The 72,089-nt window shown below is 35.2% G+C and overlaps 2 protein-coding genes across 2 annotated transcripts; one reads left to right on the forward strand and one right to left on the reverse strand.

Annotated features, from left to right (window-relative positions):
* Nucleotides 1-15,408: 15,408 nt before the first annotated feature.
* Nucleotides 15,409-19,635, forward strand: LOC149837597 (putative calcium-binding protein CML21). Its single transcript, XM_090006135.1, has 5 exons — nt 15,409-15,792; nt 17,156-17,396; nt 17,751-17,950; nt 18,316-18,490; nt 19,149-19,635. The coding sequence occupies exons 2-5, from the start codon at nt 17,198-17,200 to the stop codon at nt 19,247-19,249; spliced, it is 675 nt and encodes a 224-aa protein (XP_089862261.1). The 5' UTR covers nt 15,409-15,792; nt 17,156-17,197; the 3' UTR covers nt 19,250-19,635.
* Nucleotides 19,636-29,213: 9,578 nt separating this feature from the next.
* On the reverse strand, nt 29,214-43,666 carry LOC149837598 (KH domain-containing protein At5g56140-like). Its single transcript, XM_090006136.1, has 7 exons — nt 43,446-43,666; nt 41,661-41,746; nt 32,053-32,198; nt 30,686-30,805; nt 30,498-30,614; nt 29,936-30,079; nt 29,214-29,837 (listed from the first exon to the last, which is right to left on the reverse strand). Exons 1-7 carry the CDS (start codon nt 43,562-43,564, stop codon nt 29,688-29,690), a joined length of 882 nt encoding a protein of 293 aa, XP_089862262.1. The 5' UTR covers nt 43,565-43,666; the 3' UTR covers nt 29,214-29,687.
* Nucleotides 43,667-72,089: the final 28,423 nt, after the last annotated feature.

The raw sequence follows: 72,089 nt of genomic DNA on the forward strand, positions 1-72,089 counted from the left end.
GAGTCTCGATTTTAGAGAGAGATAAAATATATGAGATAAAGAGAGAAAGAGGTAATAAAAAGGTGGTACAAGTAGTATTAAAAAATAATAGAGGACAGGTTGTCGAAAAAGGAGAGTGATTATTATTTCATAAAAGATGTGAAGGATGAAAAGGATGATAATAGATTATACTTAAGCTATGAAATAACCGATGATATAGTAAAAAAATTTACGTGAAATATAGTCACTAAAAAATACTCACTTTGAATTTTTTTTATAAAGGGTTTTAAGATTTTTAGAGAAGTATATTGATAAGAGGTTTTGAAAGGGAATATATCACATGAATATAATCAATGAAGGATAATAATTAAAGTTATGAGGAATATAATATCATGGTTGGAGGTCGACTAGCTTATCGTATGAGAGGTTGTCACAAGAAGACAAAAGAGATGAAAGATATGAACAATGTTATGATAGCTTTTAATATAATTAGTTTTTATGGATATGAGTGAAAGGAGATAGGACAAGAAGTCATTATGAGAGTGTACTTGAAAGATGACAAGTTGAAAGACATAAAGAAGGTGTCATGATGAATGTGTTTCTATGAGTATTGAGAGTATACGAAAATATGGAAGCATAGTTTGACTTTGAATAACAAAAAATCGATAAGAGGAAAATCCTTTTAAAACAAGATTTTAACAAAACTTATAAGGAGTAATAATCTTAATAAGTGTGATTAATTTATAAGTCACTTAGTTTGCATATTCCGAGTTCTCTTCTAATTCGTGTAAAGTCTTCATGTTTTAATGGTTTAGTGAATATGTCTGCTAACTGTTGATTAGTGGGTATGAATTCGAGTTTAATAATGTTGTTTAAGACTTGTTTTCTTAAGAAGTGATGTCTTATTTGAATGTGCTTAGTTAGTGAGTGCAAAATAGGATTTTTAGATAGGTTTATAGCACTAGTATTATCACAGAAAATAGTTGCGTTTTCAAAATTTAAACCAAAATCTTTTAAGGTTTGTTTCATCCAGATGACTTGTGTACAGGCTAGGCTAGCAGCAATGTATTCGGCTTCAGTAGTTGATAAGGATACACAATTTTGTTTCTTACTGAACCATGAAACTAGTGAGTGCCCTAGCATGTGACATGTTCCACTTGTGCTTTTTCTATCAGATTTACTTCCAGCAAAGTCAGCATCGCTGTATGAGATTAGATCAAATGTAGAGGATTTTGAATAGAATAATCCAAAATCAACTGTGTCTTTTAAATATCTCATTATTCTTTTTACAGCTTTAAGATGTGATTCTTTTGGATTTGACTGAAATCTAGCACACAAGCAAACACTGAACAAAATATCTGGACGGCTAGCAGTTAAATAGAGAAGTGATCCTATCATACCGCGGTATACCTTTGTATCAATAGACTTACCATCTTCATCTTTGTCCAAAACAGTAGTAGTGCTCATAGGAGTAGCTTTTGAAGCAGTTGAGTTCATGTTGAACCTCTTTAGAAGTTCACGAGCATACTTAGACTGATTGATGAAAACTCCATCCTTGGTTTCTGATGTCTTCTTTTAAATCGTTGTAATTTTGAAAAGATTTTTAAATGTAAAACATGTGAAAACCAGACATCAAATAATAAAAACTGGTTCTCACTAGTGGATGAGACCGGGTCGAACTCAGGGAACGGGAATATATCGTATTCAAGTACACAAATCTAAACTAATCTTTATTGTCGAATTATTTGAAATGTAAAATGTTCAAGAAAAGTAAAAACAACTAACTATTACAACAAATGAATACCCTTTGCAGAGGGCGTAAAGTGCAATATTTACAAACCCAATTAAATTCCTAATTCTAAACTAAAACGTAAAAAGAAACTTTATTCTTCGTACTTCGTGTCACGTAATCGCTTCCGCTCCACTCCTATGCTATCCTGCACAATTCAAATGAACACGAGCAGTACCAGAGATAGAAGTAAAATTATACTAAAAAAATACTAATTACATGCTAAAAATATGAAAGAAATCTAACTGACTGATTACAAGCACTTAACTAACAGTTTACTTAACGAAAATAGGAAAATGAAGGAAAAATTAAAAGCAGGAAATCAAAGTAAATGAAATCAAAATAAAAACCGGAACTAATGAATGACAGAACAAAATATGCAGACTACGAAGAGAATTAACAAATAGAAATGCAGTTATCAGGAAAAAAAATGTAATTTATGAAAAACAAGAATTCAAATTAAATGAGACTTCAAACAGAAATTCAAAAAAAAATAAACAGAAAAACATGATGAAAACAGTAAAAACTATATTCTTAGACAACTATGAAAACATTATAAAAGCATTATGAAAATAGTAAAACTCAACATTATGAAAACATTAAAACATTATGAAAACATCATGAAAACAGTAAAAACAGGAAACTACACTAAAACATTATAAAAACAGGAAACTACACTAAAACATTATGAAAACAGAAAAACATTATGAAAACAGAATTACAAATGCAGGAATCGATTAACAACTAATGTACGAATTACAGATTAAGAACAAGATATGAATCAAAAACAAATTTAACTACAAATGAAATACAAAATAGAAGATCGGATGATGAAAAAAACATAAACTGAAACAACATCCATCGATTTCTTTTTTTTCTTTTTTTTTCGCTTTTTCTTTTCTTTTCTACAGAACTAACACAGCACAAGAATCAATTAAAAGAAGAGGAAGAAGAAGAAAAAGAAGAAGAAGAAGTAGAAGAAATTGAAAGAAGAAGAGGAAGAAGAAGATCTGAAGGAGAAGAAGAAGAATCGGAGGAAGAAGAAAAACTGAAGAAGAAGAGGAGGAAGAAGATCTGAAGGAGAAGAAGAAGAATCGGAGGAAGAAGAAAAACTGAAGAAGAAGAGGAGGAAGAAGATCTTACTGTGATGAAGAAGAATCTGAAGAAGAGGTAAACTTACCGTCATGTTTTGTCTTTTACCCATATTTGAAATCATTTCTTTAAAGAAGGTAACTGGAGTCTTTTCAAAAACATATTATATTTGTTTTCTTTGTGTAGCCGATTTTCATGTTTTGTCTTTTACCCATATTTGAAATCATTTCTTTAAAGAAGGTAACTAGAGTCTTTTCAAAAACATATTATATTTGTTTTTCTCTATGTAGCCGATTTCATGTTTTGTCTTTTTCCTACATTTCTTTTCATGTTGTCTTGTATATAATGTAAGGTACAATTATTACATGTCAAAATATCTTTTTCATAAAGGGTTGTAAGAAGGTACAATTATTAGTTTTCAAAAAGGAGCTTTTTGAAACTATCGTATACTTTTATGATATAGTTTTTATGAATGAGTATGTAATATGCAATATGCATGTTCCTGAAGGTTCTGTTACATATGACTCTAAAGAAGAAGAAAATCTTCATCTTGAGGTAGCTGATCTCTTCAGTTGAACTTTAGGAATGCATGGCTCATCAAGCTTTTTCTTCAAGGAGTATGATTGCACTAGTTGTACTTGAACAGGAAGTCTTCATCCTTTTTGGGTGAGATATCCTTGCATCAAATACTCGTTAGATTTATGGCAAAACATATTCAGTCATAATATAACATTTTTCAAGAGGACATATTATCATATCATATAAAATCAAATACGACAGTGTATCGTATTATGTGACATCAAAACAGAGTTTCTCAACATTGGGATGGTGTCTTTCAGCGTCTTGAGGACAAAATGCAGTATTTTTTAGTTGAAGTCATTCCCAACATTGTCCATAATGAGTTGTGCAACTTTTTTTAGGACAAAGGAACTCTGTATGCATTCAACATGAGCTCTGGTACCTGCCAGGTATACAGTTTTTTTACTGCTTTAGAACACATATGAGCATGATAGAATCACATATGAAGTTTTTTTACTACTTTATAACACATATGAGCATGATAGAATCATGTATAAAGTTATTTTACTGCCTTAGAACACATATTAGCATGATAGAATCACATATACAGTTCTTTTACTGCCTTAGAGCACATATGAGCATGATAGAATCACATATAAAGGTTTTTTACTACCTTACAATACATATAAGCATGATAGAATCACATATACAGTTTTTTACTGCCTTAGAGCACATATGAGCATGATAGAATCACATATAAAGTTTTTTTACTACCTTAGAGTACATATGAGCATGATAGAATCATGTATAAAGTTATTTTACTGCCTTAGAGCACATATGAGCATTTCAAGAATCACATATAAAGTTTTTTTACTACCTTATAACACATATAACCATAATAGAATCACATATACAGTTTTTTTACTGCCTTAGAGCATATATGAGCATAGTAGAATCACATATACAACTTTTTTACTGCCTTAAAGTACATATGAGCATGATAAAATCGCATATACAATTTTTTGCCTGCCTTAGAACACATATGAGCATGGTAGAATCACATATACAGTTTTTTTACAGCCTTAGAGCACATATGAGCATAGTAGAATCACATATACAGTTTTTTTACTGCCTTAGAGTACATATGAGCATGATAAAATCACATAAAGTTTTTTGTCTGCCTTAGAACACATATGAGCATGGTAGAATCACATATATAGTTTTTTTACTGCCTTAAGGCACATATGAGCATAGTAGAATCACATATAAAGTTTTTTTACTGCCTTAGAGTATACATGAGCATGATAAAATTACATATACAGTTTTTTGCTTGCCTTAGAACACATATGAGCATGGTAGAATCACATATACAATTTTTTGACTGCCTTAGTGCACATATGAGCATGATAGAATCACATATACAGTTTTTTTACTGCCTTAGAACACATATGAGCATGATAGAATCACATATGAAGTTTTTTTACTGCTTTATAACACATATGAGCATGATAGAATCATGTATAAAGTTTTTTTACTGCCTTAGAACACATATGTGCATGATAGAATCATATATAGAGTAGGCTATATTTCAGTATATTTTGTTTATCAATACTGATATTTCTTTTCTTGTGTTGGTTGATGGCGATAATCAGCGTAGTGGAGCTGAAGGGACAGATCGAGACACTGAACAAGAGGACGCACAAAATCTTGACGATGATTAGATTTATGTGTTGATATTGTTCTACCTTCTTTTTGTTTCAAAAATGTAAATGTTGAATTGTAAATAATTAGAACTTGCGAATTTTAAAGTGGATCGATTAATTGTTTTAGTTTTCTTTTATATGTATTTTGCTGTGTACTTCATTTTTTATTCACAGGAAATATAAATTGTATCACGAGAAAATTTTTCTTGATATTTAATTTTCAAATATTTTTTTTTCTTTTTTTGCGACGGATTAGCGACAGATATATCCGTCGCTAATTAGTATGGGCGTTGAATTCAGAGACGGATTAGCGACGGCTATAAATTCATCGCCAAACTGAAGCCTCCGTTTAGTGAAGACAGACTAGCGACGGATTTTGTCATTTGTTATTCCGTCGAAATTTAGCGACGGAACGAGCGACAGATACAGTCTGCCGCTAATTAGCGACGGAATGGGCGACAGATATATGTTGTCGCTTATTAGTGACGGAATGGGCAACAGATATATGTTGTCGCTTATTAGCGTCGAAAAATTTGTGATGGAAGATATCCGTCGCTAATTCGATGCTAATCCATCGCTAAGCTATTTAGCGACGGATTAGCAACAGATTAGCGACGGATTTAGGTTGTCGCTAATCCGCAGATTTGTTGTAGTGATGTGTTTGAGATGCAACTAAAATCGGTATATGTATGTAAATCAGAAACCTGATTTTGGCGGGTGCCGAGTAGGGCCTGCCAGCTGATCAAACCTTAAGATATATATATAATAACAACGAATTTTGGAAGTTTTGTCCCCATTTAACAAATAAAATATATATTGAATCCTTTAGTCATATGAAAACTAGTTTTGTTTTATAAAAATCTATTTTATTAAATCCTCTATAAGTGTTGAATATGTATATACATCTGCTGAATGTAGATCTTATACATATATGTATAAGATATAATTTTTAATCTGCCAAACTTAGATTCATTGATTCACGCATTTGTTGATTCGTGATACTTGGATGTGCACCTATGTGGTTTTTTGTCATATCGTGTCAAGTTTTAGATCCATGTTACTAATTCATGTTCATGTTGTGTATGTTAGTTGAGTTTTGGATATTTAATTAAAGATGATTCTAAAAGTAAGTTTGACATATTATAAAAGAAAATTCTGATTTTTGGTATATCATACAAATCTGATTTCTAGCATGTAAAAGAAATCTGTTTGGAAAATCAAATTGAAATCTAAATTTTTTAGATGCTCAGAACTTTGCTTTCCATTAGAAAGTGTCAAAATTGTTGTCTTGGATAGTTAGTAATTCTGAATATTTTAGATGTTTTAATTTTCCTGTTATATTGAAATGGTTGTAAAAGTTTTGGATTCCCTGTTGACATAGTAAAACTCTTATGCTTGGTTCAGTGTGCATTCATTTATTTGCTATGAATATTACTTGATGTTGTATTGTGAGCACCAGTTTGAATATCTTTGTGTGATTCACATTTACTAAAATTTGCAATATCATTTAAATTGTTATTAAATTGTATAGTAATTATGTGTGAACCATTGATGGGCCTTTTAGAACCATGAGCATGTGTTGTTCATAGAAAATTGTAAATGTATTACAAAATAATTTTGCTATTATTTTTTAATTAATTACGTTGTTGAATTAAAATGGGCAATGGCTCGAAATTGTTATTGCATAATGATTTGCATAATTGTTCTTGTTTAAATAACTCTTAATTGATTAAGAATGATAAAAGAGATCAAACAATGTAATAATTTTCTTCCTTGGTGTCCCTCTGAAATAGTGAAAAACTTAGATGGCAGTAATGGGGGATTGTAAGGATACTAAATACCATATGTAATTGTTGTTCCTAAGAACCTGATGTGCGGTTCATTTTCCTGACTACAGTTGTAGAGAACTGTACTAACTTGTGCTTTGGTTAGAACCAAATACCCAGTCACAAGTCTTGCATCCTCTTGCTAGTCAGTCCTAGACATCACTGAGCATATATGCCTGTAAAATTGTTTTAAAAAAAATGGGTAATAACTGAAGTCCTCGCATGAATTTCTCTAAAATTTTAATATTACAAAAAATAACATAAATGAAATCTTGCATAAATTTTCAAAGGAAAATCATAAGCAATAACTTACCACAACTGTCTTACCATTCAAGCATCCAACCAAATATCATGCAAAAAATAAATATGCAAAAATGCATGAACTAATGCTGAAAAATAAAATATGAATGATTCAATGCACATGCATGAATGGCTTATTAAGTTATTTATCATAGTTGCCTTTATATGCATATCCCTATTTAAATGTACAAAAGTTTAATTTTCACTTTTCCTTAAATACACAAATACTCAAAATAAGAATAATTCTCGAAGTTCAAGTTAGGTTCTCAGTTATAGTTTAACACATAATTTGTATTTTATTTACTAGATTCTACACTTGTTCTTCAACCGATATCAAGAATCAATACTATCAATCGGAACATTAGAAATCAATATTTAATATCAGGATATCATGAAAGTCAATATCTATTGATGTTACTTTCTTAGTATACCAATAACTACAACTGAGTCAACAACACCACTCCCATGCAAAGTGGTTGAAAGCTCCCTAAAATCATAGTCAGGAAGTGAACCACACATTGGGTTCTACAGCATAATTGCACACCGAGTTTTAGTATCCTTACGGTCCCCTATGACCGCCATTTAAGATTCCTATATTGTGAAAGGAACATCGAGAAAAAGATTAATTATATTGTTTTGATCTCTTTTACCATTTTAAATCAGTTTCAAGTTCTTTATACAAGAATCGTTTTGCAAATCAACATGTAAAAAATAATTTTGGGTCCTAGCCCTCATAATTTAACAATGTAATTAAATTTAGAAAACTAATCATTTAAAAAAATTATTTTGCAATGCATAAAATTTCAATAACATTGAAGCAACACATGCTTCTGGCCTACATAGGTCTGCAGTGATTCACACATAACCATTAACATGTCTAAAAAATGACTTATGTCAATTGAAAAATTTCAGTGAATATAAAACACACACAATTTCATAATTTATGTTCACAATGTATATTCAAAATACAAAGAGAATGCACATTTAGCTAAGCACATACACATACAATTAGAATGCTTACAGAGCACATCATTCACGATCAATTTCATGCATATAACCAACAACATATGCATATGATCATGGTCATGCAAATATTTAATTATTTTCATATTCATGCATATGATATGCACAATTGCAAACTGATTGGTTTAGGATCAAATTTATGTACCAAGTCAGAAAAATACATTTTTCAATCAAATTCATGTACATGATCATCTTCATGTACGTAAATCAGCTTTACAAAAATTAAGTGTCGATCAGATTTGTGCACATGATCAGTTTATGAATATGAATCAGGTATGTGGTAAATTAGCTACTGCTGATCAGATTCATGTACATGATCAGATTCATGTTCATGGATCTGCTATATCAGAAAATACAACTACGGGTCAGATTCATGTACATGCATCGACCATGCAGAAAATATTAACTGTTGGTCTGATTTATGTACATTATCATATCCATGTACATGTATCGACCATGTAGAAAATATTAACTATGGGTCATATTCATGTACACATATCGGCCATGTAGAAAATATTAACTATGGGTCAGATTCATGTACATGATCAAATTTATGTATATGGATCGACCAGATCAAAAAATATAACTGATGAATAAAAAATCTATAAAGAGTTTATCAGATTCATATACATGATCAAATTCATGTACATGGATCGGCTAGTCATAAGTAACATTGGTTGGGCTAATTCATGTAAATGAATAGATTCATGTATATGGATCGACCAGTCATAGCTATCATCATATCAGCTAGTTTGATTTATGTATATGAATCGGCCAGCCACAATATAATTTCAACTGGTCTCCAAACATGAATTAACATATCGACAGTTGGTCAGATCCATATACATGACCAGATTCATGTATATGTGTCGGCCAGACATATATTACACAACTGCTGACCAAATTCATGCACATGATTAGATTCATGTACATGGATCGTCTAACACCAAAATACATATACATATAAGAACTTAAAATTAGTAGGAGCGAAAAAAATGTATATTTTTTTTAGCACTGAAATCAGCAATTTAAACTACAAATTTATTTTTCAGATGCATGAGCAAGAAATCGGCAATGTAGAAACACATATGCATGAGCATGAAATTGACAAACCTGAATTAGTTATTTTCAAATGCATGAGCATAGAAATTGACTAAACTAAAATATATATAATTTCATATGCATGAACAAGGCAAATCGACAAACCCGAAATATATATACATATATATATATATTGAAATTGCATGAACAGGGAAATCAACAGTCATGAAAATTAAATATATATATAATCAACAACATATATATAGCTTTAAAATCAGATTTTCCTTTTTTCCCTCTAAACATATGCTCAAATCAGTTTATATGATTCTCTTTCCTATGCAAATTAAGAGAGAAACCTGTACCTTGAATCAAAGTATGAAAAACTAGAGAAATCAATGTATGCTTTTATTTTTCTTCTCTTTTCTTTCTATTTCTTCATAAACCACACAATTCTCTCTCTCTCTCTCTCTCTCTCTCTCTCTCTCTCTATATATATATATATATATATATATATATATATATATATATATATATATATATATATATATATATATATATAGAACACAAGTTCTAAAGGGAGAGAGGTCTAGCCCCCTTTTTATATTTTCTTTAAGCCTTCTAGAGAGGGGGTGGCGTTCCATATAGACGTAGAACTCTACTCCCTTGTCTCCTTTTGATTTTTTAAAAATTTTATTTAATTAATATTTTTAATATTTCAAGAGAATATTCTAAGGGAGATGCCCACTCTTGAAGTCTTTATGGGGTAGAACTCTACCTCATCCTTAATCTTATTTAAAGGTTAGTGGTAATGATTTTGAAAATAATAATTTTAAAATCAAGAACTGTGCACCAAATAATAAATTAAAAACTAGTTCTTGCACTCGTTGCAGAGTAGTAAGTTAGATCATCTCCACAGGGAATATAACTTAGGCAAAATAATTCACTGAACTTAACTTTATTAATAATTGAGAAAAAATTTATATTGTCCCTTAATTACAAGCTAATATGAATAAAAAGGAAATAAAAATAATAAAAATCTTAATTATGCTCGGACCCTCAAATGAAATTTAGGGAGCTTTAAGAGGATAATTGGATACTTTCACCTCAGCCCACCCTCCTATTTATGTTGGCACGATAGGGACATGTAATATAAAAAAACAAAAAGGGACCTATCATATTCTAAACAATAAGCAAAAAAATATCAAATAAAGAAAATATAGAAACTAACTAAATACTTGAGAAAACTAAAATAAAAGGGGACTAAACTAAAGAGACAAAATTTAGGGAACTATCAAGATTAACCAACTAAACTAAATTACAAAATAAAGAGGGACTAAATTAAAAAGGGATAAATAAATATTAATGAAATTAACTAATTAATCCAAACTAAGAAATAAATAATCTAATTACTCAAATTAATCTAACTAACTAATTAAGAAATCAACAACTCAACAAAATTACAAGAATCAAGAACCTAACTAACTAATTTAACATTAATAACTAACAACTAGAAACAAGAAAACCATATATCAACAATTAAAACTAACTAAACTAACTCACTAAATGATAAAATAAAATAACAAACTAACTTCTGAATAAAGAAACATGATAACTAACAAACAAACAAGAAGAAGAAAACAAGAAACTATCTAATCGACTAACACACACTTCACAAATTTAAAAACTTGCATGTTAAATAAGTAAATAACAAGATAACTAACTATCTAACTAATATCTAATCATGATGTACGAATTTAAAATTAAGCTAATCTAACAAACATGAAATAATAGTAAAACTAACCTATTTAATTAACAATGAATAAAAAAATAAAGAAAAGTAAGATTCGGCTATTGCTATTTTTTAATCTAAACTAACAAAACTGCAAACTTGAAATAAGAACTAAACTGTCACGAATTACTAAATTAAAATGACTAAATTAAAAATTAAAGCTACAGCAATGATGGAAATAATGCAAACTATGCTAAAAAAAAAAATGATAATTGATAAAAAGGATGATTCAGCTACAATAATTTATTCTAATCTAATGTCTAATTAAATTTAATTAAACTAATCTAATTTAATCTTATTAACTAAAACTAACACTAACCTAATTACTGAAAAACAAGATTTAACGTAAATTAAAAACTATAATTAAAAAAAATAATGATTAATATCTAATTTTGCTAAATTAGGTTGTTTAAATAAAATTGATAATTAAATAAAACAACTATTATCTAAACTAATTACTAAAATTAAAATTTTGAAAATAAAATGACAATTTAACTACTGATAAATATAGAAAATAAACTATCCCATTTAGTTGAAATAAACTATTCTATTTATTTTGTCCAATTAACTATCACTTTTTCTAATTTAATCTATTAATTAAACAAAACTAATTTAAGCAATTAACAAAAAGCAAGAACATGACTTAAACATTAAATAAACTAACCTAATACTGAAAATAAACAAGAACTACTTAGATCTAATCAATAAATTAAAAAAAAAAAGATTTATAAAAACCCTAAATCGGCTATTTTATTTTAATCTAAATAATTAATCTAATGAATACCAAAAATAAAGAACATGATATAAATTAAGTCTAACCTAAATCTGAACCTAATTGAACTAAAAACCATGAAAAAAACCTAATTTAAACCTAACGATTTCAAGAAAAACAATAAAATATGTTGAAAACATTAAAAATAAAAAAAAAACTAATTTTGCCTAATTTATTTTTAGAAAAAACCTAAATCCAAAAACCAAGAAACTCAAATCTGATCTCAATTTACTCTAAACTTAATCTAATCAAAGCAAAAATAAAAATATACTACGCCATGAATCTATACATATAAATTTTACAAACTCAAACTTTTTTGACAGGCCATTTTGGTTAAGTTCTTAGACCCAGACGAAACAAGACTCGAATGAAACACCACCAAGAAAAGGATCATACCATATAAACGTATTTTAGACACTAAATAACACCTAATACCAAAAAACCAAATGAAAACTCAAAAGAAAATGGCCAAAAAAAATTTTTCTTTATATTTTTTTTTAAATAAAAAATAAAAACTGAAAAATAGAAAGGGAGAGAAAATAATGGACCTTTATGTGCAAAGACACTCCACACATCCTTGCTATGGCTGCTACACTCATTAAGTTGCTACGTCCAAATGAAAACCGAGGTACGAGGAGGAAGAATCGTGGTGGAAGAAAAGAAGGAAGACCAGTTGAAGAGAAAACACGATCAATCTTCAATGGTGGTAGACGGCGAACCAAATCCAAAGCAAAGCCTCCACTTAAATGGCAACAACCTGCAAAACACAACAACACCAAGAAAAAACACATCAAAAACACCAAGAATAACAAAGAAAAGAAAGGAAAGAAAAATCGCTCCTCCTCGTACCGGTGGAGGATAGTTTGAGAAAAGAAGGAAAAGAGAAAGAAAAGGATGAAAGAAGAAGATGAGACATTTTTGCAGCATATGGGACGTGTGGTTACTAGGGTTTTCCCTATTTAAACCATTAAAAATTGTTAATAATTTCAAAAATAAGCTCAAAATAAAGTTAACTACAAAACTATCTTAGGTGCTACCTTTTGAGGGTTTTTTTTTGAAATTTTTCTTATTTTAAACCTTGGATCATGTGAACAATGGATAATATTAGCTTGAGAACCAATCTATGATCCAAAATTGAGCTCTTGAGTCAGATCAAGATCTAAATTACCTCAAAAATTGCTCCAAATACCTTAAAAGTGCTCTATTTTTCTCATTTTAACTCTGATTTGAGTGAAATTTGAACCGTAGCTCATTCACACCTAAAACAATATAAACAAGGGTGTTTAAGCTATAAAAGTTTATATGAATGCATGATTTTATGATAATATGATATGCATTTCATGCATTATCAGTTAGTTAATTTTAAAACTTTAAATTCCAATTAGTTTTAAAATTGTCATTGTTGGATTATGAGACTATATTTAGATCTAGGATCCAAATCAAAATAGATCCTACCCTGGACCAGATCCTAGTCAATATGGATCCTGGACTGAGTCCAAATCCATATTAACTTGGATTAAATAGAGCGGATCTAGTTCGATCCAAACCAGAAAAAACTCAAAAATAGAGGTCGGTCATTTTTGAAAAATGAATTTTTTGGGTCAACCAAAATCCGATTTCAAGAAAATAGATCTATTACGATATCTACATTCCGAGGTGGATCTAATGGTGTTCTTAGGTAAATTTTACTTTTGAATTTTGCTTGAATTTAACTTAAAATTTGCTCAAATTTAATGGTTAAAAACTTTTTTTAAAAATTATAATTAACTCAATTAGATATTTTCAGTGGGCTCTGAGCCACATCTAAACCCAACTGATATCACCTTTATTTATTTATTTTTTTATGATTTTATTAAATTTAAGTATAGGTATATAATTCAAAAATTATATTTTAGACTTTAAAAATTATGAGATATTATACGAACTTTCATCATTTTTCTTGAGGGTGGTGTTATTGACTCAGTTGTAGTTATTGGTATACCAAGAAAGTAGCATCAATGGATGTTGATTTTCTTGTCATCTTGATATTAGGTGATGATTCCTAATGTTCTGATTGATGATGATTCTTGATGTCGGCCGAGAAACTTGTGTAGAGCCAAGTAAATAAAATATAAATTGTGTATTAAGCTATCATTAGAAACTACCTTGAACTTCAAAAATTTTGCTCATTTTTTATAATCCACAAGTTTTAAGAAAGTAAAAATTAAATTGTATACATTAAATAGAAACATGCATGCAAAAGCAATTCTAATAATTAAACTTAAAAAGTTATTCATGCATCCATAATTGTTTAATGTAGCATGAAATTGATGGTTGTGTTATTTGAATTGCTTCGACTATAAGTTTATTCTGAACGTGTATTATTTATAGAACTATCTTAAACTTATATTTGATTTGATTTATGACAAATTCTCTACTGTTGGATTTTGAGAGAGTCTCGTACGAAAACTTCAATTCTTATCCTATTTTTAAAAATCTTTTTTAGGTACTGAGACATAGTAATAGAGGGACCAACTTGCTGAAGGAAATCGAGGGTTATGATCTGGTAGCCAGGGTTTTGACGTATTCGAGAGTTAATTTTTTTTAAAAAACTATATTAACCCTCAGTGGATTTTATGATTTGATTTATATTGTGTTTGAAATTATTATTGGGTTGTGTAAATTAAATCTATGATTAATGTTGGGTCCCTAGAATATTTTATGTAATGTTTAAATTTTTTTTTATATTTTTCGAAAATCAATTGGAAGTCATTTGATTTTGGTTAAAATTTTAAAAGTTTTATATTTTTTTAATTAACATATATGTATCATGTTAGAATTTAGGCCTTCCATTTTTTAAGTGTGCATTTGTGTGCGCGTCCCCTCACCAGGACTTGCATAGAGTGAGGGAACTTTTATCTTTTTCTCCTTTTGTTTACCATAAAACATGGATATGGCACCAAGGCAATTCTATCATACGTGGGCTGTGTACTCTAAGTGCATCCATATCAAATCCTTCACACTAAATTGAGAGGCGTGGGTTAATACGGGGGGCGGTAAGTGGGCCTTTTAATGGTGGGGCAGGCACTACGTACTACGTGGCGCATAATGATTGGGGCTCGGCCCCATCACGTAATATCTCTCAATGAATAAATGCACAAGAATTGATGCACAGTATGTGCCACACATGCGTGACTACATACACAACTGTATCAACTCAACGTCAATCAACAATAATGTGTACTGTTTTTAATATGGTGCGCGCGAAATAACCACAAGTATCTTTGAAAATCTAGCTTCTGCACCATAGGCACGTATCTAATATATAGGAAGCCATTCAACAATAGCCATTCATCTCAATAATGAACAACGCACAAAGTGAAGTTAGTGTATTTATTCGATCCCAGCCATTCTGGCAAATGCAATATTCCATTAGTTATCATTGCATAGTTTTTTTTTTTCTCCTCTTTATTTAAAATGTTGAGTTGAGGAAGTTTCTGTCATCTTATAAACAGTTAAAAGGTTTTTTTCTGCAATTTGTGGAAATAGACACCGAACAAAAGCCAAATAAAAAGTACTTCATTTGAGCGAAATTTTCCAACAAGGCTTCTGCTTTTCCCAGTTGTATGCGTCTCAGATTCTCGTACGTGGTGAAGACAGCTACAATTGTGGAAACACCACCACCTAAAAATAATTACACCCCAAAACCAGAGGACCCAACAACCCCCTTCTTCTTCCCCTCATCTTTTCCCAAACTTTCCATCCTTCATTTTGGTGTCATATTTCCAAATCCCCGTATTATTATTATCTTCCTTTTGGAAAGAACACCAGGAAGGATCATCATATCTGTTGATACCTGTGCATGGTGTGGTTATTAGTTATTACCACCTTGGTTTTCTAACATCTTTCTAGAGGTTCGAGGATTCCATGTACTGCATAAAAATCATTGTCACTAGAGGGGCTTGATTGAAGAAGACAAGGTGAGTGCCCAGATTTGATTGATTTTTTGTCTTTCTCCAAGATTTCGATGATGGGTTTTCTGTTTATTGTATTTATCTGGCATGGATCTCCTCGTTTTGTTTCTTTGTCCTTCACAATTCTCCAAATTTTTTTATTGAGTTTTCATATACGGGGAGTTTGAGTTGCAGGGCTCAAATCGGACCCTTTGGTGCATCTAATGTAGATGGGAAGTTTGAAACCATCACCCGATGGACATAGGACTATGGCTTATCATACCTTATGGTTCCTTGTATTTATTTTGGATTTGTGTGACCTTGCTTATGTTTGTGGGAGCCTGTTTTTGGCAGATAGGTGTCATACGTTCTGTAATCAGTTCAAATCTGACTGGGTCATTGATTTTTTTTATGTACTAGGGTTCTGTTCGCAGTTTTATTCTGTATTCGACGCGTTTTCTGAGCGGTGATGTTCTTGTTTCTGAGGTTCATGTCGGGCTGGATTCTTGTTTGTATTGGGAAAACTCAGAGAACATATTTTTGGAAAACGTTTGGCAATTCAGTGTCAAAATTTAAGCTTTCTCAACCTCTCTACTGTGGATTTCTCGGCCAATAACTCTTCGTTCGTTTAAGTGTTTGACAGCATGTTGAATCATAGAGCGTTGGTGTGGCTGATTGTTGCTGTCTGGGAATCTTGAACCTTGGTAGCGTGGTCATAGAGATATGGGCGGGATGAGCGTGAAATTTCCGTTGTAGGGTCCAGGAAATAATGATTTTATTCGTGCTATTCTTTTGGTGGATCCTGTGCCGACTTGTTTTATCCATGCATCTCATATTCTGCCATCTTCACATAGGATCTCAAACAAAGATATGTATATTTTTCCATTGAGAGTTTATATCGAGCAATTGTAAATTCTCTAGATGCAGCTTTCTGCATCAAAGTCACTGGTACTGTTACATATGAGAACTGCTTTACAGAGCGGATGATCTCTTCTGAAAACTCTATTTGTAGTTGTATTTCAAAGCACTAAGCATCACACGGCCGGATGTTAAGGGATGAAATAGGTAGCTGAAAAATGTGTTCTAGTTAAATTGGTGCATTTCAATGCTTGTCTTAGCTCAATGGAGATATAATCTTACCAACCACCTACTTATATGCTTTATTTTGATTTTTCTTGATTGATTGTTTTCCCTTGGATGCAGCCATATTAAAGGACATATGGTTGTATGCTTTTCAGTTCTGTCTATTTTATCTACCGTGCATGGCTGTAGTGGTTGATCAAGTCAAGTTCGTTACAGTGCTATTTGTTGAGTTATCTTGTTCTTAAATGCCAAATGTGCTTGTGTAAGTATCAACTACCAAGCCTCATTTCCGTTTTCCTGCTTTCAGGCACATCCTTGGTTGCAGTTTGTATGCCATTTTGTGATTAGAATGGGTGGTGTACTTGGAAGGACTGAGGATCCTGCAGAAAATTGTTTAACAGAAACAAAGCTCGAGCAAATGATTGTGGAGGCAATGCAGCGGAGGGCAAATGAAGGAAGTCAAATGAGATCTTTTGATAGTATAGTCCTGAAGTTCCCTAAAATTGATGAGAGCTTGAGGAAAGTCAAGGGCATCTTTGAACAATTTGGTAAGCACTTTTATGATCGTTAGGCGTTTTAATTTGTGGTTCATGAATACTTTGTCACAAGCTGTCTTTCATAAACAACTGTAATATACTATACACAGTCTTATAACCTATGGCTAGACTCCCATCAAATAGAGTTTATTGATTTGTTTATGGCCCCTGGTTGGAATTTTCTCACTGTCGTGCGCTCATTAAATACTTTCACTTGAAAAAAAAGGTTTCCCCTGTCAAAAACTTCCAACTTCCTTTGCAGTTCAGCTTTCTAAGGTGATAGATTGGCATGCCTAGTCCAATACAGACTTCACAAAAAGGTTTGTATTAATTCATATTGGCTAACATGGAGCATATCCTTTGCAGATGAAGATGATAATGGTGCAATAGACCCAGAAGAGTTGAATCATTGCTTCCAAAAGCTCCAGATTTCTTCAACTGAGGAGGAGATAAGTGATCTCTTTGAGGCATGTGATTTAAATGAGAGCAGAGGTATGAAATTCAATGAGTTCATTGTTCTCCTCTGCCTCGTGTATCTTTTAAAGGAACCTCCAACCAGTCCTTCTGTATCCTTCGTAAAGTCTTCTATTGTTTTATATTTATTATTGTTATTGCTGCTTTGTCTCATTGTTATTTCTGTTTTGTCTCGTGTGTGTGTGTGTGTGTGAATTCCAGAAAGAGAAGCTACACGTTTTCTTTTTTAACAAAATTTATGATGTTATTAGGTAAAACATGTGAACTAAAACCTCTTCTGCTATTCATATTGAAAGATTTGGAATTCTAGACTTGTTATTTGCTGTTTGTCTCGGCTTAAATATGACCTTTTGAATCTCTGGTGCCGTCTGCTTTTTTGTGAATTTTTTTTTTGTATAAAATGGAGATACTACTGGAAAAGTAGAAATGTCGTGTTCTCTTTGACAAAAAAAATCAGAAGTCAAGGATGGGGCTACCACACCTTGAGGCAACATTTGAGACACTAGTTGATGCATTTGTATTCCTGGATAAGAACAGTGATGGCTATGTTAGCAAGAATGAGATGATACAGGCCATCACTGAAACTACTGTTGGTGAACGTTCATCGGGGCTCATTGCCATTAAAAGATTTGGTACTCTCTCTCTCTCTCTCACCCCCCCCCCCCCCCCACACACACACACACATAATTCCCAGCCAGCAAAGTTCTGAGTATTTGAGGCCTAGCATTTGGTTTATTTGCTTAAGCCACAGTTGCATGATTGGTCGTTGTAAACTATTATCCAAAACATGAAAGCCACCAAATCAGCTGTGACTAGCTATTAGCTTATTCATTTGGATTGTGGAGATGTGCATCAAAGACAGCCATTTTTTTTTTTATTATCAAGAGGATCCTGCCTGTATTTTGTTCCCATGGTATGTAGATGTCTGCATTCTCAAAATGATTCTAAACATCATTTTTCTGATTTTCGAAGTTTTCAGTTTGTCATGCACTGCCTGGTATCTGATGTCTAGTGTCCTTTTTTTATCCCCAAGTGCATTAGTTTGACACAATATGTGAAGGCCCAGCTCTCCAGCTTGGGATTTACGCAGTTCAATCTGTTCAAGTCCAGGTCAGTCATCTAGCTTGGATGAGTCCGGTGTTTTCTATGAGCTTTTCAGCACCTAGTATCAGCCCCTAGTTGTCTAACTGGATTATCTAAGACTGTCCCATATTTTTTAACTTTTGTCTGCAAATTTTATGTTTCTAACTGGTTTCCATGAATCCTTTTGGCTGCTTTTTGTTGTTGCAGAAGAGATGGACTGGGATCGGAATGGAATGGTGTCATTTAAAGAATTCCTCTTTGCATTCACTAGGTGGATCGGTATTGATCCCGAGAATGAAGATGAATGAGCACATTCCCACCACATTAGTCTCTTGAATCATCATGCTGATGTCAAGATTGCAGATCCCACATCATTACAATAATGGCAGGTATATGAGATCACAATTGAGTTCAATTAAATAGCAGAGCTCATCTCACTAGAAGGTGATGACTGAACCAAATGGAAAGAAGATAGAAAGGAGGAAGATGGCCATGCTGTGCAATTCGGGGAAGACAGCTGGTTACCTTTTGACTTCAAGCAAGAAGTTTAGCTCGTCGAGAATTCCTGTATAATTTGTTAGTGATCTTCCCACAAAGTTATGGTGGGCATTATGCTATCCTTTTATGATAAACCAGAGGCAGATGAACCCTTCAACAGGACCATATTAATTCATGTATATCTTTCTGATTGCCATTGTAGAGTTTGTGTCCCAATTATATTTCCTTAGATGATAGAAGTCACACAGATGCCAACTTATCCATCCATTCTTAGCTTGACAGTGGATGGTAACAACTTGGTATCTCCTTGAACCCAGTTTAAAAAGCCAGATCACAAACTGTGAAGCCCGCAAGGTAATGTGGTTAAATCTGATTTTAAGTCAAACGCAGCCCAAGTTTTTGCAAATTGCCTACTTGGAGATCAGGTAACCTCAGTCAAATGATTGCTACACTCTGTCTGGTTGTTGTCTAAAAACAAGGCTGCGGCATGCTGGCATGTGCAAAGGTATGCCATCTTTTTTCCAAAATTGTCCTTTATTTTGCTGTTAATACCAACAGTAACCTTTGTAACGCATGGCAGCATGACAAGCTTAGTTTCTAGATCGTATCACTAGTCGCCCCAACCACTGCTTTTCATGTAACATCTTTTAGGTGCAAAATATTTACTCTGGTTTCTACAACGATGTACCTCATAGATTAATACTTCTACAAATAACAATTTATAAGGATACTTTAGGGAAGTGATGAGAAGTCTCATCCAAGAATTCTGACTAAGGCCCATGGGATATTGAGAAGAGATCAAATTGGAGTTCACCATGTGTACACATGTAACATTTATCACTTGGAGAGGTGGTAAAACAATTTCCAGCTTTTATGGGACATTAATGATCTAAAGATTCTACAAAATGTGTGTAAATGTTCTATTTACCCCAGTTAGCACCAAAAACAAGCACACAGTATGTTCTGTACCTGTACGTCTTCACACTTGAAAAAGGATTTTTGCTTAGGTCAGTGCTTCTCTGAGGACCTTTTTTATCTTCCAAAACCGAGTCCTTTCAGCTATTCTTATGATCCTCCTGAAAAAGCTACTTGTCTTGGTCATTTTATGAAAAGTCAGTCTGTCCTCATAGGAATTCTTTTAGTTTGCAGAAAGGCAGAAGCAGGATGCCTTTTATAATCCAAATGGATCAATCGTCGTATCTTTTCCCTTTATATGTAGCTGCTGCTGCTGTGTGTGTGTGTGTGTGTGTGAGAGAGAGAGAGAGAGAGAGGTTTATCACCCGAAGAAACCACGTCTGAGCTCAAAGACGTCGCACTGGCTTAGCCTGCCATACCTACAGTTGTTGGCTCAGAGGTATAAATCTCCGAGGCTAGGACCCTTACCCCAGAGCCTATGCTGGATGTCAGCTTGCACAAGTGACGATCACAGGAATCAAACCTCGACTGCCTGTCTAATGGCCTAGGTCCCAACCCACTATGCTAAACCTCGACTTCCTTTCTTGTATTTACAAGTTTTCAACATATTTTCATTAGCACATTGCTAGGAAACCTTGTTGATTATTCAATAAAAGAGGAAATGTATGACAGCTCACGAATGCAAGGAAACCTTTTCAGGAAACATGGTTTTCTAAACTTTATCAGTATTGCTAACCAAAAATGTTGGTAGCTATGATGCAACTTTTTCAATAGAGTATTTTAAAAAGATATTTTCAATTAAACGTTTGTGTAAATCGTGCATCAAATAATAAAAACAGGTTCATACTAGTGGTGAAGTCCGAGTCGAACTCAAGGAACGGAAAATACTTTATATTTAAGCATACAATCTAAACTACGCTTTATTGCCTTGAAAAATAAAAAATTAATTAACTAAATAAACAAGAGAGTATTGCTCCTTTAGAGGGTGTAAACAAATAAATAAATAGTCTTATTACAACCCCAAATAAATTGAATTGAATAAAATAAAAGCATATTCTAAAAATAAAATAAAAGGGTTTTCAGTGCTTGAGTCTTTTAGTCTTTCTATGTGTAAGTCATGTTTTCTTTTTATTCTCTGAGGGCACTTTTTAGGGACCTTAGAAGGCTTTTCAGGGTATGAAAAGGAGCTCCTCGCACATTTGATTGCTTCCCTGCAAAACACAACACAAGACACCAAGCATAAACGAAAATCTACGAGAAAATCAAAGGCAAATATGCAAAAAAACCACAAAAACATTATTATAAATAGCATGAACTAAACTAATGACAACTAGCACTAAAAGACAAAATAGCAAAACAACCTAACTAACTAATCAAAAACTAATTTATAACGAACTAATTCAATAAATCAAGAAGTTGCCTAAACCAAAAGATCAAGAATACAATCAGCTGAACATGATAAACTAATTCATCAATTAAACTATTATTGACAGGTTAATAAAAGTAAACACGAACTAAGAAGGAAAAAAAATGGCTAATAATAAACTATGCTAATCAGCTAATCCGAATCAAGTAAAACTAATTATTAAATTATATGCAAGATTAAAACGACTAAGTAACTTAAACTAGCAGCTAACACGTGAATCAATTAGCAACTAAATAACTTGAATAAAAGAACTAACATTAAACTATAGAAATACGACTAATCTAAAAACTAAAAACAATTAGCTAATAACGAATCACAGCTAATGAAAACAAATATCTAACAAAGATTAACTAGAATAAATAATAACTAATGCTACTGACATCTAATGCAAGAACACAATAAATGTAGGATGCTAAACTAACCTATATAAAATATAATAATCAACTAACATCTATACTACGTTGACTAACCTATCTAATATACTATATACTAACAAAGAAAGAAATCAATCACGCAACAAACAAAAACAAAAGGAAACACAAACGTGAAACATCCTAACAAATAAATATCAAAACATTAATCAGACCGACTGTAAGTGACTGAAGAAAATAAAATGAAACAAAAAAAATAGTGAACCGACTGATAAAGAAAACTAATAACATAAAACGTTGCACTATGCTTTCGATCTTTTTTTTCTTAATCTAATAATCAATCTAACGAACTAAAACTATTATATATTTGGTTGACGCGAACAACACCTAACTTAAACTCAGACTTCAACTTAAATGCATAAGACCCTATCTACTTGACGTCAAAACAAAATTTCAGAAAAATGATAAAAAAAACTAAACGGCTAATGAAAAACAAATTCTAATTACTTGATCTAAAAACAATAACAAATAAAAATGTGCTACATGCTTTCCTAAACTAAATCTAATCTTAAACTAATCTAAAACTAATCACAAATCAAGAAAACAAAATATAAAACCTATATTAAAACTAACGATTTACCTAAATCAAGATTTTTCAATGCTTAAATCAAGAAAATGGCTAACCTATATCAAAACGAAATATAGTTTTGTCTTTTTATTTTTTTCAGATGCAAGAAAACTAAATTAAACTAATTTAAGTATGCAGATGATGTGATGCTATGCTTTATGCCATGCAAAACCTAAAACTATGGTAAAACGGGAGAGAAAGAAGCAAACCAGATGATCTGCTTTCGACATATTGGATGAGAAGAGAAAATGCTTAATTCCAGTTGAACTCACGCCTCCCCGACAAAAAAAAAGGTTGCCAACGACGGATTGGATGAGAGAAGAAGAGAAAGAAGAAGAAGAAGAAGAAAGGGAGAGAAATCGACAAGATCGAGAACAAGGGAGAGAGAGGAGAGAGAGAGAGAGCATGGGTGTTTTCTCAAGAGGGAAAAACGTCCTCTCATGTTGAAAATATACTATTTATAATAAGAGAATTAGGTTAAAACACTAATTTTTAAAGTGTCTGATGACTTTTCAATAATTTCCAAAAAGGGTCTCTTATTAAAAATGTGTTTCTCTAAAATCAAAAATTCCTAAACTAATTAAACCTAATCTAACTAAACTATAATTAAGAAAATTCTAAAACTAATAAAATCACTAAAAATGCAGGGTAAGCTTTGAAAAACATGATTTTTTGATAATTTCTATTTCAATGCGGTTTCTTGAAACTAATGATAAAAATGGGTTTTAAAACAATTTTCTATTGGATCATGCATAAAATAAGATGAATAAAATACAAAATATATGCATGATCAAATTCTCTCATGCTTATCGTTTGCTAGTCATCGAGCAAATTGAAGCAAGAATAAAAAATCTAAACTAATCAAAACAAAAACCTAACTCACTTTCGTAGAAATCACGGTTGCATTTTGCATATGCAACAAGCCCTTTAAACTCCTGGGTTACTCCAGTGGACGAGTAAGGTCTCATGAGGTTTTACAGTGATGCTACCTACAAACATCTTTGTCATGTAGGCATAAAGATTCAACTTTAAAAAATATTAGGCAACTAAGGGGTTTGTTTTCATAAATATTTCATGTCATTGCATTATCAAAACATGATTAGAGTCTTTTACATGCCACCATAGAATAAAATATTTTCTTTTACTTTTCTAAATATCATAATCATTTATGTTTTATTCTCCAAAAATCAAATATATACATGTCATTATTTACTTATCCTCACTCATGTATTTTATGCACATGTTTTTTCAACATTTGCTTCTAAGCAGTGAACTTTTTCTTTTACGCTCTTTTCTTTTTTTTTTCTTGATTTTCAATTTTTTTTTCACACTTATTCTTTCTTTCTTTCTTTTGTTGAGCACTATATCAAATTTTCAATTTTCGTGACTCGTGTAATGAGCTTTGGGTCAGTGACTCCCAGGCTAGATGACCTTAGGGCACCAGATACAAAGTATCTCTCAAACTTAATTGCTCGAGTCACTAGACCTTCAATTTTCATAGTTTTACGTATAGTCTACTTCTCTATTATGTGCAATGTCAACATCTATTAGGCTCTCGGGTCGATGACTCCTGAGACAGATGGCTTTAGGGCACCAGGTGTAAACACCTATCTGGCTCTACTTGCTCAAACAAAATAGGCCACGGATATCAACTAGATATAGAAGTGATTTCTTTTGTTATCCTTTTCAACATGAAAATCAAACACTTCAACTTGTATTTGAGCCAAGCTACTAGGGAATACAAAGATATCAAACAACTAAATGTATGCTCTTTTTTCACTTTTTGAGCTCATGAATGCAATATTGTTCATTTGCTTAGTTTTCAAAAATAAAATTATGCATATTCATACTTATAATTCAAAATAAACTCTAACATGCATCTATCGCCATTTCTTTGAAATCTATATAAAGCACCACTATTTTCTAGATCAATGTCAGATATTTTTGTTGGGGGGGGGGGGGCTAGAAATTCTCTAAAAACATTAGATTTTGAAAAACATTCGTATAAGTTCAAACTCATTCCCTAAAAGCTCAATTTTTATGAGTTGACATCAAAAGTGCAAGTATAAAGACAAAAAAATTTGGGTGTGCAAACTACACCCTCCCCCATGCTTGAATGACATTGTTCTCAGTGGCACTCCCCCATGTTTAAATGAAACTGAATAAATGCATATGAGAATGAAAATAAATGGGAGAGAAATAGTAGAAGTCACCCAATCCACCTTGTAAAACCTTACCTGATACGACATGTGAATGACTTTGCAGAGATTCCACATGTCTCACAGTTATGCAACTCAAAAAATATAATGCATACATGATCTATCATTCATACTCATGAACCAAGACATAAAACAAATGCATCATAAGAAAATCATAAAAGAAGCAAAAATCTAATTCTAACAATACAACATGCAAACCCTGTGTGTTGCCTCACTCATCCACGAGGTCAATGACCTCGATATCATGACTAACCACGACATCAGAAATATAGGGCTTCAGTCGTTTCTCATTGACCTTTAAGGTCCCATTTGTACGAGGATAAAAAACAACTGCTCCATGTGCAAACACCTCACATACTATGAATGGGCCATCCCATCTAGACTTCAGCTTCCCTGAAAAAAGATGGAGACACAAATTATATAGTCAGACCTTCTCACCAGGCTCGAACTACTTTCTCAAAATATGTTGATCATGAAAATGCTTCGTTCAAGCCTTGTAGATTTTAGCATTCTCGTAAGCCTTATTTCGCAACTCCTCAAGCTCACTCATCTGCAATTTTCTCTCTGCGCTAACTTGGGCCATATCAAAATTGAACTTTTTGATAGCCCAATATGCCCTATGCTCCAACTCAATAAGGAGATGACATGGCTTCCTAAAAACCAATCGGTATGGAGACATGCCAATTGGAGTTTTGAAAGCAGTCTGATATGCCCATAATGCATCATCAAAGCGCTGGAACCAGTCTTTGTGGTCTGGCCGAACCATTTTTTCAAGAATCCGCTTGATATCTCTGTTGGAGACCTCGACCTGGCCACTCGTCTACGGATGGTATGGTGTGGAAATCCGATGGTGCACATAATACTTCCTAAGTAAGGAAGCAACCTGCACATTCCAAAAATATGTACCACCATCACTAATCATTGCTCTCGAAACACCGAACCTACTAAAGATATTGTGCTTGATAAATCGAAGCACCTCCTTATGATCATTGGTCTGGGTGGCCACGGCCTCAACCCACTTGCAGACATAATCAACCACAACTAAGATGTAAACAAAGCCAAACGATGGCGGGAAGGGGCCCATAAAGTTGATGCCCCAGACATTAAAAATCTTTACAACAAGAATGGGCGCCAGGGGCATCATATCATGTTTGAAAATGTTAACTGTCTGCTGACAGCGTAAAACACCTCCGACAAAAATTATGAGCATCTTTATGAAGTGTCAGCCACCAGAATCCAGACTTAAGGACCTTCACAGCAGTCTTCCGACTAGAAAAGTGGCCACCACAGGCCATGGAATGACAAAAAGAGAGGATGGAATCATACTCCTCCTTGAGTATGCATCTCTGAATCATCTGGTCAGGACATAATCAAAACAATTCTGGATCCTCCCAGAAAAAATGTCTCACCTATGAGAAAAAATGATCTCTCTCATTCCATTTCCAATGCGCAGGGAACTCTCCAGTCACCAAGAAGTTGATGATATGCGCGAACCAGGGCAGACGCTTGACATGAAGAAGCTGCTCATCTAGGAAGGAATCATCAATCTGTCCCTGATCAGTGGATGTCTCCACTGTCAGTCTAGACAGATGATCTGCTATAAAATTCTCACATCCACTCTTATCTCGAGATCAAATTCTTGTAGTAGAAGAATCCAACGGATGAGGCGCGACTTGGCATCCTTTTCACTCATCAAGTATCGTAGAGCTGCATGATCTGAGTAAACGATGACCTTGAAGCCCAATAAATATGAACGAAACTTCTCAAGGGCAAAAACTACAGTTAGCAGTTCTTTCTCAGTGGTCGTATAATTCATCTGAGCATCAAAAAGGGTCCTACTAGCATAATAAATGGCGTGAGACTTCTGTTCTATCTTCTGGCCCAGAATAACTCCAACCGCGTAATTAGAAGCGTCACACATGATCTCGAAAGATACCGACCAATCGAAAGAACAAAGAATGAGAGTTGTGGTCAGGGCCTCTTTCAGAGACACAAATGCCTTCAGACAGGCATCATAAAAAATAAACGGCTTATCTTTCGATAGCAGGTTACATAGCGGTCTAAAAATCCTACTAAAATCTTTGATGAACCACTGATAGAAACCTGCATGCCCTAAAAATGAACGCATCTGCCGTACAGAGGTCAGTGGAGATAATCTGACAATAGACTTTACTTTGGCCTTATCGACCCTAATCTCTTTCTCGGATACAATATGTCCAAGAACAATCTTCTGTTGCACCATAAAATGGATCTTCTCTCAGCTAAGCACAAGATTTGTCTCCATACGCTTCAGCACTTTCGATAACTTCTGGAGACAATCATCAAATGAAGAACCATAAACCAAAAAATCGTTCATGAAATTCTCAAAGATGTCATCTACCATATGAGAGAAGATCGCCATCATACACCGTTGAAATGTTGTTGGGGCATTGCAGAGCCCAAACATCATTCTCATAAATGCAAAGGTGTCATATGGGCAGGTGAACGTCGTCTTCTCCTGGTCCTCGGGGTGAATGACCACCTGATTATATCATGAATATCCATTCAGGAAGCAAAAAAAATGCTAGCCTGTGAGTTTCTCTAAAATCTGATTGATAAACAACAACGAAAAGTGATCATTTCGTGTTGCACTGTTCGACTTCATATAATCAATGCACGCTCGCCACCCCATAGTAGTTCTCATGGGGATGCTCTCTCCCTTCTCATTCAGCTCAACGGTGAGCCCAGACTTCTTAGGGACAACCTGGGTGGGACTCACCTGACTTGTATTTTCAATGAAAAAATATGATTTTTTTATGCCTGAATATTTATGAAGATTATGAATTTTAGATATTGAAGCCTTAAAAAGTCTTGTTTAATAGGAAGGTTCAAGGGCTGGTCCTCATAAAACTATGTAAATTATATACATACGGTTAGATCTAAGGAAAAAGAACAAAAAATCCACTAAGCACATCGATAAAACTAGATTTAAGAGAAAAGAACAAAAAATTCATGAAACTATAGTTTTCATATTTCTAGTTCTCATATTCAGAGTGACAGTGTCGGTCCTGGTTGTTTCAGCCGTCCATTCTTTGGACAACAAATGTCCTTCATTGCAAGCATCAACGCCATGGAAGAAGACCATCTGAAACATAAGGTATTCGGCCATATGTGATGCCGTTCACCTACCATGGATGAACACCATGCAAGGAACCCTTGACGTTTTACCCCCACATGGATGCCCCTAACCTGATCCGTGCTACAGTCATATCGATCGGGTTAGGGGCATCCATGTGGGTAAAACGTGCATGCTAAGCCCCTAGCAAATTTTACCAAATACTAAGACAAGCAACAGTACGCTCGACAAAACATATCCCATCACAATAAAGTATAAACTAGGAGCCCAGTATGGGACGACTATGCCAGAACCTATGGAACTGCCAGAAGCCTAACGCGATCAGAGACTCAGTAGAGCTGGCTCAGCCTGCCGTACTTACAATCACAGTCCTGACAGCGTAAAACTCCTAAGACTTACCTCTCACACCAAAGAAGTCACCAAGCTTGTGCTTGAGCAAAGAATGACACCAATGAGATTTGAACCTAGACCACTCAACTAACGGCTTAAGCCCCATCCCACTACGCCAAACCCCTTGGGGCTAGCCTATTTTTTGTTTTACTCAACCATGTATCCCCAAATGACCATCCCTTAGATCACGTCAGGGGTACCCGTGTCCCTCGGATGACGTTACCAATCACCATCATCAATGGATGGCTTTGCTTTCAGCCGGCCGTCCACCATAAAAGCACTAGACCATGACCACCTTTCACAAAATTTGTGGAGCCCATCCAAGAAACAAGCAATCCATCCATGATGGTTAGATGCCATTCATGGCTTGGATGAACGGCATTTGAGGAACCCTTGCCGTCGGGAGTAGGATCTGTTGATTCCTTTATTTGACCGGTTGCTTGTCAGCCAAACATGTACAAACAAAGAGACGTGGTTAGGTGAACAAGCCAAGCCACAAGTAATTAGACCACACAAAAAAAAATCAATTCACTAACGCATGTAGCAAAAATCACTACACGCACAACATTTTTCTCTGTTTTGTGAAACTCGAGAGATTTGTGAAGTACTCGGCCCCGATCACTGGATCTGCTCTGATAAACAATGCATTTCAAGGATCAGTCGTCTAGCAGAAAGCCGTATTGTGAGGGCAAATATGATAGAAACAGAGAGAAATAAACACAATAATATATTATAGAAATTAATACCATAAGTACTTGACGGCATTCCAAGAAAGAATTGCAAATTGCTTCTCACCCTCAAAAACTTGAATAACACACCCTATGACCACCCGCAGAAGCTTCTTGCATCTCTCTTTTGTACACAGGCATATTTATACACAATCTCGTTACCCTACTTCACTAAATGCATCAAAACCATGAACTCAATCGCAACAACAACGACACCACTAATAGAATCACACTCTTTTCTAAGGATCCAGTTTCTTGCTAAGCACAACTCAAAACGGGTCTGGTCCACATCACTTTGACACTGGCAAGAGGCAGACTCAACACCAACATTTATAGTAGACATTCAGGACTTCATATATCAGCATCCGAAGTCACTCAACTACGTGACTGGCAACTGCAAGGGTATAGCGTGCATTGAATAGCAGACCTGAGTTCCATGACGCTGCTACCTTTGCTTCACCCCCTCGTCTTCGCTCTCTTCATCCCAAGACTATTGTGGAATGGAGAAACAGATACCGACATTTGGGAGCTGTCATCCCTGAGCGTTCCATTCAGGATAGCAAGCTCTCGAAGCTGCTGCTTCTTGAAGTAATCTTGGGACTCATCCTGAAAAGAGTTTCAGATTTGCGCTCAATGTTAGAAGGCCAAAAGAAAGCAAGAGAGAAAACAGAAACAGGAGAATGGACATGGATACCGAAACTTACCACAGGCTTCAACTGGTCCTCAAGGATCTCGCGTGCTTGCATAAGGCGAACATCTATAATTTCAGCTGGCAATTCAGCCTCTACAACTATGTGCAGTGGCTCATTCAAATGTTCATAACCTGGCTTCCCTCTCAACAATTCTTCCTGTCAAATACATACACGAAATCAATGAGATCATGTTCTCCTAATAACAGTTTCATCTTTGACATTTGTTGACGACTCCAAGGATCATCCGGATCAGACTGATCCACAGAACGCCATGTGCTCGTCACTAGTATGATGAGTTGATCCTAGTACTCTGTTTGCAATTTAAAGTGTTTATCATGACAATAGGTTTGATGCATGGTAACCATATGTTGCCCGTACCATGCGTTCTTGAACTGATTAGACTCCATGATAGTTTAAAACTCATAGTATAACTTTGGGTGCATAGAGTTCAACAACCAGGTCAGGCATGCATGGCCCTGGAGAAATGACACGTCTCTGCATGGTAGTACCATGTAAAAACAGAAAACATAGGCTCATTGAAAAGTTTTTCAACAACCAAAGGTAATATGATTACCCGAGCTGGATCTCTGATACTGCCACGACCCCTGATCAAGACCCGACATTCTGTAGTAACCTCCACGCGCTTAAGAGAATTTCCCCTAGGACCCAATAGGCGGCCGACAAAGTTGTACTGCATCCAGAACATAATTCTCAGGAAGGAGAGAGAGAGGGAGAGAGAGAGAGAGGTACTTATCCACTTACACTAGGATATTTGTCCACAGGAATTTCCATCCTAAACGATTTCTTGCAAAGAAAGCCTGATGGACCTCCATGTGCACCGAGCCACCCATGATTAGGTGATGGCATCAAACCTCCTAGCCGCTGCAAAACAAAGCTTAAGATAATTAAAATGAACAGAAAGAAGTAAAACAGGAGAAACATTAACTTGAGAAGTAAATGAAGATAAACTTGTTGCATAAATTAAACTAAGAAAAATCAAGCAGTACCTACAAATGAAACAAGAAAAGAGAGGCGAAAATAAATACAGACAGCAAAAGATGTATGCATACATACTTGGTGACGAATGGAGAAGAATGGCCAATTTAATAATGGCATTGCATTTAAAGCCATAAGTAATTCCATTATTCCAGCATACCACCTATGTTAATCGTCTTCACTCCTAAACTATCCAACCACTAAACATGTATCACTGTCTTATCGAGAGGCAAAGGTTCTTTATAATTTACATGAAAAAGAATAATTACACAATTCCATGACAAAATGAGATACAAAGATGAGAACACATAGTCTTGTTAGTATGCCCAAGCCTACACTGGCTCACATCTGAGGCACCAATAAATAGAGCAACCCAATCAGGTCCACCGGTATCCTCTCATGTTGAATGCCTTGCTAAATGGAATGTTGAATGCCTACAAGAGACTGAGCCCTTGCCCATCCTGGCAGAGAGGAGCAAGGCAATGACAGTAGCCTCAAATCCAACTAATTTCAGGTTTGTCTTTCCACCTACTACTAAAGTTAGAACCAGCCTGAGATACCAGCCAAAATGGCTTGTCGGATCTGAATGACGCAACAATCTATGCTTGCAATTCATGGCAAACTAACCCCACAACCATTTAACCCTACATACCAAAACAATGATACTGTCATTCACAATTTTGCATTTAGATTTTGTACTTGGACACACTTCTCTTTGCCCAGTCAAAGAGGCACCACGCAATGGTGCACCTGATTAATAATCTAGAACCTTAATCATAACGAAAAATCTGAGCTCATCCAACAAAGACAGAAATTTGAACAGCAGCAGCATTTTACTCGACTTAGATGTGTACTCTCTCACCAACAACTAACACAAGCACATAATTTAAATTATAAAAAATTAATAAAAAAATAATAAATATAATTTAATTAACTAAGTATCCCATCAAAGACTGTAGGTCCCAAATGTATGTCAATCTAGTTGTCATTTTCTAAGAAAAAATGTCAATGCTAGTAATAGTCAATCAAATAGAACCAACTTAACATGTGAGAATTCCTAACTAAAACTGAATTCAAGTTAGCACTAAATGTATGAAAAAAAGAGGAGTTATGTTAATGGTTAGTATCCGTACTTCTGTTTGGAATGTTGTTGCCCATACATTCCTATATGCTCCACCATTTGAAAATAATCCTCCAGAAGTCAGTGGGCTAGCCTGTTCAAGCCCAGTCTGATCTAAAAATGATGCATTCCCCAACAGTGTAGTTACACGTAATATTTCTGTTTCACAATTTCAATTTCAATAACAAGAAGAGATAGTGGTTAGCATGTATTCAAAAATTAGCTGGCAAAAATGGATACAACAGGGCAGCATTGTGTGGAATGAATTGGAAAAAAGGTATAAATAGTAAACCATTCCCAGGTTAATCAAAACCTCTTGTTTCTAAAATGATATAGAGAAGAAAAAGGGAAAGGTCAGATCTTTTTAAATTGCAAAGTTTCCAAACACGAGTCAAATAAAATACAAATTTGGTGTAATTTTTTTTTTTGAGAAATCTTTGGGTGTGTCAGCTGTGAATTACATCAATCAGATCACTACCACCTATGGCAGCACATTATACATTAATATAATAAGCAATAGAAATCAGTAACAGCAAAATTCTTGTATGAACTATTTCATGAATCAATTCAAAGGATGTCTGCAGTTTGACTATTAGCCTATGTCACATGGGTGCGGGTGCGGGTGCGGGTGCGGGTGCGGGTGCGGGTGCGGGTGCGGGTGCGGAGCAATTTCAAAAATTTTGGACACGGGGACACAGCTATATATATATATATAACGATAATAAGATCCGACCCCGATACCGTCTTGGATCCAGGTCGGGTCTGAATCCGGACCCGACCCGAGTCCAAATTAATTTTAATAAATGGACAAAAATAAACTCAGTCAAAGTTGACCGAGTCCAAAATGTGGACGGACCCGGCCCCGATGCGTTGACCGTGTCTGAAGCCTAACCCGTGTCGGGGCATGTCGACGCAGGTGCGTCAACCTTTTAGCCGAGTCCGTGTGACTTAGCTATTAGCATATGCAACTTGACATGCTACACTTATTTGGGAAGGTGCAACTTCAACTAGTTACAATGTTAACATAACAAAAGTTAGTTTTTAATTGATGATGAGTTAATAGTATACAAAGTTAAAAAAAAAAGACAGGATGCAGAAGCACCCATTGAAGTTCAACTAGATCTTTTGTAAGCATGCATTGCCCTGTTCCTGTCAACAAATGATAATCAGCCAGAAAAATTCACTCTCCCAGCAAGTTATGCTTTACATAACTGCTGTTGTTCCTCAGTTGGAATGGTACTATGCATGATAGTTAAGAGAATTAACATTTGTTATGCCACTCCAATTTCATGCAGTTGATTAGGTATTCCATGTTCAAATCGACACTCATTTTAAGACCACCAACCAATCTCATGTGCTTGCCACAGATGGATAACTCAAGACACATGGTGTCTACATAATAAAGGCAAAATAAAATAATGACATAATAAAATAAGCACAAAATTTTTAAGAAAATTCTCCAGCAATGTAACTGTAATTGATGAGGAACCAATCTGGTTGGGCAATTCAAACTAGTTAACTGAAAAGAAATTAACAGGGTATCAATACGTCAATGATTCAGAATTGTTCAGACATGGCTGTGCTACGATTGCTAGCAGGATTTGTTAGCACGGCTGGCATTTCGGGACATCCTCAACTGGGGTCCAACTTCTAAGATGAAGGTACTTCGTCTTTGCTTCACAGATGAAAAAATGTGGCATGAAATCAAATCAAATAAAGAGATCGTGGCTCCTCTGGAAACAAAAGAAAAACAGGACACTCAGGAGAGGAGCTCATTATAACCGTTCCATTTACATTCAGACATCAAACATTGGCCCAGCCAATGAACAATTTGGATTGAATAAAGCCAGATAGGTTTCTCTATTAGGAGGTGAGTTGTTAATTTCTGCTTCTCCTTTTGTACTTTGTGCTCAATTAGTTTCTTGGCAACCCTTCATAACCTGGACTAGAAATGAAGCCAGATTAGAGGTCCCTCTCATTAGGGGGGACTGCACCTAACCTCTTAATCACAAAGATTGAACATGACAAAAAATTCATTGACAAGGCCAACACAATGCCCCTCTAGGTTTACTGTAATGGTCAAATTTTTTGTGTGGCTCCTTGCTTATTCCTTTTATTTTTCAAAATTCTCAGTGATGCTACATTCGTTTTGTTAGTAATCTTGAGTCTTGACTTCTTAGCTGGTACCCAAGGACAAAGCAATTGGAATATTGAATGGTTGTGTGTGCGTGTGTGTGTCTCCTACTTCTTGATGAACTTGCTATGTCATGCCATGCATCTATATTGCCCCATGCATGTGTCATGTCCATGTGAGATAGACATTTGTACCTTGTAGAAGCTTCCTTTACTGTGTTCCATAAAATAAATACACATCGAGATTATATTTTGTGTACTCGACTGTACTGCACTCTTAGTAGAATGATATGGTTGCAAGCATGTGACCAGACAAACATGTTCGTTATGGTTCATTCATTGGGCGTCACACATTGGATTTTTTCAATGTAAAAGTATCAATTTTCAATTGCAAAATTTTGGTGCATTTTAACCATCAATTTTTCAAGCTCCTAAAAGTCCTACTTACACAACACTACCGGACAATCCAAAACATGTTTTTGACTAAATAAACCATGTAGATCATATTATAGGGATTGATCCACAAAAAATCAGTGTCTTCTACTAGAGGGTACAGTATAGACATTTGTAATCCTTAATGTATGTATATATATTCATATATATAGAGAGATACATATATACTATGTGTGTGTGTGTGTGTATATATATATATATATATATTCTCTTAATTACCCGAAAAGGGTATTTCTGTAATTTTCTACTTTACGCATATTCCACTTGGAACATGATTGTATTTTTTATTCTTTTATTTTTTTATTTTATTTTCTTTTTCGTAGGTTGTGCCACCTAGGGAAGGCTCCCCAAAGGAGTCATTGGGGAGCCTCCAACAATCACAAATGTGACCGTTGGGGGCTCTCAACGACTCCTTTGGGAGCCCCCCTAGGTGGATCCTCTTGTGGTGTATAAATAGGGGACTTCCCCTTGTATTTCTTCAAGCTTGGGAGCTCAAGCTTTTCCTATTCTTCTAATATATTGTGGCATTTCATGCCTTTGTGAATGTTCGTATTGTTTTATGCCTTTGTGCATATTAGTGCAAGTGTTCTTTGAAGTGCCGTTGTGCACATCTCTTGTGAGGATTTAGTGCTTGTATGCGTATTGTATCTTTGAAGACAATTTTACATGGTATCAAAGCTTAGTTAAAGATTGAAGATCGTGTGTTTCTTCGTTTTTCGAGTGCCTCAAAAAACGTGCCTTTGGCTTCTTGGAAATTGAAGTGGGGGTTTCTCTTCCTTCATTATTTTAGAAGGGCCTTACGACAAGTAAGACTTAAAAATCTTATTGCGGTACGTATTTCCTCTTCCATTCTTCCTCTCTAATGGGTGAAAAAGAGTCTCATTTCTCTCTTGGATTTAAATTCAATGGCTCAAACTATCATGTTTGGGCCGGAAACATGATGGCTCATATAAAAGGAAAAGGTCTTTGGGGGTATGTGCAAGGCACAATCCCGGAACCGGAACCAAAAATCACCTTGATGGAAAAAGGTAAAATTAAGATCCTTAAAGGGGAGGAAAGAACCAAATCCCTTGAGGAATATTCGAAAAAGCATGATGAATGGGAAATGAAGAATTTTAAAATATTGTCTTGGATTTTTTCTTTCATTGAGACCAAAATCAACAAGAATATTATCAAATTTAAAAAGGTTTCTCAAGCATGGATATATCTTGAGAAAATGTATACTTCCAGGGACTTGTCCCATAAATATTATCTTCAAAAGAATGCCCTAACTCTTCTTCAAGGCGAAACAACCATTAAAGAATATTTTGCCTAACTTTCTTCTATTTGGGATGAGCTTGCTATGCTCGAACCAAAATGGAGTGGAGAGGCGATTGAACTTCGTCACAAACAATTAGAAGAAGATTGATTCTTCAATTTTTTGAACGGGCTAAGGCCCGAATTTGAGCAAATAAGGTCTTCTCTTTTGTCTTCTTTCACTCCTCCTTCTCTTAGGATGTTCTCACCAAATTAAGTGGGGAAGAAACCCGTTTGGGAATAAGTAAGCAAGGATCTAATGTGCTTGCAGTTCCAACCAATTCCGAAGACAACGCTGGGGTCAATGCGGTGTCTAGACCCGAAAACAATTTAAGAACCTATCGTCCCCCTCATTTTAAAAATCAAAATCAAGGAAGAAATGATGGACAAGGTGGAAAAAGGGATTATAGCAAAATTATTTGCCATTTTTGTAAAGAACCGGGGCATATCAAACCCGTTTGTCCCAAGTGAAAAAAGTTGTTAGCCATGACCACCACTTCTCAGTCGCAAAAGAAGGAGACTTCTTCAAGTGGAGCTCTTTCTCTAAACCAAATTGTGGAGGCTCTTCAACCTCTTCTCAAAGGAGCCATCTCGAGAGCCATCGTGTCTTCCTTCTCTCCTCCAGGTAAAATTTCTTGGCTTTTGGATTCGGGTGCGTCTTTTCATGTCTCCAAATATGTATTCTCTTTCCGAATATTCAAAAAATAGTTCTCCATTTTTTGTTTCTACTGCGGATGGGACTTCCCTTGAGATTAAAAGAGTTGGAAATTTTGAAACTCAAAACTTTTTCATTCCTAAAATTAGATATATACAAAATTAAACTTGAACCTTCTTTCTATTTCTCAACTCTCAGACTATGGATGTGATATTAAATTTTTCTCTGATAAATGTTTAATACAGGATCGTTGGTCCGAGAAATTGATTGGGGAAGGCTTTAGGAAGGGAGACTTATATTATATAGACTCTCTTCAAGTTCCTAAAAATTCTTTTTGTAATGTTGCCCAACATAAAGATATAAATGTTTGGCACAAAAGACTTGGTCATCTCAATATCACCAAGTTATCTTATTTACATTTTGATAAAAAAATTGTAAAGATACTTTCTCTTGTAATGATTGCATTCTTGGAAAAATGAGAAGTAGCCCTTTTGAACAAAGATTCATGTTTATTTCTAAATCTTTCGAAATTGTTCATTTGGATGTTTGGGGACCGACACCTGTAGTTTCAAAATGAGGGTTTGCATATTATGTGATTTTTGTGGATGGTTTTTCTAGGTACTCTTGGATATATTTTCTTAGACATAAGCATGAAGTATTTTCATGCTTTAAATCATATCATGTGATGATCAAAAATCAGTTTAATAGTGACTTAAAAATATTTAAAACTGATTCCGGAAGAGAGTATCTTTCAAATGAATTCAAGAAGTATCTTGAAGATAATGATATTATTCATCAAAGGTCATGTCCTAAAACCCCTTAACAAAATGGGTTGGCCGAAAGAAAACATAGGCATATCATTGAAACCACTCGAACTCTTCTTATAGCTCAAAATATTTCAAAAAACTTTTGGGCCGAAGCGGCTCTTGCATCTGTCTATCTTATCAATTGTTTACCATCTAGAAATTTGGGTAAAATCACTCCTTTTGAAACACTATATAAAAGGGAACCAGATTATAAAAGATTGTGAATTTTTTGTTGCAAATGTTTTGTTCTTACATATAAGAATGATAATCTTTCACCTAAAGTTATTCCCTGTACCTTTCTTGGATATTCCGAGACTCAAAAAGGCTTTCATTGTTACGATTTTAAAAATGATAAGTTATATGTTTCAAGAAATGTGACATTTTTCGAAAACGAGAGTGGTTTTGAAAAGAATGATTCTCATCATGAAAATGTTGACTATTCTTTCTTATTTGACCTATTATCCAGTAATGATGATATGTCTAGTGATGATGAAATATCATCAAACCATGATAATGATAATGTCAATGAAGTAGATATTAATGACTTCAACTCACCTAGTACTCAAGAAGACCGAACAACAAATGACCCAATAACCTATTCGCGTAGAGATATAAATACTTTCAAAAGTGCAATTGATCAATATAGTGATTCTATTCTCACACATGATCCCAGACAATCTAAAAGAAATAGGAAGCCTCCAACACGATTTATCGCTTTTGACTCTTTTTCACCTAAATATAGAGCGTGTCTTAGTGTCATTCATTCTTATTTTGAACCAAAAAATTTTGAGGAAGCCAAAAAACTGTGTCGAATAGCAAGAAACTATGAAAAATGAACTCAAAGCTCTTAGAAAAGCTAACACATGAAATTTTCAAACTCTACCTTTTGAAAAGAAAACTATAGGTTGTCGTTGGGTGTTTAAAGTTAAGACTAAGAGCGATGGATCTCTGGAAATGTATAAAGCTCGCTTAGTCGCGAAAGGGTATGGTCAAGAATATGAAATTGATTATGAAGAGACATTTGCACTTGTAGCACAGATGGTTACAGTCAGATGTCTTATCGCTATTGCGTCTATTAAAAAATAGAATATTTTTCAAATGGATGTTAAAAAAGCCTTTTTAAATGGTGACCTTAACGAAGAAGTTTATATGGATGCTCCACCAGGTATGAAAATTCCTAAAGATAAAGTTCTTCGTCTTCAGAAAGCTCTTTATGGATTAAAACAGGCTCTCAAAGCCTGGTATGACAGATTTAACAATGTAATGTTAGAAAATGGTTTTTCTTCATGTTATACAAATACTGCATTATTTACCAGAAAATCCGATGCAGGTATTGTCATATTATTATTATATGTTGATGATATGTTAATAGCAGGTGATGATGTCAAAGGAGTCAAGAACATTAAATCCGTCTTGACTTCGAAATTTGAGATGTCAGACTTAGGTTTTCTGACATATTTCTTGGGAATTGAGGTTGCTTACTCTCAACGTGGTTATTTTTTATCTCAAACTAAACTTGCGTGTGAGATCATTGACAGATCAGGAATTTCAAATGACAAAATTTGTGAAACTCCCGAAATAGTGGGCTAAAAAATGAAGATTGAAGACAGGATTCCTCTGACAGATCTCACTCCTTACAGGCAACTGGTAGGTTCACAAATGTATCTTAGCATCACCAGGCCTGATATATCACATGCGATCCACATTGCTAGTCAGTTCCAACATACTCCTACATCCGTTCACATAAGTACAGTTCTTTGTATCATCATATACTTAAAGGGAACTCCAAATAAGGGAGTATTTTTGTCCTCATCTTCAAAATTAAATTTAATTGCTTATACTGAGTCTTATTAGGGAGGTGACCCGAATAACCGTCACTCCACCACTGGTTTCTGTGTTTTCTTAGGAGAATCATTGGTTTTTTGGAGGTGCAAGAAGCAACAAAAGTTCGCTTTGTCCTCCACCGAAGCCGAATATCAAGCCATGGCATCCACAACCATGGAAATTGTATGGATTCAGCGACTTTTAGAAGACATGGGAGTCTACGTTAAAGAGCCAACAAAGTTATGTTGCGACAATAAAAGTGCAATATATATTGTCAAGAATCATACCTTTCACGAACGTACGAAGCATATAGAGATGAATTATCACTATGTCCCGGAAGAATACTTAAAGAAGGTCATTGATCTCCCGTATGTGACGTCTGAGTACCAACTGGCTGATTTCTTCAATAAGGCTCTTTGTTCGTCTAGATTTAATTTTTTTTCTTGGCAAACTTACAGTTATCGCACCGTAAGTTTGAGGGGGGTGTTAAAATGTAATCCTTAATGTATGTATATATATATTCGTATATATATAGAGAGAGATACATATACATATATACTATGTATATATGTATACATATCTCTCTCTATATATATATAAATAAATATATATATATATATATATATATATTCTCTTAATTACCCAAAAAAGGTATTTTTGTAATTTTCTATTTTACGCATATTCCACTTGGAATATGATTGTATTTTTTATTCTTTTATTTTATTCTTTTTTCTTTTTTTTCTTTTTCTTTTTCTTTTTCTTTTTCATAGGTTGTGCCACCTAGGGAAGGCTCCCCAAAGAAGTCGTTGGGGAGCCTCCAACGATCACAAATGTGACCGTTGGGGGCTCCTAACAACTCCTTTGGGAGCCCCCTAGGTGGATCCTCTTGTGGTGTATAAATAGGGGACTTCCCCTTGTATTTCTTCAAGCTTGGGAGCTTAAGTTTTTCCTATTCTTCTAATATATTGTGGCATTTCATGCCTTTGTGCATGTTCGTATTGTTTTATGCCTTTGTGCATATTAGTGCAAGTGTTCTTTGAAGTGCCTTTGTGCACATCTCTTGTGAGGATTTAGTGCTTGTATGCGTATTGTCTCTTTGAAGACAATTTTACAGGTAGCATCCCTGTAAATATATAAACATAAAAAAATACATTTGTATAAAATCACAAACTCAGAAGGATGATTTCCTCTAATAATGTGTGTATGAGAGGCAGAGAGATTACAGATTGCATCCTATTGTGAATTTTGATATGGAAGAAACTCTAGCTTCAAATGATTTTTACATGTCAAGGTCAGCAGAAGCTGCATAAGTATTTCCACTTAAGTTCAACTCAAACCAATGCTGGCCACCCTTCCTCCCTCCCAAAAAAAGATCCCAAATCAAACCTGGTGGCAGATCACATCTAACATTCTGTCACAAAGAGGTGAAACCTCCTCTTGCTATTTGATTAGAAAAGGGACATGAAGCCCTTGATTGCCAGGAATTCTAGAATTGCAGGAAGAGGTTTAAAAGTTTAATACAACAACAACAACAACTACGCCTTCATCCCAAAACAGTATAGGTTTAAAAGTTTAATGAATGGACTATTTCAAAATGCCAAGACAATTTTAGATGACACAATGAAGAGGGATTTTGCTTACAGAAAGAGAAGAAAGCAATTACTAAATCATCCTTTTCATTTTTTTGAATGTCATTTTCATATGTTATTATTCAAGAGAAACAAACAAATGCATAATAAAACTGTACACTATATTCACCCAATCACCAAGTTCTACTACTTCACTACCCATAGATGACCTAAGATATGGTGGCTATCTTGTTACATGTTCTATGCATTACCAATCACCAATTGAAGACCTATGTATGGATTTAGCTGACCAACAGTTATTTTCATGTGTTGGCACTTTTTTGTTCAAGCATAAGATGATAGTGTGTGACATCCCAGCAGTAATGCACATGTTGTTGCACTCAAGCATTCCAGTCCCTGCACTGGCCTCTGATCTCAATAACCAGGATGTGTACAAAATTATAACCCACCACCCTACAGGTCCCTGTGTTCAAGGCTAACAACAATTTAGTCCACGTATGCCTTCTGTAATCACAACATTCCCTTACAGAGTCACTGGTCACTCTTCCTATTCCCTCCTTACAGGCCAGCTTATTGATTTTTTATTCAGTTTCTGGAATCCACAGCAGTTGAAGTTTGAAACTAATCGAATGCAAGGAAAGTCATTTGTCTTAAGTCTTAACAAATGATACTGAAGCTCAACAATTCTATGTTGGCTTAAAACCACAAGAATACATAGCACATCCACACATATATTTATAGTAAAAGCAACATCAACATAGAAGAGTCAAGAAAATGCGATAAACAATAAATAATGGCAGCTAAGATCCAAAAAATAGCAACCAAGTTACACAAGATAAAATTATTTGTAGAACCATTATCCCACCCGCATTCAAGAGCCTGTAGCTGTGAGGAAGAACTTGCACAAAAGGCCCAAGCTTTTCTCTTTCTGCCAGCAAATCAGAAAGGTATCTGCCAGTAGTTGGATTCAATAGATCAGTACCAAGGTTGCTAGACTAGGAAGCGGGAAACGATACGAAAAGCAGAAGCGAGAAGCGATACATTTTAAAATGTATAGAAAGCGGGAAGCGAGGAATAAAAAAAAACAATATAAGAATTGAATGAGAATCAAAATGGAACACAAATAAAAACTAAAATAAAAGTAACTATTCTTCAATTTCATGATTTTTTAGTGTAAGAATTAAATTTTTAACAAAATCTAAAAATGATGAGTGTCAATTTAGGGAAAGTAGGAAACACATAAAAAACATGAAAAGTAGAGTGAGAGAACATATAAGAAGAATAAATGAAGCGTGTGGAAAGCATAGGAGAAATGTGGGAGAATCGAGATTCTCATCAAGTTTCCGAAGCGAGTTTCCAGGAAGCGGGCTTCCCACCTATCTAAGAAGCTTCCGGTAACTCTGATCAGTACAGAAATGACCGATGATTTAAATCAGATACAATATATATGTTGCTTATTCTTTACCAAAATTGAGCATTTCTATGAAGAACATTAGAAGACTGACAAAAAGTGCAAGAGCAAGAAATGCTTTATATGTTTAGCTAAAATTCTTACATGGCAGCAATCAAATCAAAATATTACCCTACACAAGAGTTGGCAACTGTAAATCAATCAAAGCTTGGATAAGAGATGACAACAAAAGCTGAATTTCGAACAAGACCATAAAGAAGAAAACGGGGGAAAAAGGAAAAGAAAAAAGAAACAAACGATAATAACCAAACCATACCGTAATATACCAATAGATTTCAACAGAAGTAATTCAACATGTAAACATAAATAGATCAGCCAAATACCTTTCTCTTTATTGGAAAACTAAGAAAAATTTTTGGTTGACAGGCGATGGATCAAGTTAGCACTTTTCTTTTTAAAACTAAGCAATCGGGAAAATATGTACTGCAAACGCATGAGCAACTTCAACAGATTATAATCAAGACATCGGATCAAGTTTTTCCATAACGCACAAAGCAAAGAAAATTGCCAAAATTCATGCAAAATGACCAGACAGGATCACGAAGAAATTTTCCATGTAAGAAACTGCAAAACAGAAACAGAATAAAAATAAATCCAAAAGGTTCCAGAAAATCTCAAGCAAATTCTACATCAGAAAAAGAAAAACGAGGCTAGAGGGACTAAGATCTAAGATCACGAAGAAAAGCATAAAACTTTTCGCAATGAAATAAGAGTAAAACAGGATCCATAGAACGATCTAACCAAGGAAACGAAAATCGATCTTATCAATCACGATACCCTGAGATTTTCAGGCCAAGGTTCCACACAGGAAAAGGATAAAAGGTCTCACGCAAAATTTAACAAGACACAAAAGCAACATCATCCATTCGATCCACAAAAAACGTTACATCTAGCACAAATACACCGATAAAAAAGAAAAAAAGAGATCTTTTCCGTCAAATCTACGAACCGAACTAAAAGGGGAAAACATAGGGAACTTCTCAAACTAAAAAAAAACACAAAAACGAAGACTCGATCAACGGATTCAAGAAATCCGAGTCTTTCGACGTCGAAAGACACGGAAAAAGAGAGAGATGAGAGAAAACCTAGGGTCGGAATCATCAAGATCAGAGAGAATTTGCTCATCCGATTCATTCCATCCCGAAATTTCAGAGGGAGGGAGTGGGATCGCATAGATACCTGTCTTGCTCCACGAGAGCCGCGGTGGCGGAGCGAATGCCGGAGAGGTGAGGGGATTGAGGCGCCGTCGACGGCGATGGTGAGTAGGCCATGTAACGACCACCCGAAGACATCTCCATCTTGATCTCTCTCTCTCTCTCTCCGCCAGAAATTGCGGCGGTGCTCTCTCGCTCGCCTCTCCCTCGCTCTCTGTATGCCACGATCGCTACTTTTATATCTTGCGGCAGAGAGAGAGAGAGAGAGAGAGAGACGAAGCGCACCCTCACCCGTAATTTTAGTGTTTAATTCGGCTGCACAGTGACAGGCTGAATGTCATTCTTTTTTTGGTTTCTTGTATTGTTCTTTGAAAATTTAAAAATATTCATAAACAGTTTGAACTCTTAAGATTGAAAGTCATTCTTGTAATTTGACTTATGATTTAACATGAGTTAAAAGATCGATGCTAAATGCAAGCCCTTATTTGGTAGCTCTTAGAAAAATAGTCGTATGTCTGCAAATTCAGAAATATAAGGTTTATTTTTTAAATTTTAAAGCAAAAGGTCCCTAAATGGAAATTTTCCAAGATTTTATCCTGTCAAGGCGCTGGAGCATAGCTTTAGGCCAATCATACAAGCCAAGCTTAAGTTGGCTAGCTGGCTTGACTCATCATAATATATATCACAAGGGCTCCGCTAGTCCGTAGGGGCTACTTGTTTATTGTCAAGTTGATGGGATATCACAATTTCAAAACCCATGGGTGGCAATCCCTTGTCGCAAGGTCGAAGATGGGATACCTTAAGGGTTTTTAAGAACCAAAGGTCAGTCAATGTGTGGTCAATATGGGAAGGGTTTTCTCTTGAATTATCCAACCAAAATAAGATGTATATATATTTTTTGATAACAAGGATAGTAGACCTAACATAAATTAATTGAAATCCAAATCCAAATAAAGTTGACTGTATAAGAGTTCAAGCTTGATCCAAAAACACATGTTGAATCTATTATAGGATCCATATCCAAAAATAATGTGTTGGGTATATATTGAGCCCTGACAGGATCCGATCCATTTGTGTTTGTTATTCCTACTAGCATTTAGGGATGTAAAAATCTGGAGTTTGGATTGGATATATAACAAATTACATGCTTAGAGTCACTAAGACGCCACCAGATCCAATTAGTTAATCAGCTGGTAATAGAGTTTTCACCTGAAGCTGGATTCAACACAGACTATAACAAAATCCAAACTCAACAGGATCCAAGTTGGTGCCAAAGAATTGACTCAGTTATATTCAGGTAAGAAAAGAATCCACTGAATCCTGATCCAACTGGTTTCATTTCGGATCTTAACTAAAATTTGCTATATTTGTGAGGCATGGAAGCCCAGCTTAGGTTAACATCTCCCCTGGGAATATATAATGGTCATTTGCTAAGTTACATTATGACTGGTAAACGAACTGAGTCAGAGCAACTCGTGACTAGGTTCGGTTTTGACTCGTCATGAACTTGTTCGTGATCGGTTTGTATAACTGACAAGCTGAGCCACGAGCAGCTCGTTCAGCTTAAACAAGTTGAGCTCGAACATAGGGTGTTTGGCTCTGCTCGGCTTGGGTATATATTTTTATGTGTGATATATAAGTTTAGTATAATATATAAAAAGAAGAATGCATAGAACATGAATATAAAGAGAAAGATGCAAATAAAATATGAACTATTATGTAAAATATATAAAATACACATAATTTTTAAGTGTACTATATAAGCATTATATATATTCTTTGTGAAAATTAACATGGATTATTTTACACAAGCAAGCTCATATTCAGTTAGTCTCGTTCAGGCATGAGTTGAGCTCAAGCTCAACTCGGCTAAATATTAACACAAGCCAAGTAACGAACTTGATCAACTGGTGAACTCGGTCAACTGGTAAACAAGCCAAGCCCTAACATGCCCTGTTCGGTTCATTCAGCTTGTTTACCAGCCCTAGGTGAAATGAAGATTATGAACGGGTCAGATCTGGTTGGATCCGATACAGATCCGAACTGCATGCCCAGGTGGTCACCTCATGGACAATCAAGCCACGCCTGAGAGAACCAGACCCGTTTTCCCTTGATCATTTGCACAAACATTGTGGAATTGATTAAGATGTTGCTATAAACATGAGATATTTTGAAAAAGAAACAATCACCAATAAAATTATTAGATTTTGAAAATATCATGGTTTTACTGGTTAAGTGAAAATATCCCACCTTGATAAAATCATAGGAAAATGTTTTTTTGTGCATTTCTTTCATTTTTTTATTACTTTATTATAATATTTAAAGTAAGTTTTGCCAAGATTTTCCAACACGAGCAAAATGAAAATTTCAAAAATCCAAAGTAGCTATAGTATACGGACAGATGAATGAACCGCTAGGAGCTCGTATGAGAGTTCGTTTGGCTGCCCTAACGGTAGCAGAATATTTTCATGATTTTAATGAACAAGAATTTCTCTTAATGGAAAATAAATTGCTAATTTAAAGTGTCACTAAAGCCTGTACTATGTCTAGCTCTTGCCATAGTTGCAAACGTTAAAAACGGCAAATTTTTGTTTTTTAAAAAACTCCCAAGAATTTGAAAAACTTTCATAAATCTCGCATTTTTGAGCAAAATCTCGGCAATAAAAAAATAAATGAAAAAATCTAAAAATTATTTTTTTGTAAGAAAATATCAATAAAAATATAAAAATACACTGTTTTTTCACGATAAATAACCATTTAAAACATAAATATTGCGTTTAAATCATGGTATTTATGTATTTTCATAATTCTCGCGATATTTTGAAAATCTTGTGAGAAATTATCATTTTAAACTTTCAGGCAATTTCTCACGATATTTGTTAGTATGGCTCTTGCCCAATAGCTTAGCAGCTACCCTGCACCAGATGTGGTCCGACATGATGCTCACCACTACTAAAGATGGGAGGGGACATCATTATAGGAGTAACTCTCAATTAAAGAGCGAGTGATTGCTTTCAACCAAAAGATAAATTAAAAAAAACAAAAAAACTAAATAGGATAAGTCTTCGGTGCGCAGGTCCACACGGTATCAATGAGTCAAAATTCATAGATACAAGTCGTTTCGACTCAATCGGACACTGTAGTTGTGATCTTAATGTTTTATTCAGTAAGAATAGGCCCTTGGATCATGTTTTCTTTTTTTTCTTTTTTTATAAAAATGTACTTTTGAGCCCCAAAAATTTTTTTATAGCTGTCGAATTTTTTAATTCTCTCAACAAACCTGCTTATACATCAGAATCTGGTGATCCAAGGGCCAATACTAACTAAATAAAACATGTAGATCACATCTTATATGGTGTCAGATCGAGTCGAAACAACATGCGCCTATGAGTTTCGACTCATTGATACTGTATGGATGTGTGAACTAAAGACTTATTAAAAAAAATTTTGAAAGGCAAGCTGGGGTTAGGCAGACCCCCACCAGTTACTATTCAATGTACCACTGGGGTTTTTAACCTGCAACGGCTCCCCACCGACAGCATGCCTAGTTTATCGGCTTGGCTTGGGCAGATTGGCCCTAATGCAAGTTTGCACCCACTTTAGCCTATGTATCCATCCCATAATAGTCAAGTCCACTATAATAGTATGGAGTTACCGGCCATTTCCTGAGAAAAATAACATGCTTGGTTGTGAGAGAGAGAGATTGAGAGCAATCTGCCATTTTTTGAAGAGAGGGGGGTAACTAACCGGGCTATCTGACCCCGTAGATGTACATGGTCAATTTGTTGGAGATCAACCCTTGGATCATTTTGTATCTGATGAAAAAATGCATTTTTTAAGTTGTGAAAATTTGATGTATTTACGGCCGTTGATTTCTGAATCACCAAAAAGTATGCATATACACTACATTCTAATGATTCAAAAGCCGCCCCGTACCAAACAGACCACTTAAAAAACACCGATAGTTATATACTGCTTGTTTCAACTCATTGATACCGAATATAAACTCATATATATAGACCTTTTTTCAAATTAAAAATAAACAACTATAGTCCATATAAGGACCTTTACCCAAATTAAAAATAAACAACTATAGTCCAATACATCATAACAAACAACTCCCTCCTATGTAAAACCAAAATCATGGTTTATAGGTTGACTACTGAATGTTGAAGAACAGGTCTCAAATTCTCAGCTTAGAGAAAGTTGGTGTTTTGCTTAATAATTAGTAGATACAAATAATAAGCCGATAGTTCATCTTTGTCACGGGCTTACTTTTTTGCAATAAGTCAGTGCGGCACGACGGTCCTTCATTACCACTGTAAGCCTTTTTATAGTTCTGTCACGGGCATAGAATGCTTCACAAACCTACAACGCGCCAAGCCACCCAAGCTGACCAACCTAACGGCCAAAGGCTACATGCTAACACCTTTTCATGTGGCGAATCATTTTCATTGGCCCTGCACACCACCCCGTGTGCAGCTGCCTAGCGAAAGCTGATCAAACGCATTTTCCAAATGCGCATTCCATGTAGTCTATGCCGCTTAGTACATAGTCGTCCCATACCAGTTATCATTTTCAAAAGAGGTACAAACTTTGCCTTAGCCTTGTATTTCATGAAGCGTATTGCACCACCACTGAAGAAACAAGACTTTGCGACCCTTGTTCCGAAGACCAGTTGATGATTGAACACTATAGCGAAGAGCACCACCCAGACTCATTCATCGGCGCTTAGGCATTCACTATCCTAGCCCCGAGTCACCATACTCGGTTGGAACCACCTAAAATGATTCTTGGGAAAATTAACTCTAACCCACATGCACCCTCATGCGTCCAACTGCTACGCACAGGAAATCTCCTGTAAGCTGAGAGGTCCTTAACCAAATCCCCAAAGGCAACATGCTCTAATCTGCTGGCACTGCTTAACCCAACAATACTTCATGTCTGTGCCATCACACAGCAATGCTCTAACGACGATACTGATGCCTATAGCGTGTCGTGCTACCACCGCACATCACCGATCAAGCGAACACATACTGCGTGTTCCTACACTCTATGCATTTTCCACTCAATAGAGCTCCACACTGCACCTGTCCTTATTCTGAAATATCGGTCAGAGATATTCTCTCCCACCCAAATCATTATTGTCCTCAACAATGTCGGTGTAGGTAAGAACATAGTCTTCACTAATATGTCAGTTTTCTTTTATGCTTATCTTTGGTTTACTTTTTTTCTTCAGCCTACTCAACTTGTTCTAGATTACATCCATCATCGCCGCAAGATTTAATACACTAAGTCCCATTCCTTAACACATCTTCGATCACTTAAACAACAGTCTTCTACATTATCAATATCAAACATTCTCTGCTCATGAGACCCTAGTGCAGTCTCAAACACAAATGGGTTATCCTCACCCGATAAACTTGTTGCCTTCATGCTCATGGCTGGGGTGCCTTCCAACCCCAGCAAGGGCAAGTCTAAGCCCTTCGTGGTCCTCACAGAGATAAAGGACTATCAATGCGTGCCGTAGGGATATCAACTCTTTGAAGCACCAACTTGTGGTTTTCTAATTATTCAAACTAGTCCTCAAGTGGGGGACGTCTTCTTGCGTATCACCCCAAAGTGGTTCTTCAAAGCGTCTTCCTAGGCACTCATCCTCACATGGGCACCTTTGGCCCAACACTGAAACTCTCCTCCCGAAGCCAGCATGTTGTAACTCTTTCTTAGAGTCAGCAAAATGTTCCTGCAAGAATCAATGAGCCACAAACAACAACTTTTTTTGTACACACAATCCATTGAGGATCTGCCAACTCAAGGGACCAAAACAACGAGCATTCTGCTCAATGTTGGCACTCCGCTAATCTACAATCTTGGAAGAGTATCTAGAAGTTTAATTGAGTCTCTCATACCCAAAGATGCAAATCCATCCAGCAGAATCCAACATGCATTTTCTACATACACAAGGCAAACATCGCACTCCACCTATGAGCCTAATGCACAACTGGTAGTAAACTTTGGCTTATCTACGTTCTCTTAGCCAACTGAACAACAACCTTACACTTCTGCTTATCATTGATAAAATGTCACATACCATCCTGCCAACATCTTGTTTTTGTGCTTAGTCAACCACACTTCAGCTGCGCAAAATTACTTAACCAAGATAAATCATCGCTATTCTCTTCAGTATCACACACAATGAAGAATAAGGTCTCCGTAAATCTTTTTGCTCTAATACCAATTTGTCATAGGCTTACTTTTTTTCAAAAAGCCAGTGTGGCGCAACAATCCTTCCTTACCGTCACAAGCCTTTTTATCGCTCTGTCATGAGCATAAAATGTTTCACAAACCCGTGATGCACAAAGCTGCCCATGTTGGCCAACCTAACGGGCAATGACCGCGTACCAACACATTTCCATGTGTTGAGTCATTTTTATTGGCCCTACACACCACCCTGTGCGTAGCCGCCTAGCGAAAGCTGATCAAACACATTTCCCAAATGCACTTTCCATGTAGTCCATGCTGTTTAGTGCATAGCCATCCCATACCAGCTATCACTTTCGAAAGAAGCTCAAACTTTGCCTTAGCCTTACGTGTCATGAAACGTATTACAACTCCATACGCACGACATAGCAAAACCTCGCCACTGAAGGAAGAAGACCTTGTGCCCCCCAGTCCGAAGACCAGTTAATGATTGAACACCATAGCGAAGAGCACCACCCAAGCTTATTCGTCGGCACCTAGGCATTCACTCGCCTATCCCCGAGTCACCATACTCGGTTGAAACCACCTAAGGTGATTCCTGAGGGAATTAGCCCTAACCCACACACATACTCGTGTATCCAACCGCTACGCGTGAGAAAACTTCTACAAGTTGAGAGGTCCTTAACCAAATCCCCAAAGGCAACATCCTCTGATCTACTGGCGCTGCTTAACCCAACAACGTTCCACGTCTGTGTTGCCACACAACGATGCACTAACAACGATACCAATGCCTATTGCCTAACGTGCTACCACTGCATACCACCGATCAAGTGAATGCATACCGCACGTTCCTACACTCAATGCATTTTCCACTCAGTAGAGCTCTATACTGCACCTGTCCTTATTCCGAAAGATTGACCCAAAACAATCTTTTTTTTTATTATTTAAAAGTCAAGTAGATTCAATCAAAGTTCATGCGGGCTATGTGAATTTGGTAAGGAAGCGGCTCGATTTGTCTTAAGATGAAGGGACAACTCAAGGGCGATCGTGGAAAGGTTTGTCAAATGTGCAAGCCAGAACATATATAAGGGCATCTTTGATTGCACATTCTGTGGGACGTCGCGGACACGTCGAATGCACGTTGCGCCAAACATTGGATGTGGCATCCCAGGAATGGTGAAACATCGTTCCCCAACAAGATGGTATTTCCATGCATTAAAAAAAATGTTTTGTGGAGGAGGGGGTATACCCCGACTCCCCTCTCTCCCCCTTGATTAGAGCTTTTCGATCTAGAGTTTGAATTAAGGGTTTTCTTTGATTTTAATTTTATGGTCTGAATTAAATATAAAAAATAAATTTTTTATTGGGGATTTGATTCAATTTTTTTTAATTATAGCATTTTATATTTAATTTGATTAAGGTTTTTCTTTGATATGATTAAGATTTTTTTTCTTTGATTAGTGCTTTTTTATATTTAATTTTATGATTTATTTATAGTTTCTTTGATTTTATGGTTTATTTTTCATGTATCATATGGTTTTTTTATTTATTTATGATTTATTTTTTTGCAGTTTATTTATTTTTGAATAAAAATATGGTTTTTTATTTGAGTCGAAACAAACGTTTTGAAGAACAATTGTTACAGAATAAATAAAACATATGTTATGTCTGTTCGTGATTTATTTATGATTTATTCTTTTGCCTTTTATTTATTCTTGAATACAAAATATGTTTTTTTATTTGAGTGGAAACAAAAGTTTTGAAGAACAATTGTTACAGAACAAATTTAACATGTGTTATGTCTGGTGCGTTCTAATGTTATGTCAAACCCTAGACAAGCAATAAAATACACCCTAAGAGAAATCTTTTTGGGTGGCGAAGGGCACAGTTGAAGTTTTATATCAAAGATATTACAAAAAAAAATAAAACAGTAAACTAGAATAAATTGATTTGACACCAGCCACCAGTCTAGACGGTGAATCCGGAGCAATCACATTGCACGAAAAATGTTTCTCACTGAACCTGGCGACCCTTCATCTTTAGGATACAGGTTAAGGTATATACAGCTGCCGGCCATGGAGCCCAACAGCAGATGAAGGTGCAGCGGAACACATTTTCTGTGCAATTACACCTGATCTCCATTCACTCATTTTTAAAGGAGACTGTATCAGGTCAGAGGCACCTCTGATGGTAATTAGAGGTTCCTTGGATAACTTAAACACCACCATTTTTTCATTGTTTTTCAGCCGTTCATTCTTTGTCCATCTACAATATGAATGGCTCTGATTTTTTTTTTGGGGGGGGGATCTAGCTACCTGACTATCCAACCCATGGTGTTTGGGTGGCATGAACGGCATCCAAGGCACCTCTGACCAAGTCAGACCTTATCCCGTCTGTTTTTAAAGGAAGCAAAGTGTGGGCTTTTGCAAAGGTGTGACCATCTGTGGGGGCATAGTGACAAAAGTTTTTATCGGCAATTTCTCGTTTTTCAAAAACTTGTGAGAAATTGAAAAAATTTCATAAATCTCGTGTCTTTTTTTGGCAAAATCTCGGTAATAAAAAATTAATTAAAAAATATAAAAATTAGTTTTTATAAGAAAATATTAATAAAAATATAGTTTTTTTCACGATAAATAGCCGTTTAAAACATAAATATCACGTTTAAATCATAGTATTTCTGTTTTTTCATAAATCTCACGATATTTTGAAAATCTCGCAAGAAATTGCTGTTTTAAACTTTCAGGCAAATTCTCACGATATTATCACGAGATTTTCATAAATCTCGCGATATTACATCATTTTGTAGATGCATGTGAATCACTTGACACCAGCAGATGCAACTGTTTTAGTAGTCGCAAGAAGGGTGCCAACTAAATCATGGAAGAGAATCCTAGGCTATGGCTCATGCTTTTCACTTTAATATATTTGGAGCTCTCGTGCACTGAGCTCGTGGACTGTTTGGTTGATGGAAGAGGCCAAATGTGGTTTGCAATTGCAATCAATAGAAAAGGACAACTCATTTAGTTGAGCAGTTGGGCCAATAATTTACAAGAGAAGAGAACCATGTGCAACCACGTACGTCGTGTGCATTGGTGATGGATGAAATGAATGTGTTGCAAGTGAGTGCATGAACAGTGCAGCTTGATACTTGCTGCACCTGCCATTTGACTGCCAACCATATATATATATATAATCTTGTTCCACTGTTGTTTCTTATTGTTTGATAAGCATAAGTCTCACTTGTTCGGGTCCGGTATGACACCCTTTTAACCTGGACTGGATCCGAATGGATCCAGGATCAGAGTTATTCATATATGTCCCAATAGGTAATCGGGTAGGACCCACTGACTCTGAGTAGTACATTAACCCAAACTTTTCAAACCTCAGAACAACATATTTTTACATCTAAAAATTATGCTCTGTGGATCGATTCTTACCAAAGATACGCTGAAATCAGATTTGGTCAAAAATAACCTTCTCGTATGGGTTCCAACTAGAGGGTTCCTTACTTACAAGGGTAGCAAATGCTAGTCCATAGTACATAGATCATATCTGTACAATCAAAATTTAAAAATAAAACAAAAAATCTCAAAAATTCCATTTAGCATGTTTTCATCACTATATATTTAGGAAAACTGAAAATATGTCTACCAACCAAATATGTTTTTTTGGTATGAATCGAGATTTGCATAGCTTTTTTTGCAAATCTAACCCTGCAGATGCATTCGGCGTGGTCCATTTGCTAGGAATCAACTATTGGATCCACTATAACAAAGCAGTGGATTAGCGACGACCTCATTCCGTCGCTAATTCATCGCTAACAGACTTAGCGACGAAGTAGCAACGGATAGCTTACGTCGCAAATTTTTCGATGCTAACTGGCGACAGAATAAATTCATTGCCAGTTTCATCGCTAATTGCGACAGAATAACGAACAACGGATTCCGTCACAAATCCATCGGTACTAAACGACGACCTCGGCTTAGCGACGGATTTACAGCCATCGCTAAGCTGTCACTAAATTATATGTATAGCGACGGATATATCCGTCGCTAATCCGTCGCAAACAAGAAAAAAAAAATTTATTTGAAAATTAAATATCGAGAACGCTAGAATTTATATTTCCTGTAGAATTTATATTTCCTGTAAATAAAAAACAAAGTACACATAAAATTTCATATAAAAGGAAACTAAAACAATTAATCGTTCCAGTTTAATTATTTACAATTCAACAATTACATTTTCGAAACAAAAAAAAAATAGAATAAATTCAACACATTAATCTAATCATCGCCAAGATTTTGTGCATCTTCTTGTTCATTGCCTTGATCTGTCCCTTCAGCTCCGCTACGCTGATTATCGCTAGCAACCTACACAAGAAAAGAATAGTCAATATTGATAAACAAAATATATTGAAATAAATTATACACTATATGTGATTCTATCATGTGCTCATATGTGTTCTAAGGCAGTAAAAAAACTCTATATGTGATTCTATCATGCTCATATGTGCTCTAAGGCAGGCAAAAAATTCTATATGTGATTCTATCATGAATGATATGTGTTCTAAGGCAGTAAAAAAACTCTATATGTGATTATATCATGCTCATATGTGTTCTAAGGCAGTCAGAAAAACTCTATATGTGATTCTACCATGCTCATATGTGCTCTAAGGTAGGCAAAAAAGCTATATATGTGATTCGATCATGCTCATATGTGTTCTAAGGCAGCAAAAAAAGTGCTCTAAGGCAAAGCAAAAAACTTTATATGTGATTTTATCATGAATGATATGTGTTCTAAGGCAGTAAAAAAACTCTATATGTGATTCTAACATGCTCATATATGTTTTAAGGCAGTCAAAAAACTGAATATGTGATTATAGCAAGCTCATATGTATTCTAAGGCAGTCAAAAAAACTTTATATGTGATTCTATCATGCTCATATGTGCTCTAAGGCAGGCAAAAAACTTTATATGTGATTATAGCATGCTTATATGTGCTCTAAGGCAGACAAAAAACTCCATATGTGATTCTACTATGCTCATATGTGCTCTAAGGCAGGCAAAAGGCTATATATGTGATTCGATCACGCTCATATGTGTTTTAAGGCAGTCAAAAAACTGAATATGTGATTATAGCATGCTCATATGTGTTTTAAGGCAGTCAGAAAAACTCTATATGTGATTCTACCATGCTCATATGTGCTCTAAGACCGGCAAAAAGCTGTATATGTGATTCTAGCATGCTCATATGTGTTTTACGGCAGTCAAAAAACTGAATATATGATTATAGCATGCTCATATGTGTTCTAAGGCAGTCACAAAAACTGAATATGTTAAGGCAATCAAAATTACATGAAATCTAACGACATGCAATATATTGCAGGAAACTTTTATACCTGAGAGGGACCTGCAATCGAAGTTTCCCTGTTCAGCAAAAAACTGTTGAACTCAACTCAGAGAACGTCGACGATAATTTCATGAAAGTAGTCACGCATTGTGTCCTTAACGATCTGGCGTACATCATCACCAGAAAGAATAGGATGCTGCTTGGAGCTTATGTCGACGGAAGAAGTCTGTGAGTCGTAACTGTAAGAAGCAATAACAGGTGAAGTGTTCATATTACTCCCAAACCCGAACACACGACCCTTTTTGGGTTCACCTGTTGCAGTCACCCATGCTGCAGGATCAAATGATGGATGCTGAGTAGCGTCATCACCATATCGCTCTACCATCTGTTGCTCATATGCTTCCTACAAAATAATGTTTAAAGTATGCAATAATAATTAATGATAACATTATGATAACTTGCATATTGCAATGATTATTAATAGAATAAATACGTACCGTTGTCGTTCTCGCCTTCTCTGATACAAAGTCTCCCATGGTCTTCCATTTATGTGTTTCAACAAACACATCCTTATATGGTACAATGCCTCCTTTTTCTATTTCCTGCGAAGTTAAATGATAAAAGATTTAGTTAACAAGTTTGCAACAATACTTATAAAATTAATATTATATATTTATGAGTTACCATTTTCTTCAGGAGGCTCCTAAATGTCTTAGATCCACCTGTGTGTAGATGGGCTTCGGGCATTTTCGCTTAATTTTGTACAACCTTCGCAGAGCGATTTCGAAATGCATCCCCCCCGCCCACTTATCGCACATTCCATCCCAATAATCTCTCCTGATAGTAATAGGGCCATGGCCCTTGCACTGTAGTGGATCATCTATTCCGCCAGATGCTTTTTTTGCTGCAGTCTTCATATTGTGCAGCATGTCTGCAAATCGATTGGCAGCCACCTTCTGTCACACCTTCCTTGCATCATTTTCCTCAGCCGTAGATGCAAAGCGATTCGAAGCCTACAAATATTTTCAGAAAGTTAGTAGACATGACTAAAAAAAAATTAAATATAAAATACATTAACTATGAGAAACAACTGTATGCCGTGAATGAGGACCACAATCTATCTATCACCTCTTTTGGATACTCTTTCGATTGCGCGACTGGTCCTGGTAGTTGTTGAAGAAGTGAATTCCTAATCTCGCTTACTACTTCTTGTAGCTCAAACCTCGTGCTGTATATGAATTGGTACACAGTAAATATCAATATAAAATATTTATAAGATATGCAATAATTGAAAACGAAATACTTACGGTCAATTATCAATATACACTATTCGAATGAGTCTTCTTGTGCCAGACTGAGAAGACCATGCATCATGTGTTGGCTCCTGACTTGTGTGATCAACTGGTGTAGGTGGGTCGTGTACAAGCGAAATATCATCTGTAAAAAAATACGTTAGAAATTCTTAGAATGCGCATTTCAACTAATCAAACATCCAATTAGTTAAATGATATACCTATCACAGGAGCCCGTGAAGATGAAGGCTGAGCCTGGCTACTACTGGATGGACGACCATTGTAACCTCCACGAACCATATTCTAACAAATAATAAATGTCATACAATACATTCAAATAATTCGCATCAAGTATTACAATACATTCAAATCATTCGCATCAAGTATTGCAATACATTCAAATAATTCACAAGTATTACAATACATTCAAATAATTCAAATCATTCACATCAAGTACAATACAACTCATTCGTTCACATCAAGTATTACAATACATTCAAGTCATTCACATCAAGTATTACAATGCATTCAAGTCATTCACATCAAGTATTGCAATGCATTCAAATCATTCGCATCAAGTATTACAATACATTCAAATAATTCACATCAAGTATTATAATACAACCCATTCATTCGCATAAAGTATTACAATACATTCAAATCATTCACATCAAGTATTGCAATACATTCAAATCATTTGTATCAAGTATTACAATACATTCAAATAATTCAAATCATTCACATCAAGTATTGCAATACAACTCATTCATTCACATCAAGTATTACAATACATAAAAATAATTCAAATCATTCACATCAAGTATTGCAATGCATTCAAATCATTCGTATCAAGTATTACAATATATTCAAATAATTCAAATCATTCACATCAAGTATTGCAATACAACTCATTCATTCACATCAAGTATTACAATACATAAAAATAATTCAAATCATTCACATCAAGTATTACAATGCATTCAAATCATTCGTATCAAGTATTACAATACATTCAAATAATTCAAATTATTCACATCAAGTATTGCAATACAACTCATTCATTCGCATCAAGTATTACAATACATAAAAATAATTCAAATCATTCACATCAAGTATTGCAATGCATTCAAATAGAGGTTTGTATTACAAGATTTTGCTCACTAGCTTGAGAATTCTTCCTCGTCACTTGTTTGACTTTCATATTCTTCTTCTTCTTTTTTTTTATTGTTTACCCATCCACTTGGTATATCATTTGGATCACATTCTTCTATGAATGTTTCATCGGCCAATTAAGATATGACATGCATATCATGCGCAACATCGTGACCATAAGAGAAGTCATAGATATCATCTGATTGATAGTAATCACTGTCTTCAGCTAACTTGTCTTCCTGTAACTGATCATACTCAGGGTATAGTTTGGACTTCACCTTGCAAACTGTCCACCATTTATTTCTATCTGACTTTTTTATACTCGGATATGAAGTATAATAAACCTATTGAGCTTGCGAGACTAATATGAATGGTTCATATGTTCCAAACCTTGATTTATGATTCACCTCCACAATGCCTGAGGCTTTGTCGAGTCTTGTTGCAGTTGGATCAAATCAATGACACTTGAATAAAGTTACCCTATTATTTATGCCTAAGTAAGTCAACTCCATTATTTCTTCTATAATACCGTAGTAATCATGTTCATTTTCACCGTAGCTGCTACCCTTGACATACACGCCACTATTCATCGTTGATTTGTTTATACCGTAATCTTTTGTATGAAATCGATAACCATTTAAGATGTACCCGTTGTAGCATTGCACAACTTTGGTCAGACCATTTTCTAAATCACATATTCCTTGATCTTTAACATCACCATGGTGGACCTACGCACAGACATAAACAATGATTGTGATCACGACCAATTAAGTAACTTAGTGTTGTTTACAAGTAAAAAATTTATGTTAGCGTCCTTACCAACTGTTTCAACCACTCCACAAACTTAGTTTCACGTTATTTCTGTACTTCTGCATCAATGAGATGTGAAACTTCTCTTCGCAACTCCAGATCAAATCGTATGCAAACCACAAATACTTATATTACCGAACCATGTATGCACATATAGAACATAAAAGGATTTATAATTGTGTTGCGTCTACATATACTTACTCGATGTATGGGTCGATCGCTGAGCAATTAAAAAGAATATAGATGTGTGCTGCATCTTGCTCTCGATCTGTCAAGAGCCTTGATCGGCAACTACCAAATGCATGCCCAAGTGGTTGAAATATCGACAGCTTGTCAGCTACAGTTACTTGTTCTCCATCATCGTTACGAGGCGGGCATGTGTAACGTGTTGGAATGTGAGGTTCAAAGTACACAGATAAGAAATTTGAAATCTCTTCTAAAGTGTACGCCTCACAAATAGAGCCTTCTACTCTTGCTTTATTACGAACCTTTTTTTTAGGTCAAACATGCATCTGTCAAAAATATATATTTCAAATTTGAAATATCTGTCATTAAAGAGACAAATATAAAAATATATATACCTTTTAAATGGGTACATCAATTGATATTGCACAGGGCCACCAACCCTTAGTTTATATGGCAAATGTATAATCAAATGTTCCATAACATCAAAAAATGATGGCGGAAATCTTTTCTAGCAGACAAACAGTGGTGATGACAGAGTCCTCAAGATTATTTACATCAGATACTATGACTTTCGATGCGCACAATGTTCTAAAAAATCCACTCAACTCAGACAATACCCCCCATATAGGTTTGTCTAACATATCATGGAATGCTAGAGGTATCAATCGTTGCATAATGACATGGCAATCATGTCTTTTCAACCCATATAACTGTCCATCGTCAATCTTCACAGCCCGAGCAATGTTAGAGACATATCCATCCGGAAATCTCAATTGTCTCAACCATTGACATACATGCTTTATTTGATTAGGTCCAAGCACGTACTTTGCCTTAGGTTTCAGTACTTTGCCATTATACTCTTTGAGTTCCAATTATTGTCTTTTACATATTACTTTTAAATCCATATGGGCCTTCGGATTATCCTTTATTTTTCCTTTAACATTCATTATTGTATTGAACACATTATCAAACACATTTTTCTCGACATGCATCATATCCAAATTATGTCATATCAATAGGGTCGGCCAATATGGTAGTTCCCAAAAAATAGATTTCTTTGTCCAATTCTGATCCTTCCCAAATCCACGGAAGGGTGTTGGACTGCGGGTATCTATTAATACATATGAAAAGTATCACAATCTTCTTAGAATCTCTATGACAGACAATCTTGTGGATGGACCTTCCATTTCAGTTGTGCTTGCTCTAAATGCATTCCTTTATCGTCGAAACGGATAGTCGTTGTGTAGAAATCAATGATGGCACTCAAACCAGCAAGGCTTCCTTCCATGCGTCAATCTAAAAGCTTTGGAATCCTCCATGCAGTACGGACATGTCAACCTCCCATGTGTGCTCCAACCAAATAGCATACCATATGCAGAGAAGTCACTGATTGTCCATAGAACAACGACCTTCATATTGATTTTTTTTTTGTGGGCATCATATGTGGTAACACCGTCATCCCACATTACTTTTAGTTCATCAATCAATGACCTTAAATATACATCAAGATTTTGGCCAGGTGAGGTCAGACCAGAGATTAACAACGACAAAAAAAGATTTGGATGTTTCATACACAAGCTTGGTGGAAGGTTGTATGGAGTTACAAATACTGGCTAGCATGAGTATGGAGTTGATCTACCCCCAAATGGATTAAATCCATCTGTACATAGACCGAGTCTAACATTTCACACTTCCATTGCGAAGTTCTGATGAGTATGATCAAAGTGCTTCCAAGCTTCAGCGTCAACAGGATGTGTGATCTTGTTTTCATCGTGTCGAAGTTTATTTGCATGCCATCTCATGTGTTTAGCTGTCCTTGAAGACATATACAATCGTTGCAATCTAGGAGTGATAGGAAAGTAGCGGAGCGACTTGTATGAAACTTTCTTTGATCTCGTGCTACCATTGCCTCTTGTCTTTGGCTTGAACAAATGATGCCCACATGACAGGCATGATATGTTATTTTTCTGATCCTTGAAGTACAACATGCAGTGATTTAGATAAGCATCAATCTTTTTATACCCCATACCTAGAGCGTTGACCATAACTTTCACACGATAGAAATTTTGTGGCAATTTCTCATCTTTGGGCAACATACTCTTTACAATCATGCACAAACGGTCAAAACATGATTGACTCAAATTATACTCGAACTTCAAATTCATTAGTTGAATAACTGCAGACAAGATAGTGTGACTCTCGCAACCGTTTCAAAGTGGCTCATCAACATCTCTAAGTAAATCATAAAATCTACTAGCTGCATCGTTTGGTGATTCTTCATCTACGACAGTTCTTACATCACTAGGACTCATAGCAGAACCAAGTTCTGTTTCTACGACATCAAATATCAAATCCATATATGAATTATCGTGCACCATATTCACCCATGCATCAAAATTGTTTCTAAATTCTTCTTCATGAAACATCCAATTCTGATAATCACTCACAAAACCCTTCTTGTATAGGTGATGTCTAACGCCATGAGGTTCTACAAATCGACAAATCTTGCAGGGACACATAATCCAACCTGTGGGATCCACTGTACTGACACTTATCGTTGCAAATTCAATAAAACTTTCAACACCATCCATATATTCATGCAATAACTCATTGTCCACTATCCTACGGTACATCCATTCACGGTTTATAGTCATTTTCGTATGATGTTACGAATAATAACCTAACCAGTTAAAAGAGAACTATCAGAATGCTATAATGAAGAAAATATCAAATTTATCGTGCAATATATGATGTCATACAATAACAAGAATTATGATGCATGCATTAATAACTTAATATTTTAATGTGCAAACTATTAATGACACAATACATTCATTTGAAGCATGCTTTCATTATACAATTTCACATAGAAGCCATAATCAATTTGAAAGTAACTACATGCAAACATGGATACAATTACATCAAACATTGCAATACATCGAAATCATTCATATCAAACAAATGTCAAACATGTACTTGCAGCAAACACACTTCAATATTCCACTAACTACTACCATGCCTAGCATGGAATCCGTACTCCAAAAATAAGAACACTTCTATTCTCATACATTAAAATCATGCTCAGCTTGATCTCCGAACTCTAACAAAGCAGCCCTAGATATCAACAACTAAGTGAGTGTGTGAACAATAAAGTGTTACATGTAATAAATTAAATAACATGTGATGTGCTTGCATCACTTACTCACCACGGGTATTTACCCGATTTGCATTGTTTTTGTCACTTACTTACCATGGGTGGCTGAGCACAAGCTGGTTCCGTTGAGAAATCTGCAAAAAACACAGTTTTAAAATTAAGTCACCACCTGCCGAAAAAAGAAAATGATGCAAATAAAAGCAAATTGCATAGGCCTTGAGAAGCCCAGCACCCAATGACCTATCGAAACGCATGGGGTCGACCCCCTGCTAGAAACCGCATGGGGTCGACCCCTTGCCGGAAACCGCATGGGGTCGACCCTCTGCCGGAAACCGCAGGGGGTCGAACCCCTATCGAAACACAGGGGTCGACCCCCTGCCGGAACAACGTGGGGTCGACCCTCTACCGGAACGGAGGGGGTCGACCCCCTGCCGAAATAGCGGGGGGTCGACCCCCTGTCGAAACAGCAGGGGGTCGACCCCCTGCTGGAATGTAGGGAGTTGACCGTCTGCAGGAACGCAGGGGGTCGACCCCCTGCCGGAACAGCAGGGGCTCGACCCCCTGCCGAAACAACAGAGGGTTGACCCCCTGCGTTTTCGACAGGGGGTCGACCCCTTGCCTGAAATCGCAGGGGGTCGACCCCCTGCAGGAACGCCAGAACGCAGAGAGTTTTAAAATTTACCTGGCGGCGGCGACGACGGAAGGCTAACGGGGATCGGGACCCAACGACGGTGGACGGTGGGGGCCGGAGAGAGGGCGGCGGGCGGGAGCGGGAGCAGCGAAAGAAGAAAAGAAAAAGATGGTTGGGATTAGGGGTTATGAGACATTTAACGATGACTTAGCGACGAATTAATTCTGTCGCTAAGCCGCCGCAAATAAAAACACGAAAATGGCGACAGAATATATTTTGTCACCTATTCCGTCGCTAAATCGCGATGGAGTATTTCTGTCGCAAAATACGTCGCTAAATGGTGCGTCCATTATGACAAAATATTCCCTCGCAAAATCCGTCGCTAATTACTGACAGATTTTGGGAGGGGATATATTCCGTCACTATTTTCGTAAATTTTATTGATTATAGCGACAGATGTGTTTCTCTCGTTAATCCGTCGCTAACTAGCGACAGAAGTATTCCATCGCTAATCACCTATTTTCTTGTAGTGATCATCATAATCAGATAAAGAAATACAATTTTTTATATTTGAATATTTATAAAAATTCTATGCCATTGATTTTCAACCCTTATAAGATCATTCTTATACATCGTAATTGGATGGTCTAATAGTCTGTTTCTATAAAACCAAACGTGTATATCACATACATACGGTGAAATTTTTCAAAAAAATTTAAAAAAACTATGAAAATCTTGGTTTTGGTACCAGTAAACATATTTGGTTGATTAATATATTTCAGCTACCCAATATATATAAGTACATAACTATTGAACTATTGATTCTAAATCACTTTTTTTTTTATTCTTTAATGTTTTCATGATCAAACCCTATAGACGTGTGATTTGCAAAGTTTGTTAACTAAGACATAGATTTTCTATTACGTGATTGTGACATGTAAATAGGATTTCAAAGGCTTTGAAAATCAATGGCCCACAATGTACTAAAACTGTTTGACTCAAAAAATTGTGTTTGGAAAAATATAATCTGGGGTTAGACTTTACCAAATGAATATTTTTTTTTTCATTTTGTGATTAGGATAATTAGGGTTACCAATTACATGGTGGGAGATTGAGATGGATCCAACACAAGACACCAGAAGGCTTATCAACCAAATACAACACATCTGCCACCTCATGTATTAGAGAGAATAAGTTGGAATGAAGTAGGCAAGGTCCCCTAAATCAAAGATCAATCTGAAGAAAACTCATGAACAAAATTGACGCTAGAGCAGGAGCGAGTCACTACCGGGTCCACAAGGTCCATTTAGATCTATTTTTATTATTTGTATTTTTGTAACTATTTAGTTTATATCTTAATTTAAGGTAGGATTTTGGATCTTATTTCATACTGGGTTTATCTCATATCTATATTAGTTTTTGAGTCATATTTGAATCCATATTAGGATTAGGGTTGATAGGGTTGCTTTATTGTTAGCTATATATATATATACACACACACACTCATTTTAGAGACACGGAAAGAGGACTTGATGATAGATTATTGATCATGCATATATTTCAAGGTGAATTAACATTAAAATATGCATGATTTTATGAAAAAAATGTTTTAAAAACCCAAGTTTATGCTAGTTTTCGTTAAATGAGCTAAAATGATTTCAAAACAGAAAATGTGTGAAAAATAGCTTTATTTGTATATTTTAGTACATATTTTAATGTTTGATATTAACATAGTAGTTTAGTTTTAGTTTTCAATAAAAAAAAAATAAAAAAAAAATGGAGAAAAATAGTTTTATATTGTTAATAAAATCATTTTAGTTGTTTGTTTTTTTTAGAAAAGAAAAAAAAATTAAATAGTTAGAGTAGTTTTAATTTTTTCAAATGAGTTTCTTTGTAAAATAAATAAGTTTTGTTTTTAAAGTTTTTAATTTTTGAAAATTTCTAAACAAACCGGTTTACACGGTTTGTGTTTTTTTTGAAAAAACTGAAAATAAAATAAACCGGTTCAAACCAGTTTGCTTTTTGTAAAAACTAAAAAAATAAAACTGAAAAGAGTTACAAACCGGTTCAAGCCGGTTTGGGCTCTTTAAAAAAAAAAAAAAAAAAATCGGGCGTCTCCCCCATTCTCGCCTGAACCTTTCTCCTTTCCCCTCTTTCCCTCTCTTCTCTCTCTTCTCACCATCTTCCACCATCGCCGGTGGTTTCTTACCTCCTTCTTCTCCTTCTCCCTCTTGCTCTGTTCAATCCAGCCGGCGGTGGTGGTGGCTCTTCAGTCTGGCGACGGCGAGGTGGTGGAGGCCGCCATTCTTTTCTAATCCCTCTGGTAAGTTCCGATCTTCATCTTCTTCTTCTTCTTCTTCTTCTTCTTCTTCTTATTTCGATTCTGCATCTTCTTTTTCTTCTTTTTAAATCGTGCTGTGTTAGTTCTGAAAAAAAAATGAAAAAAAAAACAGAAAAACGAAAAGGAGAAAATCGTGATTGTTGTGCTTTGTTATTTCTGAAAAATGAAAAAAAGAAAAAATGTTAGCATTAGGTTATGATTTAATTTCTTCATTCTCGATTTTATATTTTTTTTTAGTTTCCTGTTTTTCGTTGTCTGCAATTTCGTTTGAGTTTCTTGTTTTTTTTTACTGTTTTGCTCTGTCATTTTCCCTGTTTATGTTTATAACATTCGGTAGGTTAATTGCTTGAAGTTTTATTTCATTTCAGCATGTTTTCATGTTGTTGTTCTGTATGCATTTGATGTCTGCATTTTCTCTGTATTTTTTTTTGTTCGCTTTAATGTTTACTTTAGGTATAGTTTTAGTTTTTTTTTTTTTATGTTGCTAATTGTTCATGTTTTTAATTTTTGTCTCTAATTTCTTGTTTTAATTTTCTTGTTTTCTTTTCTTGCATTCAAAATTCTGTTCGTTCAGTTTTATAATTCTTGCTTTTATTTGTTTAATTGATTTTCTATTTTTTTAGTTGTTTCCTTGTTTCTTTCTTCATTTTTAGCTTTGATTTTCTGAATTTTTTCCATTTCAAGTCATTTCTAGTTTTTGTAATTGTTAATTTCCTGCTTTTATTCATTGTTATTGCTGTTTTGTTTTTTTAGTAGCTTCTTTGTTTCGAAATTCTCTGTTTTTCTGCATGCTTTAATTTCCTAATTTTGCTTGTTCTGATTTTTTTTTTCTTTTATATCTTGTTTTTCCTGTTTTTCCTAATTTTCTGTTTTTACGTATTGTAATTTTTTTTTATTTCCTATTTCTTCATCTCATTTTCCAGCTTTCAACATTCATTTCAATTCCTTGATTTCTTGTAATCCTGTGTTGCTTTACATTACAATTTCCATTTTTCTTTATTTTACATGTATTCCCTACTTTTAATTTTTCCTTTATTTTCCTGTTTTTGTTAAGTAAACTGTTAGTTAAGTGCTTTGTAATTAGTTAGTTAGATTTCTTTCATATTTCTAGCATTTAATTAGTTTTTTTTAGTATAAGTGTTATTCCTATCTCTGGTACTGCTCGTGTTCGTTTGATTTGTGCAGGATAGCACAGGAGTGAAGCTGAAACAATTATGTGACACGAGGAAGCACAAGAGTAGAAGATTTTTGCTTTTATTTTTTTTTAGAATTAGGAATTTAATTGGGTTTGTAAATATTGCACTTTACGCCCTCTGCGAAGGGTATTCATTTGTTGTAACAATTAGTTGTTTTACTTTTCTTGAATATTTTACAGTTTTAATAATTCGGCAATAAAGAATAGTTTAGAATTGTGTGTTTGAATACGAAATATTCCCGTTCCCTGAGTTCGACCCGGTCTCATCTACTACTGAGAACCGGTTTTTATTATTTGATGTCTGGTTTTCACATGTTCTTCATTTAAAAATCTTTTCAAAATTACAACGATTATAAAGAAGACATCAAATTTTTGGCGCCGTTGCCGGGGAACGACATAATATTAATATTCACTTTATTGCCTAGTGTTTGTTTGCATTTAGGTTAAGAACCACGTATGTGCATATCTTAGAGACGAGCTTACTTTTCTGCACAGCCCACCTACTAGGATCCCCTTAGAGGTGACTGTGTACGATTGGTACCGTACACATAGATTTCATATTTCTTTTGCATGATCTCTGTTATGTGTAACTGCGTGGTGTTTGTTTAGTTTTTTTGTTGTTTTTAGTTTACTCGCTTTGTGGTTTGCGTGGTTTGGCCGCTTAGTGCGTTAGTTAGGTAGAAAACCTAAATTAGGATGTGTGCTACACCGGTCTACTCCAAGGTGTACGCAATGGCTGACGATCATCAATTGATCCGTCCTTTGAGGGAGTACTTCATGCCAAATACGTATACTCCCGCCTCCTGCATCACGAGACCTGATGTAGGAGCGAGCCATTTTGAGATTAAGGACAATGTGATTCAAATGTTACCTTCGTTTTATGGCCTTAGCAATGAAGACCCATATCGTCATCTCGACGAATTCCTTAAGATTTGGTCGACTGTGCGAATCAATAACTTTGGAGATGACGCTATGAAGTTGACTTTGTTTCCGTTCTCTCTCAAAGATAAAGCCAAGCACTGGCTAAAATATCTTGAGACGGTTCATATTACTACTTGGGAAGGAATGCAGCGCGAATTCCTCAAAAAGTACTTCCCAATTGGTAAAACGAATCAGTTTCGTAAAGCTATAACCAGTTTTTCTCAAATTGAGGGAGAACAGTTTCATGAGTCTTGGGAGAGATTGAAAGATCTTCTCCGCAAGTGTCCCCATCACCAGGTGCCTCGTTGGCAGTTGATGCAGTATTTCTATGACGGGCTTACTGAGAAGCACCGTCAAATGGTTGATTCGTCTTGTGGGGGCACTTTTATGCTCAAGAGTGAGGACGAGGCGTGGTCTCTATTCGAGACCTTGAGTGAAAACACAATGCATCATACCTTGTCTTCACGGCTCGATAGGACTACATCTCTGTCTAGTGGTCCTAGGAAAGTTGGGATTTCCGAAGTTGGGTCCGAGTTAGAATTGCGTACCAAGGTTGACCAGTTGACTAGGAAGTTAGATCAATTCCTAGCCAATTCTTCGAGAAGTCCAGTAGAAAGAGTGTGCGAGCTATGTGCTAGCCCTGCACATTGTGTTTCAGATTGTCCGGCAGCGCCATTATATCCTGAATTCGTTCAGGAGCAAATGAATGCTGCCCAAGGTTTCACTAAACCCATGCCTGATTCATTTACACCAGCATATAACCCAGGTTGGCGAAACCAGTTCATTTCCCCATCCCATCAGCCCTCCGAGACACAATATAGACACAGTAACCCTTCACAAGGTTACTCGCATCCCATTTTTCCACAGGTTCATCCCCCAACCCAACCTGCTTATACTCAACCCCATTCTCATGAGCTTTCATCTAGTCAATCCTTCAAAGATAGGATATTACAAGTTTTGAGCTCCCATACGCAGTCAATAGCCAAGCTAGAGACTCAAATGAGACAGTTGGTTGAGACCTTCAGTAGACAAAGCCAGGGGAACCTTCATAGTCAGTTTGTTGTCACATCAAAGGAAGAGGATTCCATGTCATTTGACTTGCAACCCACCGATTCACATCATGAGCAGGTTAAATTTGTTACAACCCTTCAATATGAGAAGGCGTATCATCCCATTCAGGAATCGACTCATGAACCTCATATCATTTCTACTGACGAGTCGATCTCCATGATACCTCAGCAGAAGGGGCCTGACCCACAGCATGCATTATCATCATATAGAACCCCATTCTCTCAGCTTTTAGGATCACCGATTGTTTTTAGTAAGCAAGAGGTGCAGATGCAGAAGGTGCTTGACCAAGTCAAGCCTGATCATATTCACCACTTGTCTGAAGTTGCATTCATTGATACTCGGTCGGTCCTAGACTCTCATTTCTTGACCAGTCTCTCAGATGAGACTAATCTCTGTTCTTCATGTCGAGAGAGATTTGATACTACATTTAGAGGTAGACAAGATGAAAACACAGTGCGTAGTGTCACAGATGACACTCTTTTCTTCATAGAGCCTCATTGAGCGATACTTCATGTCCATTGATCTCATGGACGATGAAGGTTTTTCCAGGGATCCGTCTGGCTGGGGACGTGAAACTTAGCGCTTTGTGGGAGGCAACCCATATCTTGTATATTAGAAGATTTGATTAGAATTCATAGATTTTATTTTGTTTTTACTTTTCGTGAGTTTTTCATGTTCTTTTTGTTTCATTTATGGTTTTCATGTCATGTCATGTATACATTGCATTCATTATATTCATAGAACATGCAATTTATAATTCATGTCAAGTTGTTTCTACTCTTTTCCCTCATTTATTTTCTCTCATGTGCATTCACGTAGTTTCATATAAGCATGTGGGATTGCCACTGGGACAGTGTCATTCAAGCATGGGGGAGGGTGTAGTTTGCACACCTTGATATTTCTGTTTATGTTCTTGCACATGTTAACACATCTCTCATGAAAAGTAGATTTTTAAAGAAAGAGTTTGAACTTATATGAATGTTATTTCAAATCTGATATTTTTTAGAGGATTTTTAAGCCCCACAAAATTTTTTTCTGACATAGATCTAAAAATTATGGTTGTTTATGCGGATTTCAAAGAAATGATGATAAATACATGTTAGAATTTATTTTGAATCATAAATATGAATATGCATAGTTTTATTTTTGAAAAACTAAGCAAATGAATAAAAGCGTAAAAAAGAGCTCAAAAGAGAAAAAAAAGAAGCATGCGTTAGGTTGTTTGGATAATTCCATAATCCTTAGTAGATGGAACTTAGATGTAAGTTGAAACTTTTAATTCCATTTCGAAAAGGAGAGTGGAAAACTTCATGATCCAAGTAGCAGAGAACAGATATAAATTGAAATGTTTGACTCTCACGTTATAAAGGTGAATGAAGGAAGTCACTTTTATGTCTTAGTTGATATCTTTTGGTATGTATTGAAAAAGTATAGAAGATATTGACATTGCACAAGGCATAAAAGCAGACCACACGCAAGCTATAAGAAAAGAATGAATACGCAAAAATAAAAAGCGTGAAAAGAAAAAAAAAGAGAGAAAAGAGCTTAAAAAGAAAGAAAAGTTCAGTGCTTAGAAGTGTGATTGAGAAAACCTGTGTAGAAAACATATGAGTGAGGATAAGTAAATAATAACTTGTTTTTATTGGATTTTCTAAGAATAAAACATAAATAATTATGATATTTAGAAAAGTGAAAGAAATTCTTTTTCTATGGTGGTATATAAAAGATTCTAATTATATTGTGATTTTGAAATAACAGGAATATTGGTGAAAATAAAGTCTTTGATTAGCTACTACTTATGAGGATGTATAATATTTTGCATACATGACAGAGATGTTTGTGGGTAGCATCACTGCAAACCCTCACGAGACCTTACTCGTCCACTGGGGTAACCCAGGGGTTGAAAGGGCTTGTTGCATGAGCTAAATGCAACCGTGATTCCTACGAAAGTGAGTTAGATGATAGTTTTCATTTCATGCATTTGTCTAGTTTGCTCGAGGACTAGCAAAACATAAGCATGGAGGTATTTGATTATGCATATATTTCAAGGTGAATTAACATTAAAATATGCATGATTTTATGAAAAAAATGTTTTAAAAACCCAAGTTTATGCTAGTTTTCGTTAAATGAGCTAAAATGATTTCAAAACAGAAAATGTGTGAAAAATAGCTTTATTTGTATATTTTAGTACATATTTTAATGTTTGATATTAACATAGTAGTTTAGTTTTAGTTTTCAATAAAAATAAAAATAAAAAATAAAAAATAGAGAAAAATAGTTTTATATTGTTAATAAAATCATTTTAGTTGTTTGTTTTTTTAGAAAAGAAAAAAAAATTAAATAGTTAGAGTAGTTTTAATTTTTTCAAATGAGTTTCTTTGTAAAATAAATAAGTTTTGTTTTTAAAGTTTTTAATTTTTGAAAATTTCTAAACAAACCGGTTTACACGGTTTGTGTTTTTTTTGAAAAAACTGAAAATAAAATAAACCAGTTCAAACCGATTTGCTTTTTGTAAAAACTAAAAAAATAAAACTGAAAAGAGTTACAAACCGGTTCAAGCCGGTTTGGGCTCTTTAAAACAAAAAAAACAAAAAAAAATCGGGCGTCTCCCCCATTCTCGCCTGAACCTTGCTCCTTTCCCCTCTTTCCCTCTCTTCTCTCTCTTCTCACCATCTTCCACCATCGCCGGTGGTTTCTTACCTCCTTCTTCCCCTTCTCCCTCTTGCTCTGTTCAATCCAGCCGGCGGTGGTGGTGGCTCTTCAGTCCGGCGACGGCGTGGTGGTGGAGGCCGCCATTCTTTTCTAATCCCTCTGGTAAGTTCCGATCTTCATCTTCTTCTTCTTCTTATTTCGATTCTGCATCTTCTTTTTTTTCTTCTTCTTTTTAAATCATGCTGTGTTAGTTCTGAAAAAAAAACGAAAAAAAAACAGAAAAACGAAAAGGAAAAAATCGTGATTGTTGTGCTTTGTTATTTCTGAAAAACGAAAAAAAGAAAAAATGTTAGCATTAGGTTATGATTTAGTTTCTTCATTCCCGATTTTATATTTTTTTTTTAGTTTCCTGTTTTTCGTTGTCTGCAATTTCGTTTGAGTTTCTTGTTTTTTTTTACTGTTTTGCTTTGTCATTTTCCCTGTTTATGTTTATAACATTCGGTAGGTTAATTGTTTGAAGTTTTATTTCATTTCAGCATGTTTTCGTGTTGTTGTTATGTATGCATTTGATGTCTGCATTTTCTCTGTAATTTTTTTTTTGTTCGCTTTAATGTTTACTTTAGGTATAGTTTTAGTTTTTTTTTATGTTGCTAATTGTTCATGTTTTTAATTTTTGTCTCTAATTTCTTGTTTTAATTTTCTTGTTTTCTTTTCTTGCATTCAAAATTCTGTTCGTTCAGTTTTATAATTCTTGCTTTTATTTGTTTAATTGTTTTTTTGTTTTTTTAGTTGTTTCCTTGTTTCTTTTTTCATTTCCAGCTTTGATTTTCTGAATTTTGTTCATTTCAAGTCATTTCCAGTTTTTGCAATTGTTAATTTCCTGCTTTTATTCATTGTTATTGCTGTTTTGTTTTTTTAGTAGCTTCTTTGTTTCGAAATTCTCTGTTTTTCTGCATGCTTTAATTTCCTAATTTTGCTTGTTCTGATTTTTTTTTTCTTTTATATCTTGTTTTTCCTGTTTTTCCTAATTTCCTATTTTTACATATTGTAGTTTTTTATTTTTTATTTTATTTCCTGTTTCTTCATCTCATTTTCCAGCTTTCAACATTCATTTCAACTCCTTGATTTCTTGTAATCCTGTGTTGCTTTACATTACAATTTCCATTTTTCTTTATTTTACATGTATTCCCTACTTTTAATTTTTCCTTTATTTTCCTGTTTTTGTTAAGTAAACTGTTAGTTAAGTGCTTTGTAATTAGTTAGTTAGATTTCTTTCATATTTCTAGCATTTAATTAGTTTTTTTTAGTATAAGTGTTATTCCTATCTCTGGTATTGCTCGTGTTCGTTTGATTTGTGCAGGATAGCACAAGAGTGAAGTTGAAACAATTACGTGACACGAGGAAGCACAAGAGTAGAAGATTTTTGCTTTTTTTTTTTTAGAATTAGGAATTTAATTGGGTTTGTAAATATTGCACTTTACACCCTCTGCGAAGGGTATTCATTTGTTGTAATAGTTAGTTGTTTTACTTTTCTTGAACATTTTACATTTTTAATAATTCAACAATAAAGAATAGTTTAGAATTGTGTGTTTGAATACGAAATATTCCCGTTCCCTGAGTTCGACCCGGTCTCATCCACTAGTGAGAACCGGTTTTTATTATTTGATGTTTGGTTTTCACATGTTCTTCATTTAAAAATCTTTTCAAAATTACA

Source organism: Nuphar pumila, chromosome 5, assembly GCF_984573655.1.
Source record: "Nuphar pumila chromosome 5, dmNupPumi1.hap1.1, whole genome shotgun sequence".
NCBI lineage: Eukaryota > Viridiplantae > Streptophyta > Magnoliopsida > Nymphaeales > Nymphaeaceae > Nuphar > Nuphar pumila.

What these genes read in the sequence shown, in the direction of transcription:
- LOC149837597 (XM_090006135.1), top strand. Translation starts at nt 17,198, where the DNA reads ATGGGTGGTGTACTTGGAAGGACTGAGGATCCTGCAGAAAATTGTTTA. An exon ending in AACCTCCAACCAGTCCTTCT is followed by an intron (nt 17,951 to 18,315) that starts GTATCCTTCGTA and finishes AAAAAAAATCAG; the next exon opens with AAGTCAAGGATGGGGCTACC. An exon ending in CATTGCCATTAAAAGATTTG is followed by an intron (nt 18,491 to 19,148) that starts GTACTCTCTCTC and finishes TTGTTGTTGCAG; the next exon opens with AAGAGATGGACTGGGATCGG.
- LOC149837598 (XM_090006136.1), bottom strand. Translation starts at nt 43,564, where the DNA reads ATGGAGATGTCTTCGGGTGGTCGTTACATGGCCTACTCACCATCGCCG. An exon ending in CTACAGGCTCTTGAATGCGG is followed by an intron (nt 32,199 to 41,660) that starts GTGGGATAATGG and finishes ATTGTGAAACAG; the next exon opens with AAATATTACGTGTAACTACA. An exon ending in CAACAACATTCCAAACAGAA is followed by an intron (nt 30,806 to 32,052) that starts GTACGGATACTA and finishes TTTGTTTTGCAG; the next exon opens with CGGCTAGGAGGTTTGATGCC.